This window comes from Gekko japonicus, unplaced genomic scaffold (assembly GCF_001447785.1).
Source record: "Gekko japonicus isolate JY-2015 unplaced genomic scaffold, Gekko_japonicus_V1.1 scaffold81, whole genome shotgun sequence".
NCBI classification, from domain to species: Eukaryota; Metazoa; Chordata; class Lepidosauria; order Squamata; family Gekkonidae; genus Gekko; species Gekko japonicus.
In genome coordinates this window covers 660,866-719,950 of record NW_015162476.1, presented here as the reverse complement: position 1 = coordinate 719,950, position 59,085 = coordinate 660,866, and the positions used below count along the sequence as shown (strand labels likewise).

The 59,085-nt window shown below is 43.9% G+C and overlaps 2 protein-coding genes across 2 annotated transcripts in view; one reads left to right on the top strand and one right to left on the bottom strand.

The window, feature by feature from the left end:
- Positions 1-23,585: 23,585 nt before the first annotated feature.
- CISD2 (CDGSH iron sulfur domain 2) lies at positions 23,586-43,546 on the top strand. The gene is made up of 3 exons (XM_015405770.1): positions 23,586-23,893; positions 40,580-40,794; positions 42,448-43,546. Exons 1-3 carry the CDS (start codon positions 23,791-23,793, stop codon positions 42,535-42,537), a joined length of 408 nt encoding a protein of 135 aa, XP_015261256.1. The 5' UTR covers positions 23,586-23,790; the 3' UTR covers positions 42,538-43,546.
- An 8,769-nt stretch (positions 43,547-52,315) lies between these two features.
- Positions 52,316-59,085, bottom strand: part of LOC107105752 (mitochondrial sodium/hydrogen exchanger 9B2-like) — an 18,266-nt gene continuing 11,496 nt past the window's right edge. The window contains exons 8-11 of the mRNA XM_015405767.1: positions 58,414-58,563; positions 57,560-57,668; positions 56,746-56,882; positions 52,316-52,552 (exon numbers count right to left, since the gene is read on the bottom strand). Of these exons, the coding sequence (XP_015261253.1) occupies positions 52,316-52,552; positions 56,746-56,882; positions 57,560-57,668; positions 58,414-58,563 (633 nt within the window). The remainder of the gene's footprint in view (positions 52,553-56,745; positions 56,883-57,559; positions 57,669-58,413; positions 58,564-59,085) is intronic.

Sequence of the window (59,085 nt, the reverse complement as noted above, 5' to 3'; positions counted from 1 at the left end):
CCCCGGGAACAGAAAATGAAGGCTCCGCGGCTACCTGGCCGAGAGAGACGGAAATAGGCGAAGAGCTCAGAAAAGCTCCGGCGCAGCCGCCGTCGCCGCCAATGGCGAGGCCAAAGAGAGGGGGCAGGGCTAAATATAGGCCACGCCCCTCCGCGGCGTCATCTGCTGCCACCGCCCTCCCTCCTGGGGGCGAAGGCGGGCTGAAGTATGAAGATACGCGCTGAATCCCCGCCCCTAGGTGGCTCTCATTGGATAAAGCGCTGCACGCTTAACCGCCGATGGAGGGAGGGAGAACGCGCGCATTCGAGGAGAGAAAGGGAGGGGGGGACAGCCGAATGAGCGGCGCATGCGCACCTTTTTCTGTTTGTTTGTTCCCTGCAGTAGCAGCGGAGTGGGGGGACGACGAAATTTCGCGTGGCATATCTCGCGAGATAACACGTGCGCGCGACAACATCGGTGCCGAAAAAAGCTTTTTTAAGCTGCCACGAGTGGATGAAATGTACGCGGTCTCGACCTATTTCTTCCCCTTAGGCTGCAGAGAACCGACTTCCCCTCCTGAATGTGAAATTTCTTTTATCCCCCTCTTCCGCACAGAAACGGGAACCATTGTAGGCTGTCTGAATGACACTTACAATACAGCGCCCTCTGCTGCCGTTCGAGTTACCGGGCTGCCGCGAGGGGTTCTCCTTCGTTGGCCCTTCTTTTCCTTGCGGGAACGCGCATTTGCCAAATGGCCGTCGCGACCGGATCTATTTAAGGGGAGGTGTTCCTTTGTATCCCTCCGCATAGGCGAAAGCGGGCGGGTCACTTGCCTTCCCATCCCCGGCCCTTCCTGAGGCGCTTTTGTACGGGGCAGACGGATATACCGCTATCTGGCCCTTTCGGGGGGCGGCATTTCATCGTGATCCTGGACGTGTTTAAGCAGAAACGAGTCTCAGGCTCGTGGTGGGCTTTTTTTACTTCTTTAAAAAAGACTCTCGTGGTCTCTTAATGACTAATAGTAACATCTTAAAAAAACCTCTAAGCGAGACTAGAGTCCACTTCCTCAGATGTGTCTAGTGGGTCCCCACTACACAGACATCTTTGTGAAGAAAAAAAGGGGCCAGGAAGTGCAGAGCTGGAGGTAATTAATGTACAAATTCACGATAGATTCAGGTGGGTAGCCGTGTTGGTCAGAAGTAGCAGAACAAAGTTCGAGGCCAGTCGCACCTTTTAAGACCAACAAAGTTTTGTTCAAGGGTATAAGCTGCTTCACCTTATACCTTCGTTGGTCCTAACGGGTGCCACTGGATTCGGACTTTGTTCTGTAAAAATTCAAGTCCAATAAAAGAAACCATTCACTTTAGCAGCACTTGGCAATCTCCCTGAGTAATGTTTTTTCTAAGCCAGTTAACATCTGTATTGCCTGAGGAATGCCAAGCCCTCCTTGACTCCACGGGAAATGATATCCAACATCTTGACAAACTCTAATTGCCGTTTCTGTCTGCAGCTTATCTGTGAAGTCATTTTCCTGGGGAATGTTGTTTCCATTGGTGACAATGGGTCCTGACACTGGAAGTATTCTGCTCCTCAATATTGCCATTTTTAATATCTGATTTATGTTTAGTATCCTAGTGAGTGCATTCAGAACAGCAGCCAGAGATTAAGCTATGGTCAAACAATGGGTGAAGTAGCCTCATAAAAGTCTTGGTAGCGCTCACTGTTAATGCAAGGAAGCTTGTTCATGTTGTTTGGGGTTTATTTTATAGTAAGATTTAGTACAGGCTAGTCTGATCTTTTGTTACTGTCCATGGGATTTTCTTGGCAAAGATACTGGAGTGGGTTGCCGTTTCCTTCTCCAGTGGATGGCGGAAGACAGGAGGGCCTGGCATGATGTGGTCAAGTCACAAAGAGTTGGACACGACTGTGCAGCTGAATAACAACAGCCTGATCTTGGAAGCAGGTTTGGCCCTGGTTAGGATCCGGGTGGGAAATCACCAAGAAAGACCAAGGTCGCTATCCAGAGCCAGACAATGGCAAACCACGTTGGAACATCTCTTGTCTTGAAAACGAAGCAGAGTCACCATAAATCAGCTGGGTGGCAAATTAGGATAGCAACCTTAAGTAGTAGTTCTTGAACAACTGTGGCCCTGAATATGTGAGTTGTTAGAATCAGAAAATACATAGCCAACTCTTTCCAAAGGGAAAAAAATAAAGTTGGTCAGGTTCTGCTTTGCTTGAAGGGAAGGCAAATGTAGGAAATGAGCCATTGGCCTCATGTGGTTTGAGATGTCACCTTGCAGGAATGTGGTCACTTGCCTTAACTCCTTGACTGCCTCATGCCTCCAAAGGTAGTTGTGTAAACCTTGAAATGTTAACACATTAAGGGATAACCCCAGGATAGAACAGGTTGTGGTAAAACTATGATAAAGCCTGAAATAATGACCAGTGAGTGAGCCCTGTACAGTCATCTTATGAGTTATGTTTAGAACTAGGACAATATTTTCAAAAATGGTACATTTGTCAATAATTTATAACTTGGTTTTACATACATTAAATCTTAATTTGTGATGAATTTTATGCCAAACATGTAGATGGAAAATGCAACATTTTTCTTATTTATCTGTACTTAAAACAAAAGCCTGTAGGTTAAGCTCTTTCAAAACTTTTTTGAGGGTCCTGCTCTTAAAACCATAGCTGGATTACTTTCTTTACTAAATTCAGATGATTCCTCTGTTGGATTGACCTGACAAAAAGCTATTCTTTTTCACTTCAACCTTGCTCTTCCATTGTGCCTGATTTAGCTCTGTGCTCAGCCACAGCAACAAAGGGCAGAACACACCTGCTATTTGCGAATAATGGGAGGGTCAAAAGGGGAGATGACATTACTACAGGAGCAGAAACAATTTTAAATTGACCAACCAAATACAGCTTCCCAAAGCAGAAAGTATCTCATTTTTACTTTCAATGTGAGATGCCTGTTTTTAAACTGCAAAATCTGTCTATGTAGTGAGATCTAATACTGTAGTCAAATCACAGCTGCTTTTTTTACTTTTTATAACACCTCTTATTTCTTTTACAGGTATAATTAAATGTTAAAACAGAAATGACATTTTGTGCTTCTGTTTTGCCTTATTATTAATGCTCATGTGTATATCGGTCTAATATTAAACCTATTGAGCTAGTAATAGAAAGTTAAACGTGTAGTTGCTCTGCCATTGGGTTGGATCCAGCCAAGCTTTTTACCTTAATCTTGGCCAATTCCCCTCCTTACCTTTTTTCCTTAATCTTGGCCAATTCCCCTCCTTACTACAGCCTGCAACCTAGATGGATTTTTTCCATGAAGGCCCGATGATCCTCAGCATAGCTTTTTTGGCACTCAAAATGGACCCTTCCTGTAATCTTCACCAATAGAAAAGCTGGTTGGATCAAGCCCATTGGTTGGACTTAACATTGGTTGGACTTATCACTTAACCTATAACCTAACTATGTGTATAGATATATACAGGGATGACCTGGAAGGAATTATGGAAAGGGGAAGACATTCCCCTTCTGTCATTACGCAGGGTCTAAAATGGAGCTGTTCTGCCACAGCAGGATTCAAAGGTTGAAGCAGCGGGTGTCCACTAAAAAGTTGGCCCTCCCTGCTGAAGGCACCACTTCCACACGGCCCAGATTAAACAAGAGTCCAGTGGCATCAGTATCGGAGACACTGCAATAACTTGTTTTCCTTGTTTTAACATTTTAAGTAACTATTTACTACTGTGGTTTTTGTGATGCCAAATGGCCTAATTATCTGTTGTGATCTGCCCTGAGCTCGTTTGGGGAGGGCAGAACATAAATTTGAAAAATAAATAAGTAAATTAATTAAAATGGAGGAGGAGTTAACTCCAAAATCATAGTTTATTTAAAGTTAGATTTTTTTTTGTCAAGCCCTAAATAGTAGCCGTGGTTGTCTCCATGTGTGGATTTGCCCAGTCACATGGATTGTTAGATATATAGAGATAAAGGGAGGATTTTTATTCCTTTCTAAGGGATGCACTACCTCTGAGGCTAACTGATTTCACAGTGTTATGTTGTGGACTAAACCACAGGTGGGAAATGCTTTTAGGGTTATATGAGAAGGACACCTGAACAACACTGATATGTTAATTAAAAACACAAGTGTGAGTCTTTGGACTGGGTAGTCAGAAATGGAAACAGATTTTGTTAATAAATGGTATGATTTATGCAGGGTTGTCAGGGACAGTCACAATCAAATCCCTATATTTAAAAGAAAATGCTTTATGCGAGCTGCACTATCTGGTCATGTAGAAGCTTCACCTGGTGCAGAATGCAGCTTGCCCATGTTATATGAGAAGGACACCTGAACAACACTGATATGTTAATTAAAAACACAAGTGTGAGTCTTTGGACTGGGTAGTCAGAAATGGAAACAGATTTTGTTAATAAATGGTATGATTTATGCAGGGACAGTCACAATCAAAACCCTATATTTAAAAGAAAATGCTTTATACGAGCTGCACTATCTGGTCATGTAGAAGCGTCACCTGGTGCAGAATGCAGCTTGCCCATCTTTGTCAGGTAACCAGCTCTGCAACAGCTACACTGTTAGTTCATTTATACCCACCTTTCTCCCCAATGAGGACCCCTGGCTCTAACATTTGCCTTGTTCCTCGCTAGTATACCTTCTGGTACTCAGCTTGTGTTTTCTGTCCCCGGTTAACTTGGTTTGCTGCCCACTGTGTCAGCTTTGACAGCAGTGAAGTCATAACTGTGGCCCCCTGCTTTCTTAGTCCCAGGCCTGTAGCCAGAAGTTTCATAATGATGAATGGCCATGAGTATACTGAAGGGATAGTGGTGACACAGTGTCAGGTCCCCATCATCTTAAACTGTGAGCCTGATTTGGCAGGTCCTGGTGATGTCACACTGAATTGTACTTCCCATATGACTAGGTATGTACCTCATGATATTTGCATCATCACATTTATGTAGTTTTGAAGAGATGGTCTATTTACCCATTTACTCAAAAATAAAAAAAACATGGAAATTAACTTAGATTCAGGTGGGTAGCTATGTTGATCTGAAGCAGCAGAACAAAATTTGAGTCCAGTGGCACCTATAAGACCAACAAAGTTTAATTCTGGGGATAAGGTTTCATGTGCATGCATACTTCTTCAGATGGAAACTGACTATATGCTTGATGTGCAATGTAGCTGAGCTTTTGGAAAAAAGTATATTCAAATCACATGTGCTGTAGTTATTACAAGCAAGCATGCATAAGTCGTATAGCTGCAATATGACAAACCGTCAGCTTGCTCAGGGAAAAGTCATTTCTTTATGATCATATTCTTAAGTCATTTGATGATTTAATTAGTTTACCTGTGTTTCTCTCTCTGGGTATGAGTAGGATTCAAAACCATGTTGGGAAAGCTGGGGGTGGATGGGGAAAAGAGCAATTATTTGGTGCCTTAATTAAGAAAAGGAGAGTTCCTTGGTTATACTTTCCTGCAAATCACTTCCTTCAACCTAGGAATTACCCCTAATACTAGATGTTTGTGGTTACTGTGCTTTAATCAGGCAGTTGACTATTATCGGCACAGATTTATTTAGATCTTCAAAAGCCGTTATTTTTCTGTAATGAAAGATGGTGGGACTTAAGACTGCCTACATATTAGGCCTTTCAGCTTTTGGCCTTCTGTAGTAAAGTACTTTTACTGTTGTGCTAGGTTTTGAAGTTTAAACTGGACTGAGTCTCATGCATCTTTAAATCTAATTCCAGATTGCGGAGTGGTTGGGTGAGGAAAGGTGATTGGGACTGTACATAGGTGAAAAAAGGGCATGTTTGGAGACATTGCATCCTTTATATAGGCAAGTCACAGCAAAAGAGCTTGCAATTAATGATGAAAACCAGATAGCAGACTTAGTGGAACTGGGCAGCATTTTTCAGTTCCCTCCCCCTCCCATGGTGCCTACCCCAAAATAGTATAAATCTATCTCCAGTTTCTTGCCCAGAGTTCCTACTTATCATTTGTGTACATTAAATGGGAGGTTAAAAAGAAGCAAAGGGCCCAGGGAGGTAAAGTTATGGGACAGGCTAGAAGACAATAAATTTGTTCAGGAAGGGGTTTAACAGATAGCTCTTCCCCTCCCCCTCCACTGCAGGCATTTAGGATGAAAACTGCTTGAAGAGCATTGTGATAATCCAAGCAACAGTGCTTTCATGAAATAGAGGGGTTTTTAGTAACAGCGTGATGAGAAAATGTGGATGTTGGCAAAGGATTGCATGAACATGGGAACGACCAATAGAAAGGAATAGAGCATAATGAAAGGCATTATGATAGTTACCTGACAGACCTTTTTAAAGAAAATCATCCCTGAGAAGTCCGTCCCACCCCCACCCCCCCGCACGCCAGCTGGTAAGCACATTTCCCCATAGAAAACTGCCATGAAATGCCGTGGATCTATTGCTACGATGGGACGATATAACGAAACCATTTTTTCAAACAAAAAAAGGGGAGGGGGGCTAATGGGCGTGGAAAAAGTGGGGGGGAGGTAGGAGAGCTAGATCACTGCGAAGCAAAAGGATAATCCTGGGATTTGAGGATCACAGCTGATGCGGAGCAAATGGGGGAAACTCCGGGCCAAAAGGAGGCTGTGAGTCAAATGGTGTGAAATTGACAAAATTCTCCGGAGGAAAGTTCACTCCGGGCCAAAGTCTTGTGCGAAATCGTCCATGGTCAAGTGTGCATAGCTCTTCTGCTGCTCTTCTAGGAGCTGGTCACCACTGGTTGAACCCAGGTGAGCCCCTGTTCCTCCACTGAGCTACAACTTCCCATGGACTCCCTTCATAACTGGACTATGTGATTAGGAGCCCCTGGGCCTCATGCATGGGGCTGGGAGGGAAGCAAACATGGACTGAGCCCTTAGAAAAGACTGCAAAGGTCCTGCAGTGAATGTCTATTCCTGTAGCTGTATGGTTAAGTCAGGACTGGAGTCCCCAAACTTTTTGCGTACCTTTGGAATTCTTACACAAGGTGGTGGGTGGAATCATAAAATGACTGCTGCAAGAGGCGGAGCAAATTGCAGAATATTGGGGAGTGAGGTCATGCGTAACTCGAATAGTAAATCTTCATTCCAGGCAGAAGCTCTGTTTTACAGGATGCTTTTTCAAATTAACATTTTTAAAAAAACATTTTTATTGTTTGAATATACTTAACAAATAACATTACATTCATATACTTTTCGTTTCCCCCATATCTTTTTCCCTCCTTCCCCCCCCCTTCTCATGGCCTCCCGCAATGCTCCACCCTCCTTATAAATCCAATTTTAACATTATACTCAATCTTCTCTGTTTCTATTATTCTATTTATCTAGGTAACCTTATCCGTTATTATATCACCATCCATTTAGTTAACTTTCGTTTTCAATAACTATCAAAACAAAGCAAGTTATTTTTTACATCCCAATTATTTTCCATGTATTCCTTAGTCTTCCCAGTCCTCTGCAAATTCTTGTTCTTCTTTGTTATTGAGTTTTCTCGTAAGTTTATCGATTTCAGTCATGAAGAGAACTTTTTAAATCCAATCCCAAATATCTGGCACTTTATCCTGTTTCCAAAATTGTGCATAAGTCATTCTGGCAGTTGTGATCAAATACCATAACAATGTTCTTTTGGTCATATTTACCTCTTCCACTTTAAGTCCCAAAAGTAATATTTCTGGTTCTTTTTTGAATGTACATTTCAATTTTTCTGCATTTCAGCATGAACTTCTGTCCAAAACCTCGTAGATTTCTCACAAGACCACCACATATGATAAAAAGAGCCCTCTACTTTCTTACATTTCCAACACTTATTAGACATATTTTCATTCATATTTGCAATTTTTTGGGCGTCATATACCATCTATACATCATTTTAAAACAATTATCTTTCAAATTTGTACAAGTTGAAATTTTCATTGAGTGTTTCCACAAAAATTCCCAAGATGACATCGATATTTCTTTATTCATATTTATAGCCCATTTTATCATTTGCTCTTTTACAGTTTCATCCTCTGTGTACCATTTTAACAAAATTTTATAAATTTTAGATATCATTTTCCCTCCTTTTTCAGCCCATACAGACTCCATTTCATTATTTTTCCCCCTAAAGCCATAATTTTTCTTATCTGTCTTAAACAAATCATATATCTGTCTATAGTTCCACCAATCATATTTGTATTCTAAATCTTCTCTGTCTTTTAACACAGTCTTTACCTTCTTTTTTCAGAATGTCTCTATATGTTAACCAATCTTCACCATTTACTCTTGAATATGGATTAATTACTTCAGCTGGCACTATCCATAATGGTCTTTGTTCAAAGAAAAATCTCTTATACCTCATCCATGTTTCAAACAATGATCTTCTCACAAAATGATGTTTAAAAAATTTATCCATTTGTTCTTTTTCATACCATAAATAAGCATGCCAACCAAATTTGCAATCATGCCCTTCTAGAGCCAGTGTTTTCTTATTGTCCAAATTAATCCATTGCTCCATCCAAGCCAAACATACCGCTTCATGATGAAGTCTAAGATTTGGTAACTGGAATCCTCCACGTTCTTTTGCGTCACATAGAATCTTCATCTTTATCCTCGGTTTTCTACCCGCCCAGACGAATTTCGATAAATCCTTTTGCCATGCATGCAACACCTTGGCTTCTCTCACAATTGGAATTGCTTGAAACAAGAACATCAGACGCGGTAAAACATTCATTTTGATCACCAATATTCTTCCCAATAGCGACAAATTCATTGTATCCCATTTATTACATAAGAACATAAGAGATGCCAAAGCCAAACATACCGCTTCATTATAAAGTCTAAGATTTGGTAACTGGAATCCTCCACGTTCTTTTGTGTCACATAGAATCTTCATCTTTATCCTCGGTTTTCTACCCGCCCAGACGAATTTCGATAAATCCTTTTGCCATGCATGCAACACTTTGGCTTCTCTCACAATTGGAATTGCTTGAAACAAGAACATCAGATGCGGTAAAACATTCATTTTGATCACCGATATTCTTCCCAATAGCGACAAATCCATTGTATCCCATTTATTAAAGTCTTGCTGTATTTTACTCCACAACTTTTCATAATTGTTCTTAAACAAATCGATATTCCTCGCTGTCAATTCAATAGCAAGATATTTTACTTTTTTCACAACTTCACACTGTATATTTCTTGTAACTGTATATTTCTTGTAACTGCAATTGTATTTCAGTCTTCATGTTTTTACACAACACTTTAGTTTTGGTTTTATTAGTTCTTACACAACACTTTAGTTTTGGTTTTATTAACGTAAAATCCGGCCAAGTCACCAAACTCCTTAATCTTCTCCATCAAAACCGGTAAACCAATGAGTGGTTCTTCGACCAAAAACATCACATCATCAGCAAAAGCCCTGTATTTATACGAAAAGCCTTTCAAAGTAAGTCCTTTTATATCTTGATCTTGTCTTATCTTCCCCAACAACACTTCTAAAATCGAAATAAACAGTAATGGTGACAAGGGGCATCCTTGCCTAGTCCCTTTTTGTACCTTAAAACCATCTGTCATTTCTTTATTCCCATTTAACGCCGCCTTTTGCTCTGAGTATATTGCTTTAAGAAGATTAATAAAAAATTGGCCAACATCTGTCTTTTCCATTACTTGGAACATAAAATCCCAGTTTAAGTTGTCAAAGGCTTTTTCATCAAATTAACATATTTTGAAATATTTCATTGTGTACACACAGATTGCCTTCCATCACACAGTGAAGTTAGGTGTACTGTGGTGGCACTTGCTACCAAAGCAGCTTTTTAAAAAAACTGCATAACAATGAGATCTCCAGTGGTTAATCAGAAGCCCAGCTGGGCAAAATCCCCTTCTTGCCCCACCCACTTTCATAAAAACTTATTGGGTTCCAGGAAAGGTTTCAGTGAACATCATTGTGTCCACAAGTGCTACACTGGGGACCCTTGGGTCAGGTTGTTGCTAACTAGAGTACTTCGCTTGGGTTCAAGTACTGCTGTCTCTTTCCGCAACATCTTCCAAAGAGGCGTTTGAAACGGCAACTTCCTGTTGCCCATTGTAGCCTGTGGGGCTGCCTGTAACTTTGCTTTTATCATGCCCATCTTCCTTGTCCAAGTCTCTCTATTGCCACAGATTTGTTTCTGTCATGCAGGCACCAATGCAGATGTACCATATGCATTTTTATGAGCAATAAATTAGGAGGTTCGTTGGCACCACAGCAGGACTCAAACCATTCTTCTGGGTAGCATGTGGCTATTGCTATGAGGCTTACTTCCCTCCACGCTCACTCCCCACCCGCTGCTGTTATGCTCTTAATTTTCTCCTGGAAAAGCATAGTAGCCTAGTTATGTAACACCAGTGGAAACTGGGGATTTTATCAGCCGTTGTAGCTGAGTAGAACAGCAGTCTATGTATGGTTCCTGCCTACAAAGCTCTAAGAAAATCTAAGAGAAATTTTTCTGACACTGGATTTTCTGATACCAGGATTAAGCCTTGTGAGCTTTCATTGGGTTAATCAGTGGAATACATTTTAAATCTGTGAAAAAATTGATCAGTAGGACTGTGAATTAAGGATACCTTCAACATTTTGAAGTTATGATGATTCTGGTGTGTTCCTACAATAACGGGGGAAGAAGAAATATCAAAGGTGATTAAATAATGATATTCTTTTCTAGCTGTGAATGGTAACTGTTGTGTATTAAACTGCACATTCTTGCTCATTCACCATCTCAAAAGGCACATTATTTTGTTTTGTTTTTGTAAGGGCATCATGCATTCTGAGAACAGTGTTGTTGTTGTGTTGTAGTTCTTACAAAGTTGTACTAGGGTCTGGGAGACCCAGGTTCAGATCCCCACTCTGCCGTGGAAGCTTGCTGTTTGCCATTGGACCAGTCGCACACACTCTGCCTGACCTATGCCACAGGCTTGCTGTGAGAATGAATTGGAGGAGAATGATGTAAGCTGCTTTGGTTTTCCATTGGGGAGAATGGAGGGATATAGATGAAGCATATTAAAAAACAGCATGGGAGAGAATCCTTGTATTCTTGTTGTTTCTTGTCTAATGGTGCAACCTGTCCTGTTTTTTACCTGGCCAGCACAGGTTTGTAGTCTAAGGTTGCCATTCTCAAGGTGAGGCCTGGAGTTCTCCTAGAATTACAACTGACCTCCAGACTACAGAGAAAATTGCTGTTTCAGAAGGCGGATTCTATGGCATTACATTCCTGTTGAACTTCCTTCCCTAGACCCTGCCTTCCCAGGTGCTACCCCCAAATCTCCAGGGATTTCCCAACCTGGAGTTGGCAACCAGAAGTCATGGGGCTGCAGGTTAGCAGCCACATAGCCAGTGGGTGACATGAAAAAAGGCAGTCAGGGGTCTGAATAGCCAGAACCTCCCTCAGCACTACGTTGTTCAGGTGGATGCACAAATTATGTTTTCAGTGTGTTGACACCGCAGAGGTAAGAGCTCAACTGAGAAGTTTTACAGGGAACAGATAGTTTCACCCTTCCTGTTGCCAGAGAAGGAGCCATGATCCTGTCTCTTGTAATGAGGTTTACAAAGATCCTCCAGGCTTTCCCAAAGAACTGATCCCAGCCTCTTGTGAAGGAAACAAATGTGTTCAAACTTAGGAACCCTAACTGGAACCGCATCTTACAAAACCTACCCCTGTTTCTCCTCCCAGACTCCACCAGGAGGCAGAGGACAGCGGAAGACCGGAGGGCCTGGTGTGATCTGGTCCATGGGGTCACGAAGAGTCGGACTCGACTGTGACTGAACAACAACAACCTGTGTAATCCTTTGGTTCGCAGCTACGTTCCCTTCTCTCTAGGCAGTCACACCAGCTGTCTCCGAAATCCTCCCTGGCACTTCTGTTTCCCTCCTTATATCCTTCTTCCCTCCCCTTTAGTGACACACCCCTTTCTGTTCTCCAGGATCCTATTGCCTCTTCCATGTGCCCATCACTGTTTCTTTCCTTCCTATGATGTTTTTCGCCTTCTGTCCCACCTTCCTCCACATCCCCATGTTGCCTGTCCCAAGCGTGGGCATGTAGGGGAGTGCCCACTTTCTGTGAGAACGAGGGGACTGACACCCGCTGTCTCGGCGTCTCCATACACTCTCCACGTGTTCCTCCCTCTAGAGCGAGCCTGTCCCGCTCGTGTCAGCGACCAAGGGAAGGAGTCCGTGTCAGACCCTTTCCCCGGCCCCATCTCCTCTTGACCCCTCCTCCCTCGGGATCTCCATTGTCACTGAGGGAGGGGGTTGTGGTCTCCCAGGTCTTCGAGGCTTCTTCCCATAACCCAGTAGCTTCCGCCTCTGTTGCCCTCCTAGCCCCCCACCCCTGGAGCTTCGCCACCCGGGGCTCGTTGAGAGACCAGCATGGGTCGCGCCAGGCCAGTCCCTCCGCAGCAGGACAGGGACTCACACTTTGTTCTGTATTATAAATGTGTATCCTTAGTGCAGTGATACCACCCAATGGCCTGGGAGTCACATGTGGCTCTTTAACATGCCATGAGGCTCTTCTGAGTGAACACTGTTCTCCAAAGAGGCACATGCCCTTTGTTCCGGGAAAACGGGCAACACCATTGCCCAGTAGGTCTTGCAGTTGCCCCCTTGAAACACTGCAGGGACAGGAGGGTGGGTAAGCTGCAAGTTCCCCTGAGCTGTGGGCCAAGGATGGATATAAAGGGCCCATCTTCTTCACAACCTCCATGTTCTCATCCAAGCACCATAGTAGCTGTCAGGAAGACAGAAAGCTCACCACAGAGAGTAAAACCACCACCACCGCAGCCAACCCAGGAAAAAAAAAACACGCTGGGCAAAGGGGTGATGGTGATTTTACTCCGCTTTCTCCACAGCCATCTTTTTCTCCTCTGAACACTTTGACAGTCTCACTGTGTCACCGAACTCACTGTGCCTCATGCTGAGGAGAGAGCAGGAAGACATAAGGGGACCCTTCCCCTCTTTCCAGATGCACTAGGATTGCCTAAATTTCAACAGTGGTGGAGAAAGATGAAGCCACCATCTGTGGGATTATGGCTGAACCACCATCTGTTGGTGGGGAGAGACAACTCTATGTGCTCAAAGGCACTCTGGTAATTAAAAGAGCTATAGTTTATTTAATGTATTGTGTCTTGGGGGGTGCACATGGTTTACAGTAGTCATGTGGCTCTTTTGGTTGATGGCAAATACGAATGTGTCTCTCTATAAGCCACAGAGTACCACAGCCTTGGTGTAATATTCCAACTGGTGATAATATTCACTTTCACAATGAAGTTGAAAAGTGAAAAAATGTTATGCTCTATTGCATATTGGAATTACTGTGCTATCTATAAGCACAAGAACTTGTGGGCACTCCATGAACTTGCTGAGCGGTCGGGTTAGAATGGATAAAAGGAAGTACTTCTTCACCCAAAGAGTGATTAACACTTGGAATTCACTGCCACAGGAAGTGGTGGGTGCTACAAGCATGGATGGCTTCAAAAGGGAATTAGATAAGCATATGGAGCAGAGGTCCATCAGTGGCTATTAGCCACAAGGTATAGCTAGGGGCTCTGGGGCAAGTGATGCTCTGTCTTCTTGGTGCTTGGGGGGGTCAACAGTGGGAGGGCTTCTAATGTCCTGGCCCCACTGCTGGACCTCCTGATGGCACTGGTATTTCTGGCCACTGTGTGACACAGAGTGTTGGACTGGATGGGCCTTTGGCCTGATCCAACATTGGCGTCTCTTATGTTCTTATGTTCTTATGAGGTTGGCCTAAGTCAGGTCCTAACAAAACCTTAAATGTATTTAACAGATAATATAATAAGTTCCAAGTAAAAGTGTTAGACTGAGGTATAAATCAATAAAAAGTTGGATACAGACTTTTAGAAGGAAGAAAGCAGCTGCTTCTGTTCATTTTAACTTTTTATCCTCAAATGTTACTGTATTATAGGTCAAATCAGGTGGGTAGCCATGTTGGTCTGAAGCTGCAAAATAATACAAAATATACCATGATAAAATTACTAGGAACATAATTCACAATACATTTGCTTCATAAATAACATCAGCCAGGGGTCATTTCGTAGATAAAGAGGTGCAGGAGCTTATTAGCATAAGTTATTAGCATAACCTATTTGCATATGCCACACCCCCTGACATCACCGGAAGTGTGTCAGAAGGCAACTCCCACCGCTCAGGCTCCACTGGACTGTTTTGGATTGCTAGCTATGGGGGGGGGAACGCGCAGATCTGCCCTCACAGAGGAGGGAGAGCTTGTACCTGAAGGTGGGCTGGGGGGGTGGGGCTCTGCAACTTATCTGGCTGCTTCTTGCTCCTCATGGCCCAACTGAGGGCTGCTGGGAGCAGGGGGCGGGGCTTGTTGCATGTGCCTGCCCCCTGGGCTCCTTACTGCCAGAGCTCCGCTCCTGTGCGCTCCCACAGGAAATAACCCCTTACATCAGCTGAGAAAATTTCAGAAATAACATATGTAAACTGCTGAGGAGGCTTCCGTTCTTATTTACTAGGGGTCATTTGAGGCCAGAGCATGCTGGAGCACTGCTCCAGGAGCCCAGGAGCAGGAACAAATGGCAGTGGCAGCAAGCTCCACCCCCAGCTTCCCGCCCCCAAGCTCCTTTGCTCTAGAGCGGTGGCGCAGGCAGTAAGAGCGCCTGCAAGTAACATCAACAAACAGCCATTACGGCTGTTCGAGACCCACCGTGGCTGGGGTGAGCTCCTGGCCCTAGTCCCAGCTCCCGCCCACCCAGCGGTTCGAAAGCATTAAAAATGGCAAGTAGATAAATTGGGTACCTGCCCCTAGGTGGCGGGGGGCACCCTCCTCCTTGTGAGGTACAGGCATCAATGGCGGTGGCGGCAATGGCGGTGGAGCAGTTCCTGGTGACCCAGTGGAGACCCAGTGGGTCGACGTCGGAGGTGGAGCCCAGAGAGGTGGAGGCTGGAGAGCATGGTGACGTGCGGTGCAGCGCAGTGGAGCCACCAAGGACAGTAGCCGGAGCCGCAGCCGACACGGAGCTATGCGCCAGAACGAGGCCTGCCGGAGGAAGCTATCCGGAAAAGACCGGCTCCAGAAAAAAGGGCACCAGAAGGACGCTGATACCCGAAGCCGCTAGAGGAAGCAAGAAAAACAACAAGCCCTGGGTGCTGGTAGGCAGACACCACCCATCAAAAATGTGGCCCTAGTTAGGGAATTTGGAATATGTATGGAAACCACTCAGAGACCTGCCAAAAAAGGTTAGAGCGGTATATAAATTGAATGTATAAATAAATAGAGTCGCGCCGCAGTAGCAGGCCAGCTGGGGAAGGGAAGGGAGGGGGAGGCTTTTGAAGATGCCTCCCTCCCTTTTTGCTTCCCCCTTCTGACATCACTTCCGGTGATGTCAGGGGGTGTAGCATATGCTAATGAGCTATTATGCTAATAGTTTATTAGGTATGCTAATGAGCTCCTGTAGCTCTTTTTCTATGAAATGACCCCTGTTTTCATCTCCCCTCCTGCTTGAAGTTGCATTGTGTGTGGGAACACACGCATTCTTATCCTTGTGCTGCTCCATGCTTTTCTTTATTCTACAGAATTTTGCATGTGCCCCTTCTGCTGGCAGTTACATCATACAATGTCTTTATTTCCATGTTTCAGTCTTAAAACAGACATGGCTCCTGTTGTCTGTTTAACCAGTCTCTTTATAACCTCATCTTGGGGGTAATTTAAACATCTATTTGATCTTGTGACTCCAAAACTGCAATCTGATTTGAATAGGAGCTTGGAAAACTGTTCAGAATCGTAGCATTTATTTCTTCTGGTGTGAGCTCTACTCCTGCAGCCTGGAGCTCTGTTTCTTGCCCCATTAAGGCATCCAAATGTGCAGAAATGCCCCCTTCCTCATGCATCTTAAGATTATACAATTTCTGTTACAAGAACTGTGCATGCTTATTTGACCTTTTGGAGTATTAATTCTCCAGCTTTAACCAAAGGTCTTTAGTGGTATTACTACTAGCCACTAGAGTGCTCTCCTAATCACTTATGGAGGTATATATTATTACAAACTTAACTATGCTTTCACATCAGCTTTCTGGAATTTTTCCTTTTCTCTTGCATTCTGAGGGGGATCATCTTTAATTGCATGCAATACTTTCTGAATCTCCAGTGCACAGAGAACTCTTGATTTCCACATCAGATAGTTCTGGTCATTTAACTTTGGAACTTGAAGGAGGGAGAGAGTATTTTCAGTTACAGGCTGGTGACCTGTGTTTCTTCTGTGATCGGTAGACATTGTTTCTCTCGCAGGCGGGCAGTTTAAATTCTCCTTTCTCTGCTGATGCACATGTTTCTCTCTCCTTGGAATAAATTAAAAAAGGCACTGTCAGGCTCTGGGGTGCCCCCAGGCCATGGGAACCCACTTGCCGTGGTGACGGAGGATGTATGAGGGAAGCAAGCACCTCAGATTTAGAAGGGAAGGGGAGTTGCGCCACTCCCCGAGTCACCTTCCTTGGGTTCGCAGCTTATATCCTTCTTCCCTCCCCTTTAGTGACACACCCCTTTCTGTTCTCCAGGATCCTATTGCCTCTTCCATGTGCCCATCACCATTTCTTTCCTTCCTATGATGTTTTTCACCTTGTGTCCCGCCTTCCTCCACATCCCCGTGTTGCCTGTCCCAAGCGTGGGCATGTAGGGGAGTGCCCACTTTCTGTGAGAACGAGGGGACTGACACCTGATGTCTCGGCGTCTCCATACACTCTCCACGTGTCCCTCCCTCTAGAGCGGGCCCGTCCCGCTCGTGTCAGCGACCAAGGGAAGGAGTCCATGTCAGAACCTTTCCCCGGCCCTGTCTCCTCTTGACCCCTCCTCCCTCAGGATCTCCATTGTCGCTGAGGGAGGGGGTTGCGGTCTCCCGGGTCTTCGAGGCTTCTTCCCATAACCCAGTAGCTTCCGCCTCTGTCGCCCTCTGAGCCCCCCACCCCTGAAGCTTCACCACCTGGGGCTCGTTGAGAGACCGGCGCGGGTCGTGCCAGTCCCTCCGCAGCGGGACAGGGACTCACACTTTGTTCTGTACTATAAATGTGTATCCTTAGTGCAGTGATACCACCCAATGGCCTGGGAGTCACATGTGGCTCTTTAACATGCCATGAGGCTCTTCTGAGTGAACACTGTTCCCCAAAGAGGCACATGCCCTTTGTTCCGGGAAAACGGGCAACACCATTGCCCAGTAGGTCTTGCAGTTGCCCCCTTGAAACACTGCAGGGACAGGAGGGTGGGTAAGCTGTAAGTCCCCCTGAGCTGTGGGCCAAGGATGGATATAAAGGGCCCATCTTCTTCACAATCTCCACATTCTCATCCAAGCACCATAGTGGCTGTCAGGAAGACAGAAAGCTCACCAGAGAGAGTAAAACCACTACCACCGCAGCCAACCCAGGGGAAAAAAAACACGCTGGGCAAAGTGGGGTGATAGTGATTTTACTCCCCTTTCTCCACAGCCATCTTTTTCTCCTCTGAACACTTTGACAGTCTCACTGTGTCACTGAACCTGTCAGGAAGACAGAAAGCTCACCAGAGAGAGTAAAACCACTACCACCGCAGCCAACCCAGGGGAAAAAAAACACGCTGGGCAAAGTGGGGTGATAGTGATTTTACTCCCCTTTCTCCACAGCCATCTTTTTCTCCTCTGAACACTTTGACAGTCTCACTGTGTCACTGAACTCACTGTGCCTCATGCTGAGGAGAGAGCAGGAAGACATAAGGGGACCCTTCCCCTCTTTCCAGATGCACTAGGATTGCCTAAATTTCAACAGTGGTGGAGAAAGATGAAGCCACCATCTGTGGGATTATGGCTGAACGACCATCTGTTGGTGGGGAGAGACAACTCTATGTGCTCAAAGGCACTCTGGTAATTAAAAGAGCTATAGTTTATTTAAAATCATCAGTTCTTTAATGTATTGTGTCTTGGGGGGTGCACATGGTTTACAGTAGTCATGTGGCTCTTTTGGTTGATGGCAAATACGAATGTGTCTCTCTATAAGCCACAGAGTACCACAGCCTTGGTGTAATATTCCAACTGGTGATAATATTCACTTTCACAATGAAGTTGAAAAGTGAAAAAATGTTATGCTCTATTGCATATTGGAATTACTGTGCTATCTATAAGCACACCACCTGCTGGCAGTCCTTGACTAGTATTCTGTGAAGATCCTAAGGAAAAAGTGAGTGCTTCATTCCATGTCCAGCAGGATGTAAAAGCACAAGTCCAGAGCAGTGGTAGATATCCTAGTTATTGACACTAGTTACATCTGAGGAGGCTCTGGCCCGCCACTGTCAGACACAGGATACTGGACTGGATGGAATTTTGTCTGATCCAATGCTTGTGTTCTTAGGATACCTAATATAAAATTTTAGTGAAGTTCTAGATCTCAGAGAAGGAAGGAAAAACATGCCTGAATTATATACCATATGTCTGTCTCTTAATCTTGTTTTCAAACACTACTTGCCAGTGATGTGCTTTTTGAAATTTAAATATTATTTAGCAATGGATTTTGACTAGAAACCTTGAAGGCACACATAATCCCACTATCACACGATAGCATTAAACTTCAAGAAAGGGCTGTTTGGACATGCTTGCTGGAAATCATGGTGAAGTACTTCATAGATTTCCTTTATCCTGCATCCTGGTCATAGGATGCTGTGCCCTAACTTTGGAAGGGGTTGAAAGAATGAGGTGATTATGCAAAATCTGTTTCTTATTTTCCTGTTCTCTCTCTAAATAGGAAGCTGTGCCAAACTATTGGCCCACTCCCAATTCACTCTTCAAAATGACCTCAAGGCTGCCATGAAAACTTCATATGAGACGTGGGAAACAAGTTTGTTCCTGCCAGATGCAGGCAGGGCGGATTCTGATGGAGACTACAGTGCCCTTGAAGAAGGGACTTCAGCTTCCCCCATCCATACTGTGTTAGCATCCTGCCTGCTCCCGGAGTTATTTACTCATTGTGCATATTACGTGTAGCCACCTGAGTTATGTAATCTAATACCAACTGCATAGGGCAGTTTTAGGACACAAAATGAGTACAGGGTAGGGAGGCTGAAATTCCTTCTTGCCACATACCAAGTTTGTGGTCAAAATTGGCCTGCATGTTTCTGGGAGGCACAAAACTTCCATTGCTTATCTGACAAAAAAAAAATCCACATTGTAGCCTGGAGGACTTTTTGACATGTGAATTGGCTCTTAGCCTTGTGTAGTCTATTCCAATGTAGATCATTGTAATTGTATATGCCAAGGGTAGAGCTTGGGACTTTTCTCCAGGCAAAGTATGTGTTATGGCTGATCCACTCCCCCAAAGTAGCAAATACATCTGCCAACTTGGACACGGGGACCATCCATAACCTATAGTATTTTTCAAGGAAACAGGGTTAGCAATGACAGATAGTGGTTCTTGGATTCTATTGATTCCTTTTGAGTGGCCATAACAGTGTGATATTGACTAAACTGGGGTATGGAGATAATTTAAGAAGAATTTAAAGGCATGGCAAACTTTATAGACCATGAGAAGCCTCCCCTGTTTGCACATAGCATCCAGTTGTGTGAATTGTAGTTACCTCGAGTTCCAAACAAGTCAGGGTAGGAGTTATAATGAGGCAACTGGAGGCAATCAGTCCAGGTGAGAGATTCCAGGGGGGCTCTCGCTCCCAGCTCACCCATCTCTGTCTAGCCAGCTTTCCGCCTGCATCCAGTCTGCTGCTCACACCAAGGTATCTTTCCCAAGGGCCTCTTTAAAAATAGCCTGTCAAGCTATGCATGCCTTTTCCTGAACTCCCATAAGATTCCTTCTGTTAGGAATTCAGCCACCATTCCCGGTTGCCTGTTGGCAGGATAACCAAAATGGTAGCCAAACTCTTGAAAGAGGAAGTAGTCTCACAAGAGTTCAGGAAATCCTGAAGACGGCTGTGACCATAAAGAGATTATCTTGGGGGGGGGGGAGTGGTGATGGTGAGAGCAGTCACAGGAAAGTTAGCAGCTCTTTATTATTTATTTATTTATTTATTTATCCCAAAGGGTCTCACGACGACTTACATTAAAACCATATAAATAAGTTAAAAACAACATAAAAGCAGATAACTATAAAATATTAAGATTAAAATGTTAAACTAACAAAACCAACCAAACTATGGCCTCAGCCAGACGTGCCGGAAAATGCAGGGGGCGCGCGGCTATTTGCGCCGTCGCATTCTGCTGCGCTATTATGCGATCAGACGCGACAACGGCTTCCCCGCAGCACAGAGGATGACGGGGGAGGAAGCTGCGCGCCGGCGCAATTACACCGGGAGGCTTCCATAGGCGGCCCGTGGCAAAGCGTTTGCTAGTACATGCGGTGTGCTAGTTTTTTACTGCACGGCTTGGGCGGCTTGCCACAGGAGTGCTACGCCTCCCAGATGTTCCCGTGTGATTGCGCCCGGATACTCCGCGGGACTCCCGTGCCTTCAGCGGGGCAAATGCTCCATGTGACCGGGGCCTGGGTGTATTACACTCCAAAGACCAGCCTGAACAATTCGGCCTTCCACACCCTGCAGAAACTACGTAAGCAAGTCTGGCAGGGTGCTGGTGTCATCAGAGAATGCACTTCCCAGGCCAGGACCATAACTGAGAAGGCCCTTCCTTTGGTGACAGCTAACCAAGCTATCCCGGCTGCAAGAGGCCCCTAGAGGCTGACCGAAGGGAGTGTGGAGGATTGTAATGGGAGGAGGCAGTCCTGCAGGTATGAGGGTCCCGCTACAGCAACAATGAGGCAGTGGTAAGGCAGAGAGGCAGGAGCTATTGCCTCCATTGTCTCAGGCAGCGAAAGATCTTCTTGCACCTCCATTGAATGTACCATTGCTCCTCGGAATCTTTGTCCAGTGCACTTTCTATTTTACTAAAAAATAATTCCTCAATTTCATCTTTTTTCTTCAATAAGCCTTTTAGTTTAATATAGCCCAAAACTACATTGGTAACATTTATTGACATTTATGCAGTGAATGGAAATGGATCAAAAACTCTTCTTCTGCTCAGCATGTTCAGTGTGTCTATCTGTGTGCTGAAAGAAGCCCAGATCAAAGGCTGCTCAGCAAGGCCCAGAAGCTTCAGAGATCTATTTCAAGCGATTTCTGTCACAGGCAGAATCTAAAAGGGGCAAAGAACACAGAAAAGCTGAAAGCACAGAACAGCATTGGTGTGAATGGGAACATCTCTTGGTTCTGGTTACTCCTTGTGGTGCATGTTCCACAATAAACTCCAAGGCTATGTGATGAAATTGGTTCAGGGGATTTTAAATCGTTCAAGAGTGATCTGACATTTTAGCTCAATGACAAGATTTTTGTAAAAAAAAAGTCATTTTAGAATTTAATCTCACAATGGGTCTGGTTATGCTTTTGGACACTTGCAAAACAATCATATTAAGCAATCATATCTGTCTTGTTACTTCCAAATTGTGAGGATTCTCTGTGTTCATTTCATCACTACTGCAAATCCAGAGGCAATCAGGGCTGCCAACCTCCAGGTGGGAGCTGGAGGTCTTTTTGAATTACCACTAAACTCCAGACAGCAGAGATCACTTCCCGTAGAAAAAATGACAGCTTTGGAGGCAGATTCTATGGTATACCATAAAGTCTAGGAGAAATGGGAATCTGTTGTGTACCCAGAGAAACCGCGCACGTGGTCAGGTCCGCACGCGGCCATGCAAATGGCCCAAGCTTCGCTTCCAGAGATAATAGCCCGAAAGGATCCTAGGGCGCACCTATCGTATGGCCAGGATCCGAGAATTGACCTATGGGACTTGGGTGCACTGTAAATAAGCCTATCACAGGTGTGGGTGTGTGTTTGGGTGTGGTTTGCTACGGGGATATAAGTCGGCCTCTGGCCTGGCTACTTCATCTTAGGTTCTCCTATGTACGAATCAAGTATGAGCTGAAATCACTACGCTATGCCTCAGTCTCAGTACTTTATAGAGTCCCTCCCCAGGACCTACCCCCAGATCTCCAGGAATTTCCCAAGACAGAGGTGGCAGCCATAAGAGACATGCATATCAGCAACAGAGCTTCCCTTGGGAGCTTTATGTGTTCTTTCCTTCAACAGCCCTACTTGGCCGCCATTTTTCTTGTATTTTTACAACCTTTAAGACCAGCCAAGTTTTATTATAAATAAATAAATTATTCAGGGTGTGAGCTTTTGTGTGCATGCACACTGCGTCAGACGATGAAATGGAATTACATATCATAGTTGTATACAGGGGTCATTTCGTAGAAAAAAAGGTGCAAGAGCTAATTAGCATACCTCATTAGCATAAGTTATTTGCATGTGCCACACCCCGTGACATCACCGGAAGTGTGTCAGAAGGCAACACCCACCGCTCAGGCTGCACTGGACTGTTTTGGATTGCTAGCTATTGGGGGGGGGGGAACGTGCAGATCTGTCCTTGCAGAGGAGGGAAAGCTTGTACCTAAATAAAACTTGGTCTTAAAGGTGCCACTGGACTGTTTTGGACTGGGGGGCGGGGGGGAGGCTCTGCAACTGACTGCACAAACATATAAAGATGCTTTTGCAGTGATCCCTTCATTTCATTTATCTTCAGGGCTCTAGTCGGGGGGGAGCTCTCAGGTATGGAGCTCCGGAAGAGAACCTCTAGGGGGTGGGGCGGTCACGTGGTGAAGCCCCGCCCCTTCTTTACCCCGCCCTCTGCTTCGATCCTCATTCCGTTTGGGAATGAGGATGAAGCAGGAGGGTAAGTAGCCGGGCCTTCTGACACACTTCCGGTGATGTCAGGGGGTGTGGCCTTCTGTCACTTCCGGTGATGTCAGGGGGCGTGGCATATGCAAATAAGTTATGCTAATGAGTTATGCTAATGAGCTCCGGCAGCTCTTTTTCTACAACAAGACCCCTGGTTATGTCAGAGATCAACAAGATATTGCATTGCATTACAATCACTATTATAATATACTATCTCAAAAAAAAGAAAAACATCAAAATATAGGGGATGTATAGCCCTTCTTGGTGAGAATACATAGGTGAGGATTGAATGAGTTAGCATGTGTAATGGGATAAGAAACCAATATCCCCGTTAAGTCCTGGCAGGGTGTTTGTTCCAAGTGTTGTAATAACTTGTAATTCAGCTGTTTCCCTTTCCATTCTGTTCCTGAAGTTCCTTTGCAAAACTTTGAGGTCAGCCACTGAATGTCCTGGAAGGTTGAAGCGTTCCCCTACAGGTTTCTCAGTCTGTGTGAGAGTGTCTGTACAGGGTACTTCTTTCTACTTTCTTCCCTCCTTCCTCCATCGATCACTATACTTTGACAGGCCTAACAGAACCTTGGGCGTCATAAAGGCTATACTCCTTAGGATCTCTTGTATCTTGCAAAATGGTGCTTTAAAAAGAAGGCAGGAGCTTAGCCTAGCTAAGCCAGTTTTCTTTCGCGTTTCTCCTTCCCTATGAGCCGGGTGCAAGACGCCCCCCTGAGGTGTCCAGCGCGCTGGAGGCCGGTCTGAAGCCCATCCCCAAATCTCAACTCTCCCCTCCTCTTCCTCCCGGCCCTTTTTCCGGGCCGGGCTCCGGCATCATCATTACGATGCTGCGCGCATGCTCCCTGGCGGGAGAGGGCACTGCTCCGAGGGGGAAGAAAAAGGGCAAAGTCGAACTTGGCATGAGAGTTAATCGCGAGAGCGGGAGGTAGCCGCGCCGCGCCCCCTCCCTTCCTTTGCCTTGCTCTTTCCCACTTCAGCAGGTCCGCCGCCGCCGCCGCGCCAGCCCGCGCCATGGTGCTGGACAGCTTGGCCCGCATTATTAAAGTGCAGCTGCCCGCCTACCTCAAGCGTCTGCCTCTGCCAGAGAGCATCAGCGGTTTCCTCAGGCTGACAGGTTAGGGGGCAGGATTGGTTGATGAAGGGGGAAGGTAATGTGGGGGATGGAGCAAGAGGTTGGGAGCGTGAGGGCTGTGTGCCCCCCTTTTCACACATGCTTGCTTCCCTGTTTATGGAGAAACTAAAACACGCTGTGTCCCTTAAATCACCTCAATTGGGATTGGCAAATAAAGATTTAAAGTTCTCTGGATAATAGAATCCGGAATTCCAAAGTACCCTTATTTTAATACCCCCTTGATTCATTCTTCCATGTCATAGGCAAAAGCTTCAGCTCCATGTAATTTCCCACCCCTTCCATGCTGCATGCCTTCTTCATCAGGCCCTCCTCTTTGTTTGTTGTTGTTTCCTCACCTTGCCTGTTCCTGACATTAATGTATATATATATTTTTTCCCTTCTTCTTTTTGTGCCTTATAGTAGTTTGTTCTAATTTGGTAAAACGCACATGAGAGATGTTTCTCATTCAGCTGTGCATTCTTAATTGGCACAGGAGGTGCGAAAGAACTTTGTTTCAAAAGTTTAGTTCAAAAGTAAAACCTACCAAGTTTGATGCAGCTTGCTCACAGGGAAGGTTGCAGCTATGCAAAGTTACAGGCACTTTATTTCATTGATTCTTGTCACGTGAACTCATTGATAAAGCACTTTTAGCTCTGTGGAGAACTGAACTGCACATGCGTAGCAGATTTCAGCCTCCTTGTTCAGTATGAAAATGCCCACAGTAGGCACATAAAGTTGTTACACAAAATGGTAATCTAACCTTTTTAACTATTTAACTGTTTGTGGGTACACTGAGAAGAATTTCCCCCACCCTTTGATCCATGCGTATAAGCAAGTGCGCATTTGAATTCATGTAGATGAATGAGTTAGGAGCATGTATATTTGAATGTGTGAGTTTTCTAAATGAATGAGTGTGCAGTACAAGTGTGTCATCTTGCATATGCTGCGTAACGGACTGAAAGGGATTATAGAGAAAATTATTTAATGGATCTTATTTAACCTTTTAATATCCTTTAACCACTCTTTCATAATTGCAAAAATGTAATGGTGAGTATTTGTGGCTGATGCCTTTTCCATGCATATTTATATGCAGCAATTCTAATCCATATTATTGATCATTAGTACAGACCAGGGAGTGTGCTGATTATTTTTTTGATTCATCAGGAATAAATGGGAATTATCCTGTATATACACTGTAATTCCTTCACACTTAATGCCCCACTGTTTCCCCTCCCCCTTGTGTCCCCAGGAATTCATTGCTTCTTAACATTTACCTACATAAAAAGCATGTCTTTTCAGGAAAATACAAGACAGCAATGCTCCCTCTAAGCTATGGAGCCCTGTGAGCAAAAATTCTACTTTGTGAGCTACTGGCATTAAAGTTTTGAGCAGGTGTTTTGTCTACTGCATGAATTAGTTTGTTCTGGAGCCATCCTTTCTGAGCTAAGGCAAAAATGTGTGAGCCAGAGGCTAAGAAACTGTGAGCTAGCTCACACTAACTCAGCTTAGAGGGAACACTGCAAGACAGCCATGTGTAGTTCATTATGTTAAGGAAAGTTGTGATTATTTTTAGCTTCCCAACATGTGCAAATGCACCAAAAACATACATATGTACGATATTACATGTGCAAAGTGGCCCTAAACAACATACGAAAAGCCTGGAAGCGAGCCTAAAAATCCAAACATATGTATGTCATATCGATATCACATGTGCAAAGTGGCCCTAAACAACATATGAAAAGCCTGGAAGCGAGCCTAAAAATCCTCAAAGTAGAGCACAAATGTGTCATATGGTCATATTAATTCCAAAGGCTAAGTATGGTCATATTAATTCAAGCTAAGTAGCTCATAACTTTCAAGACATAACATTGGGTTGGATGTATCCATCTGTTCCGATGGTGAAAAAGGGACCTTTGAACACCCCAAATGGCTATTCTGGAAATCAAGGGATCCAAATGGACAAAACCCCATGTGGGACAGGGAAGTAGTAAAGAGGAGAATTTGGAAAAACTGAGTTCAGAAGTTGGCTTGATCCAACCCAATATGTATCTTTACATATTGATTTACAATATGTGCATTTACAACAAGAAGTGCTGTAGATTAGTGGGACAACAAGCTTCACATGTGTCTGCTCTGGAATCTTCAGTTCCAGTTCTGGGAAAGTGTTACGGAGCTGCGGCAGCAAGAGTAGGAGGAGTGATGAAGTCACTAGTTGTGGACTACGTAGGTCAGTGGTTTGTGTTATAAGGCAGCACTCTGTATCGTATGGTTCTCCCTCAAAGGCCTGTGCTCCATGGAACATAAGAAGAACCTTGCCGGATCAGACTAGTAGTCCAGCATTCTGTTTCATACATGGACAACCAGTGTCATGGAGGTCCACCAACAGGGCATAGAGACCTAGGCCTTCCTCTGATGTTGCCTCCTGGCGCTCGGATTCAGAGGTTTATTGTCTTTGAACATGGAGGTTCCCTTTAGTCACCGTAGCTAGTAGTAACTGCTCATATAACATGGAAGCTAGTAGTCATTCAGTGAAAGATGTCACACTATCTTGGCAGAGGAGACAGAATTCCTCATAGTATCTCTTCTACTTCATTCTTCTCTTGATTTCCTGCAGGCACATTGGTCTCTTGTGATGTATTTTACTGATACAGCAAAAGAAAAGTGACCTTGTTGCACAAGTTTGTGAATGTGTCCTGCACCATTTAGAACTGTGTGCTGATTTTTTTTTCCCCTCACTAAAACATCCTCACAAGAATGAAACATGTATTAAGTCAGAGCAATTTCCCCAAACAGACACAGCATCTCTGTCTCTCCTATCTCTGGATTTTATATCTCACCTCCAGCTATGCACAATCTGTAAACTGAACTTGCTCATAAATCTAAAGGCACCAAAGGCTAAGTGAGCTTTGGCTTTCATGAATAGGAGCAGTGTAGGCTAAAGGGGCTGGAATCTTGTTAATCAGGATAGGCACAATTTGAAGGCTGTAGGGAGGCCAGTGTGCTGAGCGAAAACAGAATGTTGTTTTGCTTGCCCTTCCTGATGGTACCCACAGCCATTCTTTCATTTTATTAAGCTTCAAATGTGAGAGAAACAGCTTCTTTGAATCCACCTTTTTTTCTTTATCGCCTCCTCTGTTTGTCACTAGCTTTCTTTCCTAAGTAGCTCATAACTTTCAAGCTAACCCCTCTTTCTGGCTTTGTGTCAGGGATCAGCATACGCAAGAATCTGCGGTGACCCACGGACCAGCCGTGGGACCCCACTGGCTGAAGTCCTGAAATGCGCTTCCAAAACTGGGCCTGGAGAACTGGCCTTGGAGAGGAGCTGCCTCTTGTGTTTTGGGGCAAATCACTCTTTCTTCATTGTTTCTGCGCATGGTTTCCAGTCTCCTCCAGAGGCCTTGTGAAGTGGTCCTCTTTTGTCCTCACATAGGGAAGCGTCCGTGTCACCATGACAACTGGGTTTTCCTCCTCAGCAGCCATGACGTAGCTCCAAGTCAGCTGGCCTTGGCAGATCCCAGCAGCCACAGTCAATGCTCCATCACCTGGACCTTTGGGCCAGTGCTGTGATGAATCTCACTGGCCACCCAATTCCTTCTTCTGTCTGGAGTCCCAGGACTGTGTGCCAATGTTAGGAGTTTGATCTTACACTTATGAATCTTGGATGATTTTCTTGCTGCCACCACTGGGAGATGAGGATATGTCATAAATAAATAATATCAATATTGGACAATATCAGACAGACTTTAGTAGTGGGCAAGGCTCAATACTGGACAGGCAATCAGCCTGTGTATTTCCTGTTTGAACATCCTGCTATGATATGTGTGTGTGAGAGAAATGAGGCCCACTATTCCAACATCTCCTTTTCACTTCAGTACTTTAAGGTAGAAGGTTATTGATCGGCACATAAGTTTTTCTCCAAGAATTCCATCTTAGACCAGATGTCAGATCTGTATAGCTTTTAATTCCTAAGCATACATGTGGAAAACACAGATTATTTGGGAAAGGTTTATAAACCAGTGGAATAATACAGAATACTAGCAAATACCCTAACCCCAACCCCCCAAAAAAACAGTTGCTAGTTATCAGGGTGTCAGACTAATTTCTTACAAGGGCTGGATCTGATGTAAATGGGATTTTATGGGGCTGGGCCATGTGTGCTATAAAAAGTAATGCCAGGTACTGGAGATATAAACTTTTTAAAGGACTGTAATGGTAAGCTCTGAGTTGGTGTGCTGTTACTGCAAGGCCCCATTGGCTGGGGGTGGGGGTGCAGAGGTCAACCCACACGGGCGGACTGGAGAGCCAGTGGTACAGCACTAGCCAGACACTCCCGTGCTGCCTGGAGGGGAGGCAAACCCCTTCCCTAGCTTGCTCCTACTGTCAATGCTGTGAGCCTGGGCCCCAGTGTAAAAATGTGAAGGGGTTGGGTGTTGTGAGCTCCCCCTGCTCCTGAGCCACCATGGAAGAGGACTGGGAAGACAAGTTGAACTAACCCCCCTGCCTGCGGAAGCGGGCGGGTCAAGGCCATGGGCGGGCCAAGCAAAGCAAAGCCTGACAAGCCAGAGACGCCTGTGCAGCAGTGGCCCCCTCTGGCCAGCAGGCCCCAGCAGAGGATCGTCTGCACCCCCCATGTGCAAATGCTAATCCCTGTACCCATCTGAGACCGCATCCCCGGAGCTGCAGGCCAAGTGGAGAGGCATGCAGCTTCACCTTGGAACTCTGATGCAGCATGAATGCAGCTGCGGTGGCCTGCAACTTACCAGTGAGGCAGCCATTGAAGTACAGGGGTTCTGCTTGACCGCTGCAGATGTGGTTGTTCACCAGTGAGGCTGCCATTGAAGTACAGGGGTTCTGTTTGACTGCTGCAGATGTGGTTGTTCCACTGTGCTGAAGCCACAATCAGAGTGGCTCCACCCCCTCCCCCAAGCAGCCTCCTGTTCCCTCCTTAGCACCGGTTGCTCGAGGGCCGGATAAGAGCCTTGGACGGTCAGGTTCCGGGCTCAAAGCAGCCTCCTGTTCCACCGGTTGCTTGAGGGCCGGAAAAGAGCCTTGGACGGTCAGGTTCCGGGCTCCAGGTCTTATGTTTGACACCCCTGAGTTAGACCTACTTACAACATGTGATCCACACACACACCCCTTGATAGACAGATCAAGGCCTCCCCAACCCAGCATCTGGGCAAGGTAAATACAAGATGAGTTAAGACCAAGCCTTGCATTCCACGATACCCTACTTACATTTTTCCATTAAGTTGGGGAGCCCTTCATTGGCCCAATCAGAACTTGGGGTACAAATTAAAAACTGCTTCTCAGAGGTCTTTTGACCAGTCAGTTCCAAAGTAAAGATGAAAGGCTTGATACACCCAAAGCTAAAATTAGAGAATTGTGCAAATACATATGTTGTGGGTGCCAGGCGGGATGAGAGAGGAGTTCCACTGGAAATACTGTTGAACCATGTCAGAATGGCCAAAAGTTGATATTTGTATGTGTTTTTTTGTGAGTATTTTGTGTGTGCGCGCGCACCTGGAAGTCATAGTTGACTTCTGGCGACCCTTAGTGGGGCTTGGACGTTTCAGAGAGGTGGCCTGCTATTTCCCACCTCTGCATCCCAGCCCTGGTATCCCTTGGAGGTCTCCCTTCCAGGTACTTGCCAGGGTTGGCCCTGCTTACTTCTAGGATCTGATGAGATCAGTCTTGCTTGGGCTATCCAGGTCAGGGCTCAGAATCTGTATGTTGATTTCACTCTTCCGCTCCTATCCTGGTCGTGTGTCACCTCCCTGTCAGAAAATGTACCTTGTTTATTTTTGTGGCTAATTCAAAGCAGGACAAGCCTGCTTTGTCATAAAATCATATTAATCCATCCATAACAAATGCCTTCATTATTTCCCCCTCCTTTGTCAGGCACTCTCCCTTCATACAGGGGCAGGGCGGACAAGGAACAGGAGCAGTTGTGACTGTTCTGTCTCTTCCTGCCGGCTGCCGCTGACGGGCCTTATTCTTTCTCCTCTGCAGTGGTTGCAACACCTGCCAGGGAGGCACAGAACTAAGTACACATTACGTTTACTAATGATTCAGGTCTCGGTTTTCTAGACCCCGCTCACTTTCCCCGCAGCCACACAGCAGCTATGGGGAACAGTATTTTGAAGGTTCACAAGGGCTGGTGTGGCGTAGTAGTTAGAGTGCTGGACTAGAGAACTAAGTACACATTACGTTTACTAATGATTCAGGTCTCGCTTTTCCAGACCCCGCTCACTTTCCCCACAGCCACACAGCAGCTATGGGGAACAACAACATTTATTAAGAACAGTCATATGATATTTGTTCGGGTCTTGCAGCTCTCAAACATCTGACATTTTTTCTATGTGGCTGTTACTTTAAGCTAGTTTGGCCACCCCTGGACTAGGATCTGGAAGGCCCAGGTTCAAATCCCCGCTTCCGCCACAGGAGCTTTCTGGGTGACCTTTGGCCAGTCACACACTCTCAGCCTAACCTATATTACTTTAGCTGATGCATCCATTTCTGTACTCCAACATCACTGAGCTCTGCCCTCTAATTTCTGTTGTACGCCATGGCTCTCATGAAGTTGTTGCTAGCCTCTGTCGCTTTGAGTGTTTGTGACCGATCTTACTCACTTAACTGGCTCCTTAAGTCAGTTCCCCTGCCCCCCAGCTGTGAGGCAGATCAGCCAGTGAGTTGGGAGATCCAACGTTCAGGTACTGGATCAACTCTGGGTTCCTCTTGTATGTGTGCCGCCAAAGCGATCAGATGTGGGCCTCCTTTGTGAATATTAGGAATGATGGGTTAGGTTTCTGTTTGGCCAGCACATGTTTACTATGATCCATTTCTCATACTAAAGCTGCTTAATGCAAACAGAAGGTTGTAAATTGAACTCAGTTGTGAACTGTGTTGTACGGTCCCAAAGTTTCAGTAAAATCCCTGCTTAAAAGTATGTGTAAGGAAGGGGCTGATTAATTTCACTAAAGCCAAATAGTGTGTTATTCATGCTTCAGAGACATTGGGTTGGATCCGACTAGCTTTACTTCTGGCAAGATAGAAGAGGGGCCTGTTTTGACCACCAAAAGGATTATGTCAGGAATCGTGTGACTTGTGTGAGCAAAAGCCACGTGTAACAACATCTGCAAAGAGAAGGGAAATTGGGGGAGATCAAGTGGAAAAGCAAGTAGGACCCAACCCGATGGGCTGGTAATATCCCCAACCCTCCAAACCAGGATTTGCCTCCAACCACTGTTGAAAGAACTGTTTGGTGGGATTGAAATCACTATTTGAAGAGCTTCATCCCCCAGTTTGAAACTTAACTGTGGTTTGTGCAACCTGTAGTTTGCTCAGTTCAAATGCACTGAGAAACTTTGGTTTGCCACACAATGTATTTATTTGTTTAAAATATTTATAGCCGGCCTTCTCTTGTTGAACTCAAGGCAATTAACCAAGCAAGGTTTTGCAAACTTATGTGTGTTTATATGTTTTTAAAGTATAAATATAATTCGTTATTAAGAACATAAGAGAACCCAATGTTGGATCAGGCCAATGGCCCATCCAGTCCAACACTTTGTGTCACACAGTGGCCAAAAATACCAGGTGCCATCAGGATGTCCACCGGCAGGGCCAGGACACTATCTCTCCCCCCCCCAATTTTATGCTGTTTAAATGTTTTGTAGTTCACTGCCTTGAGAGCCCCACTTGGGTGGCAAGGCAGTACAGAAATGTTTTAAATAAATTAAAATAAACTTATAATAAACACTGTAACAGTAAATCAGTGAGATTTAAAAAAACCCAGCCCAGCCAATCTGCCAAAACAAATCTGCCCTCCATCAAATATTCTTTGAAATAAATCCATTTTATGCACCTTCTCTAATGCTGAAAGTGAAGGCATCCTCAGCATTCACTCTGAGAAGCCATTCTAAAGGAGTAGCCCTACCATAGAAAATTCCCATGACCCGACTGTTGCCAGACTGCCATTCCTGAGAGAGAGCTGCCTGAAGAATGCAGGAAGAGTGGTCGAGAGAAAAGGAAAAACAGGTGCAAAAAATATACGATTTCTTAATAAATGAAGAACTAATGGAACAATGGAAAAAACCATCAATGATCAAATGGGAAAAAGATTTGGGGTGCAATCTAGAGAGAGAAGAATGGTAAAAAACATGGAAGTTGGTCAAACTTCTAAGAGCCACATCATATAAAGAAAACATAATAAAAATGATGTACAGATGGCATTGGACGCCAGATAGATTGCAAAAATGTTACGTAAATGTCTCAGGAACTTGCTGGAGGTGTAAAAATAATATAGGAACATACTTCCACATTTGGTGGAAATGCGATAAAATACAGAGATTTTGGAGAAGTACGAAGCAGTTGATAAAAGACGTGACAGGAGTAGATCTTTTGTTTACACCAGAAATCTTTTTATTAAATATTTTACCAGATGGATTTAAATACAATGAAATATGTATTATTGTATATATAGTCACAATGTCGAGGATATGTATAGCAAAGAATTGGAAATCGGATTGCATACCAGGTAAGGAAGATTTAATTAGCATTCTCTTTAATATAATTGAAATGGATAAGTTGAATGTTTTTGGCGGGAAAAACAGGAAAAATTTAAACAGAAATGGCAAAAAGCCATAAACTGGTATGAAGAAAAATTAAAATGTAAAACCCCCTAATTGTTGAGAAAGAGGGGGAAATGTATGTTATGTTATGAAAAAACTGAAAATAAAATCTTTTAAAAAAAGAATGCAGGAAGAGGAAGTCAGGGAGAGACTTGGGACACTCAAGGAGAGGAGCTGGCAAGCATCAGAGCATAGGAAGAGCCCAGGCTAGTGATCCATCTCGTCCAGCATTCTGTCTCATACAGCAGCCAGCCAGTTCCCCTGAAGGGCCAAGGCCTTCCCCTGATGTTGCCTTCTGGCACTGGTATTCAGAGGTTTAGTGCCTCTGAATGTGGAAGTTCCATTTAATCACCATGGCTGGTAGCCACTGATTGTGAATCTGTCTGATCCCCTTACAAGCAAACTCACATCACATCCCTGACTGGGAACAGTGCAACAGAATGAGGCCAAATTGTCCTATGATGCCTTAAATTCTTTCCAGTTTCTTGCAGAACGAGCTTTCTACTACTTCAGGTGCATGGCATTTGCACAGAATGCTTGTCACCTCTTTGTTTTGACTTGTGTCCTGCTTCCATGCAGTGGTCTGGCACATAAAGTTAGCGGGTGGCATTTTTCTTGATATGGACCTGAACAGTGAGAAGAACGTGGCCAGTAAATGTGTATGTGGTGGGCTGCTGTTAGAAGCACAGGAGGGGAGGACTTGCGAAAACTGCCTTTATGGAGCTTGTGGCATTTAGCCATGGTTTACAGTATTTGGAGCTGCGGTGGCTCAAGTGGTTAAGACGCTGAACTGCAGGCTGTGGAAGGTTAGTAGTTCAGCAGTTTGAGACCCGGGGGCTGCAAGACGGAGCCAGCCAGCTCTTGCCAACCTAGCAGTTCGAAAGCAAGAAATTGAAAGTAGATAAATAGGTACCACTTCGGTGGGAAGGTAACAGTGTTCCGTGCGCCTTGGTGTTTAGTCATGCCGGCCACATGACCACGGGAACGTCTTTGGACAGCGCTGGCTCTTTGGCTTTGAAACGGAGATGAGCACCGCAACCCTAGAGTCGGATTCGACTGGCTTTTGAGCAAGGGAACCTTTACCTTTACCTTACAGTATTTGCTGTAGGTCAGATTTTGTGTTAAAAAGATAATGCCACCAGTTACAAAGCAATAGTTTGTCTTCTTTATTTACTCTCCCTGTCTATGAGGAGGGGGTGGGGAAATAGGTAAAAGAAGCCTGTCCAGTCTGGCTGGATGACAAGGGTAGGGAAGGACTGATGCCTTCAGGCTAAGTGTAAAGGAAAGGCTCTCACTCCTACGAAGACATCATGTGAACGTCAGAAGAACTCTGATCCTGAACTACCTAAAAGTCATGCATGAAATTTTAACGACTATGAGACTCGTTTATTTCTTACTCTTTTTGTACCATTCATATGTGCTGCTTTGTGGTTTCGAGACATAAATGAAGGCTAAGGTTCACAGGCTGCCACACACAAGAATCACTTGCATGGAATCCAGCCCTAGTTGGTCACTTGGTAAGTTCCAAGTCTCTTGGGCTATCATTGCACAAGCAAAATTATGCTTCATCCCAGAATGTGCATGGACACATAAGCAATGTTACATTTGTTTGCCATTGTAGCATTAGTGGTGGTGAAAAGTGCCTCATGGGGTTTTCAAGGCAAGGTATGAACACAGGTGGTTTGCCACTGCCTGCCTCTGCATAGCGACCCTGGACTTCCTTGGTGGTCTCCCAGCCAAATACTAACTAGAGCCGATCCTGCTTAGCTTCTGAGATCTGACAAGATCGGACGAGTCTGATGAGCCTTACAGGGCAGGAATTAGTAGCCATCAGAATATCCAGGAAGATGATGGCTTTATTCTGCTTCTGGCACTTATTAGGATACTAGTGCTGGCTTTTAGCAAACAATTTGACAAAGGAGAACCTGATTTCCCCTAAATGTTGAGCCACTGAGGGTGAAAGGTAGAGAACAACAAAGAATTTGCAGATAACCTAGCTTGGCTTTGCCTTACAGTGCAGGGACACTTCCTTTTTTCAGTTCCTGTTCATGTTCCCAGCACATCTGCTGAAACTTAAACTATGGTCTCATGATGACTGTGCTTTCTATGCTGATATAATTGATTAAATTGGTAGTGGTAGCCCGGCAGCTCTTATCTGTTCCCTGCAGAGTGTTGGTGACTGAGTCAAAGGAAGATATACGGCTGTCTCTGAGAACTAACCTCTAGACACTTTCCAGCAGGGGAAAAAAGGTTGAGGTCATAGTCTTGCCTTCTTGCTAAGTGTACCTAAGGTGCTGAGAAGACAAGAACTGCCTTGCTGGACCCGTTTGTCCAGGATTCTGGCTCCAACATTGGCCCCACTGGTGACTCATCCTCTGTTCTTTCATCTCTAAACCTGGAAGTTGGAGACTGTCTCTAGACTTAGGATGCTCTGCTTCTAGTTATTACGGCTAATTAGCTGTTTGATAAACTTACCCTTTATGAATGTATCTAATCCTTTTTTTAAAAAAAGAAGAAAACAGAGCAAAAGTTATAGTTATAAGCTCCAGAATATATGAAGCTGCCTTATATCAATTCAAATAATTGGTCCCACCCAACTCAGTATTGCCCATTTTGACTGGTGGCAGGGTCTCCAGGGTCTTAGGCTGAGAAAACGTGTGCTATACCTCTCAGACCTGGCCTTTCCCCCCATGGTAAATGGATCATATAAGTCAATTATTCATTAAAGTGTTTGTCTTGAATCATATTGCCAATCATAGTCACTTGCATAAAGGTTTAATTTTATTCCAGCATGGAGTTCCTTAAATTCACCCTTGTGAAACTGAGCAAGTTCTTAACATCTTGCAAGGCTGTGTTTCCAGCTGATCACTCAGAAAGCCATGCAGCTTTCCTTATACTTGCATTCCTTTAGCGCATCCTTCAGATGTGTGTATTGCTTTTGCAGACGGTGGGTTGCAGAAGCCTTGTGAGTGAATTGCTGGGATCATCATAGAAATGATTGTTGGGCATCTGTGGGTTAAAGGGTGGGACCATCCAAAGACAAAATTCTGTTGATCGGGAATATTGTTGCAGTCTTTATCAGCCTACTAAAAACATGTGTCCGTGGTTTGGATCTATAGCAGTCTTTTGATCTATCCTTGGCACTATCAGAGAATTGAAATAATTATTTTCATCCCTCCCCATATTCCGAGGCTGCAATTTGCAGACGACTTACTCGGCAGAAATGCCAGGACTACCTTGGCAATAGTGAGTCCAAGCTGTCTAGCAGCTGTTTGAAACTGGAAGGGAAAACATTCTGCCTGTTAAACTTTGAAGAGAACATAATTCAGGAAGTGATTTGCATAAAAATTAGATTTGCAAATAGGATAGCTTTTAGTTCAGTCTCTTGCGAGTAGCTGGACTTCTGGGTGAGAAGGACTTCAATTAAAAATATTCCTGCTGGTTAAATATTTCCTTTGTTTTCCTTACACCATCCATGCCGTGAACATGACCTTGGTTTGAAAGTTTCCATGTTAGCCATTGTTCAGCAGTTTCCCAGTTTAATGCCTTGTTGGTTCAGTTCTGGTCCTTCTTTGGAATTTGTTTTTATTCTGTTGTCTCCATTATTGTGTTGGGTAGATTACATGAACATTTAACAAATTTAATTTTGCTGGTATTTGATATGAATGCTCCCTCTAAGCTGTGGAGTCTTGTGAGCAAAAATTCTACTTTGTGAGCTACTGGCGTTAGAGTTGTGAGCGAGTGATTTGGCTGCTGCATAAATTAGTTTGCTCTGGAGCCATCTTTCCTGAGCTGAGACAAAAATGTGTGAGCCAGAGGCTAAAACAGAAGATTTGTTGTCCATGCTTATGTATGAAAGGCCTGCATATTTGCACAAAGGAATTAGACTGACATTGACTAATGTTTCCATCATCCCAAGGTAAAATCAGAATCTGTTAATCCAGGGCCTAAATGAACAGTGTAGTTTAGCTAAAATAAAGGACGTTTTTGTATTATGACATCCTATTTTATTGAGCATCATCCTGACAATAGACTTCATTAGGTTATTTAATCAAGGAGAAAAAAATGCATACCATATATAGTTTCCAGGACACTATTTCCTGCTCTGCAGACTTTATAGTTACAGTAGACCTTCGTCTTTCTTAGGGGATCAGTTCCTGGAATCACTGTGAATGGCAAAACATATGAATACTAGGAGGCAGGGGTTGTAGTGCATCCCAGTATTTTTTTTAAAAAATCGTACAAAATTTAAAGATATTCGAATAGGAGACCACCAAGGAAGTCCAAGGTTGCTGCACATAGGAAGGTGACAGCAAACCACCACTTGCCTTGAAAACCCTGTGGGTGGGGATTGTATCATGTGATCAAACTGCAGACTGTGAAGAAGTGAAATCACGTCAGGAATCTGTAACTGGTGAGGATCTACTATATATGTAAAGACCAATGAGCCATTGCTGTTTGGGTGTACAGTACATATGTGCTACTTAGTTGGGAAAATACCCTAATGGATAGATAGAACAATGTTATTTCCTTCTTCCTGTGGAATATCTCAAGGGCACTCTCCTCCATAATTTCAAATTTGGTCGGTACAGCTATGTTGGGGGGAGGGGGTATTTAAGCCCTTATAATTGCGTTCTGAAACAAAACACTGTTGCTAGACTTAGAACATCCTGTAGAATTCTTTTAAAGTTATTTTTGGCTGAATGAGAATGCATTAAAACATGTACTTCACCTCAGAAGCTAATAAAAGAGAAGTGAGGGAATCAATGTGCTTTTAGATAAAATCTTCAAAATGATACATGCTCCCATATAACAACTTATTTCAAGGGGGAGTGGTACAATCTAAGGTGGAAAGAGGGCTTGAAAAACCATCGATTTTTTCCTCCATCTGTATCTGTGCTGTTGGGTGTGAATGAAATTTCTCTGCCTTCTTCAATTATCCAGAGGTATACTCTAGTTAGTATATGGTTTGCCTTTTTCTCTTTTCATGTATGACCATAGAACAACCCATTATTACATTTGGACACTCCCCCCCCCCTTTGATCCAGTGTCACTTTAAGAAGACATTTTGTGTGTGTGTGTGTGGGGGGGAATAAGGTAGCCAAGTAATTGTAGACATTTTCACCAGGCAAATATATAAATCATAGTCAGCCTAAGCTTGAACATCATAGCCACATCAATCTCGATCCATCTTTTTTAAAAAGTCTAGGTACAATATAAACACACATTACCCCCAAAGGCAGCTAAACAGGAACCAAGCGTGTGGGGGAGGAAGTTTTATGGTCTGGTTAACCTTCGGCTTCTTGAAGTGCTGCTCTGCATTCTCAAAGTAAGCTGTGGGGGTTTTAGCCAGAGATAATGTCTACTGTAGGTTCTAGCTGTTGAATGAGCATGTTCTCTTGCCTGTCCTTCCCATGTCTAAAATCATAGGTTGGAAAGTATGTGAACACATGTTGATTTGATAATTAGATAGCATTGTTGTTTTCTAGTCTGTACTTTTATCCAAAGGAGGTTGGGTGGCCAAAGTATCTTATGAAGTATGATGGGTGGGGGTAGGCTGATGAATGAACACAGTATTTATTGCTTAAAAATGCAGTGTGCAGGTCAAAGCTGTGTCAATCTGACATTTCCAAAATCTGTCAGAGAGTCTTGGTTAGTCAGGAAAACAGCTGTTTGAAGCTACCCAAGCTGACAATGGGCATTTTTGCCCTTGGCCAGTGAAGCAAAGGGCAGATAACAGGGTAATGCTATGCAGAGTTAAGTAAATTCACTTAGGATTTTACTGTCAGAACCTCATAATGAAGATTCCCAAGGAAGTCAAACATATACATAAAACAGAGGGTTAATCTCTCCCTTAGAGGGTGGGGGGAGGGTAGCATATTGTAGCTCACCAGTTAGAAGGAAAGAAGGACAACATTATTCTTTACTGGAGTGGGGGACTGCAACACAAAGGATGGTTATGTTTCCTTCACATGTGCATTCTTTAGGAGTCAGAGCTGTAGCATACAGCTTACCTACATTTGAACACTTTCCCCTAGGACCTACAAATTGTTCTTCTGACCTAGTTCAGGTCAACTTTTTGACAGTCTGCCATTAGTTTGTGTAGCAAAGTTGTATATTTTAGAGAGTTTTTTCCCTGGAGGAAGTGGGTGTTTAAGATCCCAAAGTTTTATAGTAGTGGCAGAGCTGAAATATGTAGGGGGCTAGGATACGAAACCCTAGCCCACATGTGAAGCCCTAGGCCCTAGCCTATAGCCTGTGCCCACATCAGAAGTACAAGATAATGATGCAGTTGCCTCCACAAAGCGTCTCCTCCATGAACCCAGTTGCATTACTCCTCTTCATCTCAGGGAGGCTACACAGCACACATCGTGAGGGACTGTCACTCTGTCTAGATTATTCACAATATCATGTGATATCTGCATGGGAAAACAGCATCTTTGTCTTAGATTCTCTCCCCACTTCAGTCCTTTCTTCCTTCTTCCCTCCCAGTGAAGCAGGGTAAGTGTGAGATTCCTGGGAACCAATTTTTCAGGAAGCAGTTCATTCATACAAAGAAAAATTGCAATCGGGTGGATAAGTAAGGCAGAACAACCATCATTCTCTAATGCCCATACAGATCTTTATTTTCTAATTTAGCATGCTGTGATAGAGCCTGGACTGATATTGAACCAGCCAGCCCTTTGGAGGCAGCTTGAAGGTACCCAAAGCAAACTCTCCTTGAGTCACCTTGTCTTGTGAATCAGAGTTAATCTGATATAACATTCCTAGTCTGTGATCTAGTCTTGTCCTCAGTGGTAGCTATTACATTATACTTTTTGTTTAGTTACATTTTGATTTCCATTCACCTGGCCAGCCATATGACTCTCAGAATCAAGGTAAAATAATATAAAGCAGCATACAATCTACTCCCCCCCCATTTAAATGAGCTTGATGTAAAAGGGCAGAAGAATATATACTACACTCAACAACTTCAATCTTAGCAATAGTTCAGGGCAACAAAAATGTTTTCCACAGAGGTCATTTCGGGGGGGATCATTTCGCGGGGGGCGGGGGCGGTCTGCAGTACCAGAAATTTATATTACACAGCACTTAGCTTGTCTTCAATACGAAAGATAAGATAGCCTTATCATAAGCATTTTTGCAATGCAGTGGTGTTTATATAAAAATAGTCAGGAGATACTCAGGAGTGATCTACAGAGAAATCATGAAAAAGGCTCCCATGCCCCCCCCAACAAATAACAAATTTGAAAAATCCCACATCCTCTTAACATTAAATGCAGCCATATTTTCAGACACTGTACACGAACCCACTTACAATAGAACTGTTGATCAGTATGTCTCTAGCTTTCTGTTTACTATGTATTTCTCTAGATTTCCAGACTTAACTGTTTCCCAGAAGCTCCATGACTTTTCATTATGTTGAGAATATGGATATCCTTCACAGTGAGCACAGAGAGCACTATTTAATATGCTGTGGTGTGATTAGAACCAAGAAGCAGGTGCCCCATAAAAACTAGCAGCTTTAGAAAGTCAGAAAAGACCTGCCTTCTGCTCTCCTTGTTGCCAGAGGTACTGGCCTAGACAATGGCACATATAATATTCCTGTCAGTGTTGGGGGGAAAAGAGCCAGAGCACAAATTACAGGTATGGCAGACAGACCGTTGGAAATTATTAATTTAGCCAGAGTTGTAGAATCAGAGAGATTCTCCAGGGTCATCTAGTCCAACCCCCTGCACAAGGCAGGGAATTCACAAATACTTCCCCTTCCACACCTGCAGTGACCGCTGTTCCATGTACCACACACCAGCCATCCCATCATTCTGGTGTAAGCTGAGGAGAGTTTCCATGACACTGCTGCTACTTCCTGAAGGTGGTTGATGCTACCCCTTCCAGGCCCCAGAAGTAGAACTACACATTAGATGGCACTAACATGTTATGGCAGCTGCAGGGGTAAGACCTAGCGGTCTCCTTATATTGTTTGGAACAGGCTAGTTTGATAGCGATTAATATTGGAAACTGTTCATGGTGCGGAAAACCTTAGAATCTGGTATGTGCTCAGTTTCAGAATGGCTACGGTTACTGCCTTTTCTGGGTGTCCTTGCTCTGCTCGGATATCTTGCTGTTCGTCCATTCCTTCCGAAAAAGAAACAGCAGAAGGATAGCTTGATTAATCTCAAAATCCAGAAGGAGAATCCCAAAGTAGTGAACGAAATCAACATTGAGGATCTGTGTCACACGAAGGCAGTATACTGCAGGTGTTGGCGCTCGAAAACGGTGAGTTGCATCCTTCAGTGTATGATTGAAGGATTCTCTTTTTTTTACTGTGATTCATACCTGGCATGATGCAAAATTGTCATAACCATGCAGTTGGAGTTTCCATTGGCTTTTATAGTGTGTTGTTTTCTCTTCTCGTGTTAGTTCAGTTCCCACTTCTGACACACAGTTGTTCACACCAAGACACCTGCAGGCCTAAATTATTACCATAAATTGAGAAAATGCTTTGTGGAGGTGTTGCCACCATAATCTGGAGAGACTTGAAGCCATGGTTTCCGAATCCAGTTTGCCAACCATTCACAAGCCACAGTGTCAATTCAGATAACCTGTCCAACTCTTTGTTTAACAATAGCTTGATACGATGTCTGAATTGTGTGTCTGTATCCCAGTCACTGTTGCACACATGTTGACTATGCTGGAGGTGTTGTGTCTAACTTACCACATGATGACTGTGTTGCTTCAGGAAGAGGGTGGAAGGTACAAAGAGACCAAGCAAGACTATGTGAAAAGAATCTATAGCAAAAGTTTTGAAATTCCAAAGAATACATGTCCCCAGGTTTGGGGAACATGAACTCATAGGGAGATGTTAAATGGTTGCTACATCTGTGGTTCAGAACCAGTAATGTGCATGGAGCAAGTGCATATAGTATTGTAAGCAAGGCAGTGGCTCATTAGATTGCATGCATGCCAAATGGCTTGGGATGAAGGTACTTAGTGGACCACGTGCTTCCATATGAACTTGCCCACCAAAATCTTCTTTGGAAGCCTTGCGTCAATCATCCCCTCTTCCACATGTGAGATGAAGACAAGGTCTTCTCAGTGGTGGCTCTCCAGTTGTTAAATGCCTTCCCCTCAACTATTCACCCTGGCCCAAAGCTAAGTTTTCAGTGCCAGGGCAAAACATGCCTGCTTTCCCTCGCATTTTGCTTACCTTAGTTGCTGTATGTAGGTATATATATATATTTTTTTTTCCTTCTTGCTTGCTTTTATTTTACTGAATTTATTGTAACTACTGTATTACATTACCCTCTGGAGTTATTTGGTGCTTCTAGTCATTGATGCTGCAAAAGTATATCTGTTGTAAGGGTTTTGCTGCCATTCCCAATACTACTTTAACACTGTCAAGGGTTTTTATTCAGGTTTATTCTCATTTTATTATATTGTGAGGTCTGAGTTTTTGAATTTGACAGAAATCTGCCTCATGAACCATTAAGAGAGTGGAATAAAAATAGAATAAGTAATAGCAATACTGCAACCTGGGTGTTTTTCCATGTCTTAAGATAATGTTTGACATCCAGTTCTGGTTGTGTGGATTGTATTCTGAACCAGTTATAACCAATGCTCCCTCTAAGCTGTGGAGTCTTGTGAGCAAAAATTCTACTTTATGAGCAACTGGCATTAAAGCTGTGAGCAAGTGATTTGGATGCTGCATAAATTACCGGTAGTTTGCTCTAGAGCTACTTCCTGAGCTAAGACAAAAATGTGTGAGCCGGAGGCTAAAAAACTGTGAGCTAGCTAGCTCACACTAGCTCAGCTTAGAGGGAACACTGGTTATAACTAACCAAGGTTCATGAATGTAAAGCTTTCGATGAACATAAGCACCATACACAAGTTAGTCACCTCTGTCTTGTCTTTTCTTTTTCCCCTCTTCAGTTCCCTGTCTGCGATGGCTCTCACAACAAGCACAACGAGTCAACGGGAGATAATGTGGGTCCATTGATACTCAAGAAGAAAGAAGTGTAGCAACTCCTTAACTAAACCATGACTGAAACGAAGGTCTACTGTTACCCCATCTGTGGTAGTGCTTTCAGTCTAAGAGTTGCTGTAGTCTTGACTTTTAATATCGTTTTAGGTTTCTTTAGATTTATAGACTGCTAAATATGTTCCGATATTTTGTATGGTAGGAAAAATAATGTCTAATGTTACAAAAATATCCCCCCTAAATATTAGTGTTAATCAGTGTAACAGAATTACCATTCCCATAGTTTCCATTTAACATATTTGGGATGAACATGCTGTAATAAAACATTAGACTATATGTGTGCCACTGGTCTTATGCCATTAGCGTGCCACTACTTATGGGCACTTCTACAATATAAATACAGTTGGGTTTAGAACCAACTGAAATGTCATTAACTTTCACCGAAGAACTAGGGGAACTGTAGAACAGAATTCCTTGTTCTGACATTGGGGTTATGCTGATTCTTTCTTGAGCAGAAGAGCTGTGGCCTAAATCTTCACCGGTTCCCTAAGTGTGACCCAAGTCCCATCCTTGCTTGAAATGTCAATCTAAAACGGGAGTTAAATGAGGTGTGGTTTCATAGCCTCTTACAGAACCACAGTTCTTGGGATTTGTGGAATGACAATAATTAACCAGTCTTCTTGGTCATCACCTTTGTCTTAATCTATTTTCTGTTTTTCAGAAGCAATACAGTTTGTACTTTCATAAGATTCATGGCTAGTCTTCGGTGTAAAGACTTTTCCTGCTCATATTTAAGTTGCAGGGTTGGGTACATGGATAACAGACCCCCTTAGAGAAATAGCATAGTCTAAATACACTCCATGTTGTTGCAAACAGCTGCCTATACTGGATAACACTGGTAACCATAAGCTAGGTAGGCAACAAAAGGCTACCACCTAGATAAAAAACAAATTCACACCAGGGTGTCCCAAACAAGAAAAGGACAATCTTCTGGGCATGGAACAGGGATCACTGGGGGTGGGGGAGGGATATTTGTGCATTTCCTGCATTGTGCAGGGGGTTGGACTAGATGACCCTTAGGTCCCTTGCAATTCTATGATTCTATGTTCTATGATTCTAATATGTACAGATCGTGATCCCATTATGTTATACTCCAGAACTCTTATTGTTGCTCTAGAATTCTTTTTTTTACACCCCAGTTTCGCTGTGGCCAAACTGTTGCTATAAACATTGTAAGCCACCTTCGACTTCTCTTATCTTTCTCAAACATGTGAAAACATCAACCACACTAAGCCTGGATTCCCATTGCAGTCCTTGGTTACTTCTTTCCTCCCACCATCACCACCAAAATTTTCTAGGTACAGCTTGACTTTTGCCAGCATTACAACTGTGTCCTCAGTCTTTGCCTAAGACTTCACACAATTGGAGTTCATTCTTTGCCCTACATCTAAAAGACTGAGAACATTATAAGAGCCCTGCTAGATCTGACCATCTAATCCAGCATCCTGTCTCACACAGTGGCCAACCAGTTCCCCTGGAGGTCCAACAACAGGGCATAGAGATAAAGGATTTCCTCTGATGCGGTCTCCTGGCACTGGGATTCAGAGATTAATTGCCTCTGAACATGGAGGTTCCCTTTAATCACCATGGGTAGTAGCTACTGATAGGCATATTGTCCAGGAATCTCTCTGATCCCTTTTTAAAGCTGCCTATGCCTGTGGCCATCACTACATCCTCTAGCAGCAAATTCCACATTTTAATCACTCGCTGTTTAAAGAAATATTTAGTCAGTTCCAGGCTAACAAAGATTTACAGAATAACATTTTCAAACCATCATTACATCATTTTTATTATGGCACCTGAGACCAGTTTAGATTCTTCACATGCAGAGGGACAAAGGGCACCTGCTTGTCATTAAGGTCTTGAGTGCCTACAATGACTACTCTTGAGATCTGCAGAGGCATGTTGATGAAAGCAACTAAGATGATAATTAATATTATTATTATTATTATTATTATGAATATAAATTAAAATCAACAATCAATTAGTCCTAATTTCACAATCTTCAGATAGTGTCTATAATTTAATCTATAACCTGCTGTGGACTGTTCTTCCATATCACAGGCAGGTTAAGGAGGAGGCCGAAGTGGGCAAGGTGGAAGAAAAGAGGAGTACTGAGCCATTGCCCAGTGATCACCTTTGTCTCCTTTTGTTCTATTCCCGAGGGACCGAGATCATCTCCTAAAACACATGGGAGTAAAATATGCTGCAGCAGTTGCCATTCCCATAATGTTACAAAACGCCTTACAGTGAAACAACATTTCTGCTCTTACCGGCTGTGAAAAATAGTGGCTGAAGAGTTGGGTCTCTGAATACATGTGATGTAAGCTACAGTTCGGCTGTTACTCCTCACTCTGCCACTGATTCATGGTAATTACTCAGAGGAAGTCACAGTTCCCCTGGACATCAGTTTATCTGTCAGATAGGACTAGACAACACTCACCTTGCCTACATGAGTAATAAACGTCAAGGTAATCTTTACAGGTGGGTATAATCTGTCAGTCAAAAGTGTTCCAGCTCATTGCAGTAGCAATAGGCACCCCATTCTGCATTTCTTAATTGTTTTCTAGTCTCAGCCTGTGCTGTGGGAACTATCTTCTACTCCAGTAGTGTCACCAGACCAGCACAGGCAAAAGTAGCAATTCTAGATCCAGACAGATAATATACTATATTTCAATATGAGTCTGATAGAGAGCATCCTCGACCAAGATGTAATTTAAGCAAAAGACCAAAGTGCATTTTCTCCATTTCCCTGCCCCTAAACATACTCATTGTGGGACTAAGGTTTCTATTGAAGCCGTCTGCTCTGCTGATTACTTCAGTTCTGTCGATCAAAGAGGGTTGTTCATGAAAGCTGCAGTATCTGGTCTCCTTGTTCGTCCATCCCTTTCGTAACAAAAGAACATATTTTGCTTGCCTGTGTTGGGTTACTCCATGACAACTGAATTATTCTAAGTGATGTGATGACTTGTTTTCAGTCATGTTCTCTGCTTCTAGTGAAAAATTGCATAATCAGGCCTGGCTTCTGATAAGTAATTTCCACATTTTCTATATTGTTTACCACCGTGGAACCCATTGAGGCCGTCTCTAGTGATTTTGTGGACTTGCAGAATTGCTCAAGTTATAAACAGGAAGGAAAAATTGTGTTGAAGTAAGGAGCCAAGAAGATGATGGCCAGGGAACAAAAGTATGAAAGAAAACAGCTAGTGTTTGCAGTTCTGAGCTGGACTCACACATCATAAACAAGTTTGTGACAAGAACAACTCAGGAAGCCCTCAGGTTCACAAATTCCATCTCTCCGTCCACCTCTGCTGATGCGTCAGAGTAAGATTTATTTACTGATGTATACGTTAAGTGGTTAAGACGCTGAACTGCAGGCTGTGGAAGGTCAGTAGTTCAGCAATTCAAGACCCGGGTGCCGCAAGACGGAGTGAGCTCCCATCTCTAGTTCCAGCTCCTGCCAACCTAGCAGTTCGAAAGCAAGAAATTGCAAGTAGATAAATAGGTACCACTTCGGTGGGAAGGTAACAGTGTGTTTAGTCATGCCGGCCACATGACCATGGAAACGTCTTCGGACAGCGTTGGCTCTTTGGCTTTGAAACGGAGATGAGCACCGCAACCCTAGAGTCAGATTCGACTGGCTTTCGAGCAAGGGAACCTTTACCTTTATGTTTCATTTATACCCCACCTTTCTCCCCAATGAGGGCTCAAAGCAGCTTAAATCATTCTCTACTCCTATGTTCTTTTCCTCACAGCAATCTTGAGAGGTAGGTTAGGGTGAGGGAGACAGTGGCTGGCCCAAGAGCACCCAGCAAGCTTGAGTGATAGAGTGGAGGTTTGAAGTTGGGTTTCCTAATCATAGTTCAGCACTGTAACCACTTCACCACACTGGCTGTCTTCATAGCTGAAGACTTCCTTGTTGAGAATTAACTGCATCATAGCATCCAGATCAGGCTTTTTAACTAACAGTGGTAAGGTCACAAATCAGGATTCTAAACTGTGGTTGAATCCAAGTTTGAAAACCTGATTTGCAGGCAAGAAACACAACAATTTGTTATAGCTTCCAATTTGGCTGCCATGACAAATTGCAGTTTAGTGCTAAACCACTATGTAAGGGTGGAACATGACACAGATGCCAGGAGGAGGAGGAGAAGAGAAGGAGTTTGGATTTATACCCTGCCCTTCACTACCTGAAGGAGTCTCAGAGCGGCTTACAATCCCTTCCCCTCCCCACAACAGACATCCTGTGAGGTAGGTGGCGCTGAAAGAGCTCTCCCGAGAACTACCCTTGAGAGAACAGCTCTGAAAGAACTTTTGACTGACCCAAGGTCATACCAGCAGCTGCATGTGGAGTGGGGAATCAAACCACTACACCAAACTGCCTGAGCATTTCCAGGGCCCATTCTTGGCCCAGCATATAAATGTGGCTACAGTGTTTGACTTGCAAAATTTCTGTTAACAAACTTTTTTTAAAGTCAGTTACGTGGAAGCAAAGAAATCACACACACACACAAACATCGCTGTATATTTGATCAGGTGAACATTAGAGGTACAGTTCAGCAATAGGAAGTTGCATGGAACCAAAGTTAACAGCTAAAGTCCAATTGAAATTAAGGGGCAGATTCACATATTTGGTAGGGTTGGTCTCCATGTTCTGGTGGAGGAGGCAAGCATGCATGAAGTGCAAAAACCTACTCCTTTGTGGGCTTCTCTGCAAAAACCTGGGTATCATTATACATGGGAAGAGGAGACACACACACATGTCATCTCCTTGAGGAGAGAATCCTTGCACAGGAGATCAATCACAACTTAACTTTTGCTAACTTGGGCCTTGTGCCTCCAGCCATTTTTAATCTGATGATACAAGTCAGATGTATATTACATGCCACTTGAGTACATGCCAAGGTTAGTGTAAACAAGAGAATAGACAGTTCTTAATTGCTGGCTTTAATTCCTTGTATTCCTTATGTGTGAGATAATAGATGTCCCATGATGGAGAAGTGTTGGGTGATACTCTAGTTTCTTGCTCAGTTACATTAGCACCAGGGAACAATTTGGCTTCTCGTGTCCATGCTACATTCCTATGACTTTGGATGTACAATAACAATTTAAGGTGTATAGTCTGAGTGAACATACTTGAATCTCTGGGGGATCAATTTTTTAAAAAATCTGTATGGTTTTTAAGAGTAGTTCATATGAACAGAGAATGGTACAGCAACAATCAGCAAAGTACACATCAAGTCAATAACATAAGACTGAACTTGAGGCAAACTGAGTGTGCATGCTTAGGGCATGGCAGTGGTATGATGCTGATTTGCTGGAAGCTGATGATGCCGCAAGCTTAACTTATCACACTCCCTGGGAGTAGTTTTTCAGTTCTTCAGATCTAGGGTTGCTGTTTTTAAGGCACTGAATCAACATTCATTGGGAGAAACTTGTTGACGTGAGTCTGAGAAGATAAGTTGGGATGTAAGTATTTTTAATAAATAAAATGTTAAGTGGGGTAAACTCATAGTTGGTGCTTTTAAAAATTAGAAAGACAAACAGCTGACCTAAAGCATGGAGGTGGGGTAGTGTGGTACAGAAGGCCCAAGCAGCATTTGGTTTATGTGTAAGTTTATGATCCATCAAAAGCATTGCCAAGGTGCAGTGAAGCAAGCAACCACACCCCATCCTCTTTTTAAGGCCTTTCAGGACACACCATGTCATGACTAGGTTTTGAATGTGCGTACTTTTTTTAGACTGGGTTGCCTCTGGGTATTTTCTACAGTTCGAAACTTTTTTAGGCCCTGACCTGGATGGCCCAGGGCTAGCCCAGTCTCATCAGATCCCTGAAGCTATGCAGGGTTGGTCCTGGTTAGTACTTGGATAGGAGACCACCAAGGAAGTCCAGGGGTCCTACACAGAGGCAGGCAGTGGCAAGCCACCTCGGAACATCTGCTGCCTTGACAACTCTCTGAGGCGACCATAAGTCGGCTGCGACTTGACAATGTTTTCTGCCACCAAATCATTGGGGCTGTAACCTCTCATCCCCTTTTTATTGGTTGAAAACACGGAACTTTTCAAACCAAACCAAAAATCATGAGATTTTGACATTCTATAAGCAAACTAAATACTCATTTAGGACTTTTGTATACCCCAGCAGTGCTCATGTGGGTTATTTTTATCATTTGATCTGAAGGAAAGTTTGTAGAGACCTTTTTTTTTTGTAAGCACGTGGCACTGTTAGCCTGAGGTGCAGATTCAGATTTCAGTGTAAGAAGATTCTTTGTAAGCTGTATAAGCATCCCATGTGCATCCCTACTCAAATCCTTTGATCCTGTATGTGTTTGGGCAGGTTGATAACTCCGGTTTGGTTGGCTTGGGTTTAATTTCATATTACCTGTTAATTTTCTGCAAAGACCTTGGCCCTGATCCAGTCATAGCTGCATGTTTTATTCTATGAGTTGAGGTCCTGGATGGGGGTTAGGATGTTCTTCCCTTTCCACCTCTGATGCCTCTGTTAATTTTTTTTTTTATATTTCCCTCTCCTAAAAAGGAGAGAATGATGCCTCTGTTAAATTAAGTGGGCCAGATGAGCATTCAAACATGTGCATGAGCCACACACATGAAGCTTTCATGCTGGATCGGGGTCAGTACAGAGAGTGGAATTTTTATATATTAGAATCATAGAAATTGGAAGGGGCCTCTGGGGTCATCTAGTCCAACCCCCTGCACAATGCAGGAAATTCACAAATACCTTCCCCTCCACCCCTAGTGACTGCTGTTCTACGCCCAGAAGATGACAAAAAAAAAAAACCTTCCAGGATCCTTGGCTAAACTGGCCTGGGGAAAAATTGCTTCCTGACCCCAAAGTGGCAATCAGCATTTCCCTGCGCATGTAAGAAAGGGCTACAAGAACTAAGCACTGAGGCAACCCTTCCTGCCCTCCCTCTCATGACACATGTTCACAAAGGATGCACAATGTATTGAGGGACACGTATGTGGCTTTTATCTTGCTAATTTTCAATGCAGTGAGCAAGTTATGCACATATACCAGATATTTATCAGTCCATCAGTCTTTAGGGATTTCACATGGACCAACTGTGTTTCAGCTGGCAAGTCACCATCCCTAACTGGGCATTGGCTGACCTAAAGTATTTTGGGGCACCCCCACTATTTTTGCTACTTAAAAAAAAAGGTAGGAAAAACAGAAACTAAAGGAGAGAGGAGAAAGACTGACCAATATGGAAAAAGTAGGTCCCACATTGCAGGCTGCATTAAAGGTAACGTACAGTAGATCACTTAAGGGTTGTATTTGACATCTTCAAAAATGTCACTTCAGCTCAGTGTTGTAAAGCTCTGCCAGTAAATCCAAGTATTTCAGATCTTCAGAGTGCGCGCGCGCACACGCACATGCTTAACAACCTCTCTGTGCTGTGCAATGTTACACAAAAGTGGTTTGCACAACAGCATCTACAGGAATTATCCAGTGCTTAGCAAATACTGCTATACTGTCTGCCAGCCAGAAGATCATTCTGTATTTTGGTTTGTTTGCATTCTTTTTGTATTTATGGTTTTATTCTTGGGAGGCCTTTGGAACTAATTAAGGCTTGACTGAGACTCCCTATCATTCTTGCAGTTTGAGGAATAACTAAATATAGGCCAGGACCTGACCCACAATGTCATTCCATATTCCTGAATATCCAGCTTGAGGACTTGTCTTGTGTGACTTGAAAGCTTCCATCTTGCATCCTAAAAAAAATTGGTCCAGCCTTAGGCATTTCTTATCCCGTACAAAGTCACCACCAGGTACAAATTTACACTGATGTGCAGCTGGATTCAAAATGAATTTAGGACACACTGTAGATAAACTCTCCCTGCTTTGCTCCTTTTCTATTCCATTCTGTGCCAAGTAAATGGTGTTGCCGCGCACACTGGGCCGTTTGTTTGCAATTGGGTAGGCCCAGAGAAGCATCTATCCACATACAATACACACACATATACAGTCCTTTCCTTGTGCCTGAGGAAGCAATTTTGGCTCAACAGGGACAATAAAATGCTTTGGCGCTTGAATGTCCTTCAAGGAGTAGTTGGACACACAGAATGTACTACTTTGAGCCTTTTATAAAAATATTTATTTTTATAGTTTTAATATCAAATGCTACAAATAAAATGGAAAAATTCAATTGACTGGTGATCTGGAGAAAATGATTTTTTAATTTAAAAAAAAATCATTTGGTAACAGTAAGTAGAGCAAAGGAGTATAATTTCAGCTGTCAGTGAATTCCCACTGGCCAAGTAAAGGATCTGTTAAGCTAGAATGATGTGTTTTCTGTTTGGCTCAGAGTTCAACCTTGGTGTGGTGCAGAAACCTGGTTCTGTAGCACAAGGGCTGAAGTGGCAAGAGACATAGTTTTTCGGCCCTGATGTTTGAAAATGGTTTGCTAAACAACACAATGTTAGAGTAACTGAGAAAATCATGTTTGGGGAAAATTAAATTGTCATGACCGAAACAGAGTAAAATAATCCATGCCTGAGTCTTTTGCTCCCTCTGGTGAAAAATTTCAGAAAAGAAATGCAAAGTGCATTTTTCTTTAGCACCGACTGTGCCCTTTTCCCAACTTCTGTTGCCTCTTAGTAGATATATTCTATGACAACAATACTAGCAGATATTGCTGTTGTGGGGAAACTTAGAAGTTAGTGATAAAGGACTTTCTAATTCCTGTAGTTTTAAATCTTTTCTTTAAAAGCATTGGTTAGCAATGTGGTATGAACACATCTTTCTTCTATCTTCCTCGAAATAATTTCAGAATCACTTTGCTGCAATGGTTGATCATCCTTTGGCCTCAGGTAATGAGAACACGAGGATTATCCAGCTCTTAATGGATCGTATCCATTAAGATCTTATGCTTTTCACAGATCTGGTATTGCAGCAGCACCCATCTATGGAGTACCAGTGAAAGTGTCTTTAGACAGTATAGAACTACCCTCTTTAAATTAAGTTAGAGAGATCAACATGAGGTTTGAATGTATTCCAGCATCCCTCTCCCTCAAATGATGGGTTAATGGCTATTTCGGTAGGAAAACAGGGAGTATGTCTCCGCGTATGTGAAGTTTTGTAACATCAAAACAGTTAGATAGACAGAACTAGCAAAGACATTATGAGAAACTTTGTTCGAGCCACGTGTAAGTTCCACATCTGATCATTCCACCATTACAGAGAGAGGCCCTACTTCCACTCTGTTTGAAAGAAGCGGTGTGTGTGGGGGGGGAATGCCAATCTCCTGCGTGCAGGATTGTTCTAAAGACTCTCTGCACCCCTAGACAGCACATACTGCCTTTGCCTGATGAAAACTAATTTAACGGAGTGGGGCTTTTACCTGCTATTCCCAAATCCCTCACCTCATTCACCCATTACTGGTCTTGGGCTTTCACCTGAACCAAGACCTTCTTATTCACCCCCAATTGGAGCTGTCTTGATCACTCCCTCTTCTCCGACTGGTATGCATGACTCTAAATCAGGCTACTGATGTACTCCAGCAGGCATCATATGCATTTTGCTTGTGACTGGTTTCCTCCAAAAACCTCCAGTGCCCAAGGATGAAGAAAACCCTGGATGCTGGTGCGATGTAGTCAGTTTTTTCTATATGCCTTTGGGTTTCTGTTTTTGCAGCCCCTGCAGTGCATCCAACCGGAATTTAGACTTCTGCAGGCCACTGAGATTCCTTAGCCTGGAAGAACAGTTGAGTGACCTTTGTGCTATTCACGAACATGTCCCTATACTGGAGTAGGGGTTTGCACTTGTCCTCCTTTTCCGTCTCCATAATCCTCTTCCTCGTCTGTATCAGCCTTGCGGAGAAGTTTGGGCCCCGTCAGGCCAATAAGTAAAGCTCCAGTTGGAGCTGTGATCAGGATTGCCAAGAAGGCCACTGTCAAGATATTCAGACCATATTCTTCTTGATTTGGATTATGATGCTCTCGTGCTGTATCTAAGGCAACGGAACCAATTGCAGCCTGCAACAAAGGAAATAAACATTTAGAATTTTTTTTAAAATTGGGTCTTTCAAGGACTTTCTCTGATGACAGATTCAGGTGGGTAGCCGTGTTGGTCTGAAGCAACAGAACAAAGTTTGAGTCCAGTGGCACTTTTAAGGTCAACAAAGTTTAATTCTGGGTATAAGCTTCTGTGTATCTGAAGAAGTGTGCCTGTACACGAAAGCTTATACCCGAAATTAAACTTTGTTGGTCTTAAAGGTGCCCCACTGGGCTCAAACTTTGTTCTCTCTGATGATGATGTGGTTGGAGAGGACCCTGAAGTTCAATCTCTTGTTGCCACATAGAGGTGTACAAGGACGAACCGTTCATTCCTCTTCAGAGCTTGAACACAGAGCTTGAACAGCAGACAAACCTCCACAGCTTGGATCCAGTGGTAATTTGTGCTGGCAGGAAGGATTTCCATCAGCAGAATGGAAGTTCCTCGCCTCTCCCCTCCTGCGCCTGCCCCAAATGCCCCCGAAATGCTGCTCCTGTGTTAGAGGATCCCTAGAAAGAGCTGGAGGTCTGCAACAGGAGGGAGGAATCAGCAAAAATCAATTCACAGAAATCCTTCTCTGGATCCAACCCCCATGTTCAGAGGCTACAGCTAGTACAGACTGGTGGCTCACCTTTCGACGGGGCAAACCACCAAAAACACATGCTAACAATGCTGCAGGATCTGCACTGGCTTTAAATAGCCCCTGTAGTATAATTCAAGGTAGCCATTCTCAATGATAGAGCTCCACAGACTGGCATACCTCAGAGTAGGGTCAAGCTTGTGGTGGACCAAGAGCTCGGTCTGAATCCAAGGCAATTTACAAGAGTGGGCTACTAAGGTGCATCATGGGAGGACCAAGGCCAGAACTTCAGTTCCTGGTCATTATGGACAAAACCAGTCCTGTTGGACCTTCATTTCTTGCTCAGTTAGAACAAATGGCACCTGTCAACAATTCATTGCTGCCTGAAGCCTTAGAGAATGGTTTATTTGGCTAATCATAAGAGTAGATTTGTCAAGAATGCCTTGATATGACATGAAACTGCCTTATACTGAATTGGACTGTCAGTCCATCAAGATCGGTATTATCTCCTCAGACTAGCAGTGGCTCTCAGGCTGAGGTCTTTCACATCACCTTCTACCCAGTCCTTTCAACTGGAGATGCCAGGGATCAAACCTGGGGCCTTCTGCACACCAAGCAGAAGCTCTACCACTGATCCACAGCCTCTCTCTTTCTTCTTTAAAATGCCCCGTGTATCATGCTTGACAAACAAGGAGCACATAGAAAGGCATCCTTAGAGAGTCAATTTTCCCAAGCAGTGTAATTTTCTTTCCACAAAGATGGGATCTAAGTGTTTTCTAGAGACAGTGAATGATTTTTCTATCATTTAACCGAGGATTAAGCCAATCCGAAATTATTCTCTCATTTTTAAAATGATTTTTTTTTGTTGCAGTGTGTAGACTTTTCTGAGGGAGGGAAGGCAGCATGTTATAGACCAGTCCCATCAGATCTCAGAAGCTGAGCAGGGTTGGTACTGGGATGAGAACCCACCAAGGAAGACTCTGCAGAGGAAGGCAAAGGCAAACCACTTCTGCATCTCACTTGCCTTGAAAGCCCCTTGCTGGGGTCACCATGAGTCAGTTGTAACTTGACAACACACATGAACAAACAAAGACATGTCTGAAGAATTCTTTGGTCATTTTTAATGGGTCAGTTCAGTTTGGCATCCTTGCACAAGGTTGACAGGGGTCTGGATGTTGTGAAGTGTACTGATCCCTGTCCCTCTTGGCTTCTGAAATGTTGCCAAGAGGTATTAAAAGAACTACTGGGGAAAATTATTGTTTCCATTCTGAAGAGGTGTTTCCAAAGGTTCTGAACAAGGTAGTGATTTGCCCACCTTTGAAAGAGCCTACTGTAAAGAAACATGGCTCATTTTGGCTAATTATACACCCATTCCTAAATCACTGTTTTTCAGTAAAATTATTAAGTGGGCAGTAGCAGAGCAACTGCAGGAGTTCCTGGATGAAATATGGTACACCTGAAGCTGCCTTACACTGAATCAGACCATCAGTCCATCAAGGTCAGTATTGTCTACTCAGATTGGTAGCAGCTCTCCTGGGTCTCAGGCTGAGGTCTTTCACAGCACCTACTGCCTGGTCCTTTTAAACAGAGTTACTCACAGGGCCATATCTAGGCGGGGGCGGTGGGGGAGGTGCCCCCTCCCAAATTTGTGATCCCCCACCCTGTGAGGATGCCAGACCCACTCACCCCCTGGGCAGCCACCTTCTTCTCCAGGTGGGCCCCCGGTGGGCAGTGGCACTTCAGCCCGGGCCCCCATGGCCAGCTGATCGGGTGCCAGCAGCCTGCTTCCTGCTGCTGCTGCAGCCCCCACTGGCTCCTCTCCAGCTGGGCTGCTCCTTGCAGCTTTGCATCCCTGCAGCTTTATGTTGGGCCCAGTGGGGAAGAGGCATTTCTGAGTCAAAGGGGGAGGGTGAAAACAAAAGGGCTGTGAGCGAGCCTCCGGCTTGATTCAGGCTACTGGGAATGAAAGCCCTGGAACAGCGTCAGTTGTGGCACCTCCGCTTCAGAGCCGTGGCCACTTCTTCCCCATTTGCAAATGATGTGCTGGTGCGGCCTGGGCCCCTGGTCCAGTGGCCCACCTGGTCCCTTGGAGCAACACTGGCCGACCATTCATGACAGTAGGAACTTCCTGTTCACTGCAAATGCCCAGTTTTTAATTTTTAAGAAAAACGACCCCCAAAGGCAAGGGCAGGCATGTGTGTTCGCAGGAGGGTGTTCAATATTTCCCCACCCGCAGTTCCTCCTCTTGGAGGAGCTTTCTCCTTCCTCGTCCTGGTCTTCTGATGCTCATGACAGCCCTCCCCCCATGACAGCCCACCCCCCTTTCTCTAGCTCTTTTATTTTTATTTTATCAATTTTCTGACATCAGAAGTAACGTCATGCCCCCCCAGTGCCCTCCCACTGAAAATCGTCTCTCTACGAGGCTGGTTGCTTGGGAATGAACCTGGGACCTTCTGCATGCAAAGCATAGCTCTTCCACTGAGCCACAGTCCATCCCCATCTGCCCTTATCCCAGTAGTGTTGGTGGATGGTCTATGCCTATAGATGGAGAAGGGGCATGCCTCCTTGCTGGATTTTTCTGCCACCACAGATATACCTTAGTGGATCATGCTTTATTGCAATACTGTTCAGAAGCTGGAGTAAGAATTAAGGGTACTCCTCTGAAGTGGTCGAGATAGCTTTTTTAATGATCCATGTTCAAAAACTGGTGATGGGCAAGGAAGAATCTGTAAGACAGGGTTTCTTCTGCAGATTTCCCCAGGATTCAGTGTTATCTTCCGTGCTCCTTAGTATTTATGTGAAGTCCACTTAACGAGATTGTCCATAGCTTTGGGGCTGGATGTCATCGATATGCTGATGATAGCTACATATCTCTTTTTGTGAATTTCCTGCACTGTGCAGGGGGTTGGACTAGATGTGGAATGGCCTTCTCAAGAATGTACGGAAAGCTCCCTTTCTACTTGGTGTTAGAAAGCATGTTGAGTTTCAGCCCTTTCAAAGCACTTTGGGGGACCATCAATTTGGGCACAGTATTGGTAGCTTTTTTTTAGGTCGTTATATCTGATTATTTATTGTTACCTTTCTTGGATTCCCATGTTGGGGAGAAAGTTAGGCTAATCTAAATAAATTATGGGAGTCTCAGTCTTTTCCTTCGTGTTCATGAAGCCAAAGAAGGAGCAGGTACAATATGTCTGTGTGCTCGTATTTAAAACAGTGTTTGCAAATTTTGTAAATGAAGGACTCCAGATAGCACCAGTGCAGATGTAACTCTATGATATGGTTAAAGGAAACAACAGACAGACTTTTTACAGGAGAGAGGAGGCAGAAGGCATACTCCTCGCGTTCTGTCCCATGGTTGGTAGATCAGGTACATTAGATGTGTACTTCTACTTGGTGAAGAGTACCAATGAGAGATGAAGAGTAAAGAAAAAAAAGGAAGAGTCTTCCGATGCATGAAGAGCACATGGTGAAGTAGCATTCTTTGCCCCCTCTTTTTTGCAAGCATCAAATGGTATTTGTTCCATGTCCTACCATGGTGTAGAGTTAGCTCCTCATTTGCAAAAAACACAGGTTTGCTATTAAAGGATATTTTACCTGGACAGTTGCTTTGGGGATCCATGCCAACGCAATAAACAGTTTCTCCTTGAAATCAAAACCCGCACAAGACACCAACGAGAAAGCAGCAATTATCCGGACTAGTAACGAAGCGCCCATTGTGGCCAAACAAAGCCCTGCAGCAGAGAAATGTCCTAATTTACCTTTATGGAACTGTGGCCCCTAATCTTGATGTGATCAAATGCCTGGGGCAGAGAACAATACTCCAGCTCACGAGAGACAGTGAGATATTATTCAACAAATCAAATACATCTTGAAACCACTCAACTGTGGTTGTGCCTCATTTTGCAAAACAGACCCTCTGGCCAGTGCCAGCCACTTGACCATGGAATCTGTATCTTTAGCCCGGCTTTGTTTACTTTAAAGCACGAACAATAGACATGTGTGTGTTCATATTAGCAAACAAACTGGCCTAAAGCATAGAGTGAAACTCATGTATCTTTCTGCCTATGACAGAAGCACATTGTGTCTTTATATACAGGTCAGCACCATTTAGGTGAGGTACATGAGTTAAAGTGCCAGAGAGCTCTGCAGGTGACTTTGTGAGGTGTTCAACCCTCTCTCCTACCCAACATCTTATTCACTCAGTCTGTGCCCCTCCAGTATACCCTCATTCAGAGTATGATACCAGAACCAACCCCACCTGACCAAAAAGCAGTGGGAATATGGGCTTTAGTCTCCACCCCCTGGGCCCCAATCTTTCAGTTTTGGAGAAGAAAGATCTTCACTTGTACCCTTCCAAAGTAAGCTAGCCCATTTCACTCAGTGCTACTGATCTTCCAAACAGGCTTACCAAATGTTTTCGCTCCAATGGAAACAATGGATATTTCAGCTCCAATTAAGGAAAAAAGAAAAGGCTGGAAAATCTCCCAGGCAGCTGCAATAATTTCTTCTACCTCTCTCTGCAGGACAAAAAATGAGCCATGTTACAAGAATTGCTTGGGTCTTGTCCAGAGGACTGTCATGGTCTCTGTGCCGGGGGAAAGTGGCAAATGTAAACACAATCAGTTTCAAGGTGTCAGACTTTAGTTAGTCCAGTCAATATATTTGTTTGCTTGCACTAATCCTAGAAGTTTGTTCTAGCCATTCTTAATTAAGGGGCAGCATCACTTTTTCAGAGATGTTAAGGCCAAAAGACACCATTATAACACAGCTGGAATTTCTACCATCGTACAAGGCTATATTGCTTAGAAAATTTCACATCAGTACCAGACATGACAATTGAGCTGAAACTACAATGGAAACTATTTTTAAAAAGTCAAATATTTGGATATGTTACTCCAATATATATTCATTTATTGACTCAACTTGCTGTCTGTATTCACTGGCTCTCAGTAGCCCTCACTGATGCTATTCATGTTACGTGCAGTACATTATGACTTCAAGGAGGGATGTACATTTTCAGCCACACCATGAGATACATCCAGTCAATTCACTGAATGAATATCATGATACAGAAGCATATCTGAATTGTCTGTGCATGCAGAGCAGAAGTCTGCTTCCATACGTGGATCTGCTGCACTAGTACAGGGCAAGTGTCTAAACCTGAGGCAAGAAAAATCTGTCCCTGTAGTAAAGCAACACTACTGGCACCCAGAGGAGTTACGCAAGTTGGAATCAAGATGACGCTATTCAATGAACACTTACCTTCTCATTTGACCACGCCAAACCACCCATAAATGATAAGACAAGTGTGCAGAGGCCTCCAGATCCAGGGAAGCCGAAGTGTTTGCTGCTCAAAACAGCAAACACAGATAGGCCCATCACAAAAAATGCTCTCTTCCAAACAAGAAATGTCTAGATTCAGGGGGAAAAATGGAAAGGATTATTAAATACTTTTTAAAAAGTCAACATACATCACTAGAAAAGCTATACCAAACTGACGGAACTGCAGGAAAACTTCTGTGTGAAAGACCACTAATAATAATAATTAAGTGCTGACAAGTCACAAGTGATTTATGGCAACCCCTCATGGGGCTTTCAAAGCAGGAGATGAGCAGAAATGGTTTGCCACTGCCTTCCCCTAGATAGCAACCCAGGTCTTCCTTGGTGGTCTCTCATCCAAGTACTCACCATGGCCACCCCTGCTTAGCTTCCAAGCTAAGGCTAGCCTGGCCTATTCAGGCTGCCAGGGGTCGTTTTGTAGAAAAAGAGGTGCAGGAGCTCATTAGCACAACTCATTAGCATAACTTATTTGCATATGCCACACCCCCTGACATCGCCGGAAGTGTGTCAGAAGGCAACACCCACCGCTCAGGCTCCAGTGGACTGTTTTGGATTGCTAGCTATTGGGGGGGGGGGGGGCGGGGAAATTGGCCC

Coding starts and splice junctions, on each gene's coding strand:
- CISD2 (XM_015405770.1), top strand. CDS start 23,791: ATGGTGCTGGACAGCTTGGCCCGCATTATTAAAGTGCAGCTGCCCGCC. Junction 23,894..40,579: donor CGGTTTCCTCAGGCTGACAG/GTTAGGGGGCAG, acceptor GTATGTGCTCAG/TTTCAGAATGGCTACGGTTA. Junction 40,795..42,447: donor GGTGTTGGCGCTCGAAAACG/GTGAGTTGCATC, acceptor TCCCCTCTTCAG/TTCCCTGTCTGCGATGGCTC.